General features: G+C 37.8%; 1 protein-coding gene across 1 annotated transcript; it reads right to left on the bottom strand.

The window, feature by feature from the left end:
* Nucleotides 1-18,516: 18,516 nt before the first annotated feature.
* LOC126695124 (ras-related protein Rab11D-like) lies at nt 18,517-23,253 on the bottom strand. The gene is made up of 2 exons (XM_050391762.1): nt 22,792-23,253; nt 18,517-19,155 (listed from the first exon to the last, which is right to left on the bottom strand). Exons 1-2 carry the CDS (start codon nt 23,010-23,012, stop codon nt 18,720-18,722), a joined length of 657 nt encoding a protein of 218 aa, XP_050247719.1. The 5' UTR covers nt 23,013-23,253; the 3' UTR covers nt 18,517-18,719.
* Between the last annotated feature and the right edge of the window lie 48,836 nt (nt 23,254-72,089).

Raw genomic sequence — 72,089 nt, 5'->3', positions numbered from 1 at the left:
GGCACTTTGAGCGCGCCAATGTTCGAATGAGTTGCTCCACGCCATTATATATGTTTTCGTGACCCCATGGAGAGAAAATGGTATCTTTGGGTTTTTCAGGGTCCATCATGCAAATCAAGGGCTAACAAAATACGGTATCAATAACTATGCGACCACCTGAGAACTTGCACCAACTCATGAGGAGGATTGAGGAACATAAAAGGTTGCAAGATGACCGACAGAAGAGCAAGGGTAATGCCTCAACTACTTCACAATATAACAGGGATTCCAGGCCTAGGGGCTTTCAGCAAAGACCCAGAAGGGAAGTCAAGGCCCCAAAGCCCGAGGTCCGTATAGGGGTGTTAATGTAGCATTTAAGGAGCCAGTGCATAAAATTTTGGAGCAGATAAAAAATGAACCTTACTTTAGGTGGTCGAGAAAGATGGGAGGGGACCTAGACAGAAGGAATCAAAGCCTGTATTGTATGTATCACCGGGAAAAGGGACATACCACCAAATAGTGTAGAGTGTTCAAGGATCATTTAGAGCAACTTGTTAAGGCCAGGCATTTGAAGGAATTTGTGGTTGGGCAAGGGGGAATACGGTAGCGCAAACCTCAGGAAACTGAGGAAATGCCCTTCCTCCACCCCTTGGAATCATTGAAATTATCCGTTCGACATCCACAGGCGTAATTGCAAGTCACCGAAAAGGGTTTCCGAATATTACCCCCCAGTAAGAGCCAAAAGTTGCAGACCGGCCAAAGAAGAGGCTGAGGTTAACCAGAGGACCGATCACTTTGAGTGATGATGACCTCGATGGGACATCCTAGCCATATGATGACACCCTTATCGTGACGTCAAGAATTGGAGGCTTTTTGGCCAAGAGGGTGATGATAAATCAAGGAAGTGGGACTAAGATAATATACCCCAACCTCTACAAGGGCCTGGGTTTGAAGCTAGAAAATCTGACTAAGTACAACACACCTTTGGTGGGGTTCAATAGGAAGATGGTGGTACTCAAGGGGCAAATTTCACTCCTTGTATGAACTGAGGGGAAAAAGGTGATGGTAAACTTCGTAGTGATCAATACTTTTTCACCATACACGACAATCCTTGGTCGACCTTGGATTCATGCCATGGGAGAGATACACTACACATGAAGGTTAAATTCCCCACTAATAAAGATGGAATTGTTGTGGTCAGAGGGGACCAACAAGTAGCGCGGCAATGCCTAGTAGCTGTAATTAACCATAAGATCAAATCGAAGGAGCAAGTAGAACTAGAGTCATTATAGCAATTACAAGAACCAGAGGAGGACGTCGGGGCTGACAGTACAGAAGAGTTGGTCTAGATTAGAATTTTACCATATGAAGATAGATACTTCCAGATTGGAAAAAGCCTATGGCCAGAGGACCATGTTGAAATGTTGTCATCATTGGTGAAGAATTTGGACATTTTCACATGGACTCCATATAAGGTGCCCGGCGTGGACCCGACTTTCATTACCCATAAGTTGAATGTGGATACCCTGTTCCCCCCAAGAAGGCAAAAGCCGAGGAGATCCGCCAAATAGCAAGTGGAGGCCATGAAGGAAGAAGTAGAGAAGTTGAAGTAGGCTAGTGCTATCAAAGAATTGTTCTTCCCAAAATGGTTATCGAATACAGTGGTGGTGAAAAAGAAGAACGGGAAGTGGAGGGTTTGTGTGGATTTTACCGACTTGAACTGAGCTTGCTCGAAGGACCCTTTTCCAGTCCCAAAAATTGATTAACTAGTAGATGCCACTTGTTGGCACACAAGGATGAGTTTCTTGGATGATTTTCAAGGATACCATCAGATTGCCCTAACTCCTGAAGATTAGGAGAAGACGTCTTTTATATCTCTAGAGGGCAACTATCATTATACCGTGATGCTTTTCGGGTTGAAAAATGTAGGGGCTACCTACCAACAGATGGTTACTAGAATGTTCAGGGATCAAATTGGAAGCACGGTAGAAGTTTATATTGGCGACATGGTGGTCAAAAGCAAGAAAGATGAAAGGCATGTAATAGACCTAATTGAAGCCTTCGAAATTCTGAGGCAACACAAACTATGCCTTAACACCAATAAGTGTGCATTTGGAGTGGGAGCCAGAAAGTTCTTGGGGTACATGATTACAAATCGGGGCATTGAAGTGAATCCAAACCAAATCAAGGCAATACAATAGATTAATCCACTGAGCAATCCTAAAGAGGTACAAAAACTCATGGGGAAGATTGCAGCCTTGAATAGCTTTGTTTCGAGATTGGTAGACAAGTGTAGGCCATTCTTCCAATTATTGAAGAAATGGAAAGGGTTCCAGTGTGAAGAATGTGAAGAAGCATTTCGAGACCTGAAGCGTTATTTGGTCAACTCGCCTATCTTGTCCAATCTTAAGCTCGGGAAAGATCTGTACATGTATCTGGCAGTATCTGATCATGCTATGAGTGCTGTGTTATTAAAAACTCAGGGTGGAGTACAAAGGCCAGTGTATTATATTAGTAGGACACGTGTGGATTTAGAAACGCATTACCTGCCATTGGAGAAGATGGCTTTAGCATTGGTCCACGCAACAAGAAAATTGCCCCATTACTTCTAGGCTCACAAAATGTATGTGTTAAGCGAACACCCCTTACAATTGCTATTAAGGAGGTTTGATTTCATGGGAAGAATAGCCAAGTGGGGGATAAGACTCGGGTTGCTTGACGTGAGGTACAAAATGAAAAATGCTATCAAGGGGCAAGTGCTGGTGGATTTTGTTGTGGAGTTTACCCCCTCAGCTAGTGGCACGAATAGGGTCTGTCAAATCTCGGTCTAGCCATGGCAAGTGTACATGGATGGGGCATCTAATGCTCGGGAGCAGGAATAGAGATCGTACTTGTTTCACTTGAGGGTGTAAGGTTAGAGCACTCGCTAAGGTTAAGCGTCTGAGCTTCCAATAATAAAGCTTAGTACGAAGCGTTGATTGCTAGGCTTAGAGTAGCTAAGAAGTCTAGGCTTAGAGTAGCTAAGAAGTTGGATGCTAAAGAGGTAGAGATCTTCTCAAATTTGCACTTAGTAGTGGGTCAGGTGGAAGGAAGTTTTGAGGCAAGAGACCTTCGGATGGCTGAATACTCGAAACTGGTTAGCACACTACGAGCTTACTTTCAAAGAGTGAAGGTGTCCCAAATCTTCAGGGGACAAAATAGTCATGTGGACTCATTAGCCACTTTGGCTTCATCCATGGACAACTATGTCCCTTGTATAATTTTAGTAGAGGTGCTGAACCATCTAAGCATAAAACGTCAACAATGTGTAGCCATAGTATCAACACCCGGTCTAAGCTAGTGTCCTTCCAAGTGAAGCAAAAGAAGCCGAAAATATTCAAAGAATTTCAGCTCGATTATGGTTGTCTAAAGACAAGAGGTTGTACTAACGATGGTTTAGAGGACCCTATTTGTTATGTCTTCACCTCGGGGTAGTGGAAGGTCTCCTTACCAAGTTGCATGAAGGGATTTACAGCAGTCACACGAGAGGACAATCATTAGCACACCGAGCCATGATGCAAGGATTTTGGTAGCCGAACATGCAAAGGGATGCTGCCGAGTATGTTAAAAAGTGTGATCAATGTTAGAAGCATGCACTGAATATCCACCAATTAGGAGGAAACTTGGACCTGATCTCCAATACATGGCCCTTCGCCTAGTGGGGATTGGACATTGTGAGGCCATACCCTTGGGTCATCGGTAACAGGAGGTTTGCCATAGTAGCTACAGATTATTTCACAAAATGGGTTAAGGCTGAAGCCTTGGCAAATATTTGAGATGTAGACATGAAGAAGTTTGTTTATAAAAATATTATCACAAGGTTCAGGATCCCAGTGACATTGATTTCAAATAACGGGTTGTAGTTTAACAGCAAGGCCTTCCAAAAGTATTGCAGTGACCTCAAAATCAAGAACAAATATTCATCTCCTGTGTACCCTCAGAGTAACGGACAATCAGAGGCGACAAACAAAGCAATCGTTAATGGGTTGAAGAAAAGGCTTGAAGGGGCAAAGGGTAAATGAGCCAAGGAGTTGCCAAATGTACTGTGGGCTTACCACATCGCACCTAGGAGATCTACGAGTGAAACCCCTTTTTCCATGACTTTCAGGACTGAAGCTATGATTCTAGTGGACGTATGTTTATCTAGTATGAGGGTCTCAAATTTCTCCCCAGATAATAATGATGCTTATATAACCAAGCAGTTGGAACTCTTGGAAGAGCACTAAGAGATGGCTTTGATCAAATTGGCTGACTATCAGTAGAAGTTGGCCTAAGGGTATGACAGAAATGTAAAGCCGAGAGAGTTCGTTGCAGGGGACCTGGTCTTACAGAAGGTAATGGGAAGTATGCAGGATCAAAGTTTGGGAAGTTGGCTCCAAACTAGGAGGGTCCTCCCAAGTCACTGTAGTGGCAGGAGCTAGGCTTACTACTTGGAGGATATGGAGGAAAGACCACTTCCCTGACCTTGGAATGTGAGCAATTTGAGAATATATTACCATTAAGTGAAACTATTATGCTGAGATGTCTAACACTATAATTTTCTCCGAAAGAAATGAAACAGAAGAAATCATCTTTATCAGTATTGAATAATGTTTGATGCATTTCATGTTCTTACTCTAAAGAGACTAAGGACAGAAGCCTAGCCTCGGCCTGATCCCAGTCACCGACTAGGTCGAAACCTTAATAAAATTATCTAAGGATGAAAGCCTAGCCTCAGCCTGACCCCGGTCACCAACTAGGTGGAAACCTTAATAAAATTATCTAAGGATGAAAGCCTAGCCTCAGCCTGACCCCGGTCACCAACTAAGTGGAAACCTTAATAGAACCGTTTAAGGATGGAGAGCTAATTAGGCTTAATCTTGATTGACAGATGAAATAAAAATCTAGATGAAGACTATCTAAGAATAGAAATCTTGTTTGGATTAATCACGGTTACCGAATTAGTAGGAAACCTTTATGTGAAACAAAAACCTATCACAGCGTACGGATTATTTATAATGGCTCGGTTGATTATTGTAGTTCGGTGATCGAAATACTTCCCGTTCATAAACACTTGTGAATATTTGTAAAACTAAACTTAAAATCACTCAAAACAAATTTAATCATATATATATATATATATAAACACGAAAAGAGTTGTTTTACAATTTGGTGGCCAAAACATGGCTTAATTCATACAATATTAAAGGAAAGTTTAAATTTATAACAAAGGAGAGCAAAAATGAAATAACAAAGATAAATACAAGTACAATAAAATGTTTAGATGGAAGGATCTTGGGCGACATTAGGGAGGACGGAGGAAGCACCTCCGAAAGATGGGGCAGTCGGTGCAAGGGCAATCTCCAAGGTGCCTGCGCCTTTAGGGGCAATAGGGTAAGCTGGGTTGTCCAAATCAACCACCACTATGTGGGAGTCGATTTGCTCGGCGAGCTCTCTCATACTTGGACTATCCTCTCATTCCTCCTCTTCTTCTTCACCCCTTGCAGCAGGTTGTCCCTCGATCTTGGCTTGGATGGGAAGGTCATTAGGCAGCGGCACTTGGGTAGCATCTATGAAGGGAGAAGTCTTAGGGAGATTCATGGCTTCCATTGGTGCCATCTAACCCTGCATGAACCCCATCCGCCAAGCTTCAAAGATGATGGGGCCGCTTGAGTTCTCAGCATCATTGAAGCTTATATTGTAGAACAACTACTCGACCTGCTTCATCTCCCCTTTCAAATTTGCAAATTCCTTGTCTCGAGCTGAAACCACACTTATTACCTCGGCCAGCTTAGAGTCAGAATCCTCTATTTTGGCCTCCAACACCCTAACTTACATTAGGCAGAGTCTTGGGCCCTCTTAGAAACTACGGCCTTTTGTTCCATGTGGGCCAACTTCTGAACCTTCTCCTAGAGAGTGGATTCAACCACCTGCTTGACGGCTTTCTCCCCATCTGCCTCCTCGGTGGCTAACTTTAGCCGACCTTCGAGGATGTGCATCATTTGAGTGGCCTAAAGCAACTGAAAAGAAAGAACAGGTTTAGATATGAGTTGAGGAAGGATACTTAAACAAAATATAGAACATCAAGAAGGAACGAAAGATATCGATTAGGAATACTTACGGCGATAGTATGCCACTTCAAGTTGAGGGCAATATCTTCATCTCGACCATCCAACTAGTATTTCAGGTCCTTAAGAAGAAGCAAAGCCTACCCAAGGCTGTCCGAGACTCGGCCACCTAATTTTTTCTCCATGTCCGCATGTAGGAGTTTGAAGGAAGAAGATCCTCCCCCAACATGAAAGAACTTTTCCAACTTGAGGATGGAAGAGTGGAAGACGAGGCCACATCAACACCAGTGATGGTCGGCCGTTCGGCGACCCTCGATCCTGGAGTAACATCTCGGGTGGGGGGAGGATCTGTGATGGCTGTAATTGTGGTAGGGTTATGCTCGAAAGGGGGAATGCCAAACTCTTTGGATGGTTCATTAGCGGTCCTCAGCCTCTTATGGTGATCTCGGGGCGCTGAAGGTTGAGTCTGCTAGGGGGTCGCTTGACCTCCGACTGGTTAGGCATCTGGGAAGTAACGCTCGATATTCAAGTTACTCCGTTGAGCCATTATGGCGACTAGGCTGTAGCAGTAGTCTCTTCTGCAGGAACAAGCTCCGCCCTATCCTGAAAGATAGAATTTGCCCCATCTTTGGCTAGTTCCAAAGAGCTCTCTCTCCTACGGCAAGGCATTTTTTCAGAGCTTCTCCTAGTATAAGCCTTTCGGTAAGAACCCTGGAAGGGACACGGCTATGTAAGATAGTAAGGGGATCTCGACAGTCAAAGCGGGTCCTTGATCCTAGTAGCTTGTGTGGGACGGAATATAGCCGTGGATCAGATTTGAAGCTCTAAGCTGCCCATCATAGTGGATGAAAATCTCTGAGCATAGGACAAAGTCCAGATCCCGAACGTGGACGATGTTACCGGTTTGAAGCGCTTAGAAACTACATTGTAGACCAAAAGGCAAAGTAAGTAAAGAACAAAAGTTAATTAAAAATAATAAATATGATGAAATATATGCAAAAATAGAATAAGGGGAGAGGTAAAGCAGAAGTAGTTAACCCTGCGCTATTTATGCACGAGAAAATAAAGGTATCGATCGATTTACCGAGGTGATGTTGGACATGTGAGTTCGCCAGCAAGCCAATTCTCGCTCACTTTTATGAACTCTCCCCGTGGAGTTTCTATTGGAGTTGGGTAGGCATGATATCAATCTCATTACGGGGTCTCGAATTTTTAGGTAGTAGTCATTTTTCAGACTACCACAAATACCATATAGGAAGTTGATATCATTGTTGTTGAGCCCTAAGTCGTAAATTTCATTGAGGCGCATCACACTATTCACTACTTTATAGAAGTTGGGAAGGCACTGGTCGGGGTTGAGCCCTTAGAAATTTAGAGTCCTAAGCAACAGAGGATCTATAGGGAATCTAACACCGCCCTCAAGAATTACCACAAGGGGAAAGAAAACTACCCTAGCATGCCTTCATTTTCTATATTCTCTTCAAGATAATACTTAATATACCCTAGCACGCCTTTCGTTTTCTATATTCCCTTCAAGATAATACTCAATATCTACATCCTGAGGGATATCGATCCTAGTTTTAAAGGTCGCCACAATGGCGTTAGAGTTTAGAAGATGTGCAAAACCTATTTTAAGGGAGTCTAAAGATAAATTTTGAAGAGAAAGGGAGGGGTTAGAACACTTACAGTGTTGACTTTTCATTTAAAGGGATGGTCTCGAGGGAAGGATTGTGGCTTGGGAGGATGAAAAAAGTGAGGCTAAGAGAGAAAAATGAAATAAAGAAAGTGATCAAAGGGGGTTTAGCTGTATTGATAGGAGAAGTTGCTTTAAATGCTTTTAGAGGGAAATTTAATATCTTCCCCCTTTTTATCCATTACACGTGTGCCTCGGTATATGAAATGTCAAACAATCTTGGCCGTTTGATATAACAACTGCAGTCACGAGTGCAAAACATACAAACTATCATGTCCACCACATTTAATGACTGACGGTTGGTTTTCTCGAGATGAAATAGTATCCCAAGTACCCTTTACCGACATATAAAAGTTAACCCCGACCCATCCCTTACAATATATGGAAGTTAACCTCAATCCCATCCCCACACTGTGGGAATGGAATTGTGGGGGGCTATTGTATGAGCATCAAGTTTAGGCCTAACCCATTAGCCCTCGTATGGTTAAGAGGTTGGGGCCCATATCAGAGGGGAACGACAATGCTTGGGGGGAAATTGTTTGCCAAACACCATTTGGTGACAGTTGCAAGTTTCAAGAAAGTCACATCAGTCACAAGTAGTGGGCCCCATCTAGTCGGGAGTATATCTCAGAGGGACCCACCAATATGGAAAACCACCCTCCCATCATGACGCCCCCACTAAGGAAAGTCTATAAATAAAGACCGATGGGTAAAGGAGAGGGAGTTGGCATTTTTTGGGGAGCGACGCATGAGAGAAGAGTGAGGAATGACCAAAGAAAGTAGGTTTCAGCTCAATATAGCTTAAGCCTTCTCGGGAAGCAGATAGATGAGGGAAAAGATTTTAGAATGGAGTTTAAGAACCTTCCCTTGGGCCATTAGGTTGGCTCTAGGTGGTTTTCCCATTGTAGGAAATCCCATACCCATCAAAAAGAAATAAATTGGGAATCTGATGCAAAACTTATCAAGTACCTTGGGCTTAGGCACCTCAACTATAATAATAAATCTTCTCTCTTTCTTCTTTTTGGGTAAAATATCTCAGTTTGTTTATTCTTTTTAATTTTCATTTTGGGATAATAATTAAATAAATAGAATAAAAAAAATCAAATAATGTCATGTATCTTTTTTTTCTTTTTCTTTTTTTATTTTTTTTTTATTTTTTTTTTATGAATAATAATGTCATGTATCATGTACGTGAATCGGAGATAATTAATGATTTATTGGGAGTATAAGCTTATTCCGAAATGATCAGCCATGCCCATGCATCTCAACTTTGAAAAGGAAACCCGGCCCAAGCCTTCAAAAGTAGAAAACAACCGAGATAAAAACAATAGAAATTACGTACAATGACATAAAATAATGTAGTGTAGGAACAAATCTGTTGTGGTCTAGTTGGTTAAACAACATTTATTTACTTTGTCCATATATCTCGAAAATTTAAGGCCTTTTTCTTTTAGAAAGAGAGTTCATTTCGCAAAACGGAAATGTTACTTGGTTCTATGTTCTTTTAGTTCTAAGTTTGTCTTGTACAGAAATAATAACAAATATTTCATTGTTATTTTATTTTCAGTGTTAGGACATATGTGAATTATGTTAGGAACATATGTCAATGTTTTATGTTTCAAGTTCATGTGTTAAAGTCATGCAAGTCTGTCCGAGAAACAAGTGAAGATGTGCTGGATTTTAAATCTCGACAGCTAGCTCGACAACTAGTATCTATCGAGATTTAAAAGGTGCTGAAACCCGATGCTCGACAGCTAGCTTTGATAGATAAGCTATCTATCGAGGTTTATGAAAAACAGATTTTCAGCTTTGATTTTCATCCAATCCATGTGTATATGTTTGGGCTTTCTTTTCTCACAACCCTAAACATATATAAGGATTATTTTAAGGGCCGTCAAAGGTTGCGTGAGTATGAAGCAAAGTTGTATTCATGCAAATTGTGACCGGAGACAGAATTTTCCCTAGCTCATCTTTCTCTTAAAGAAACTACTATGTTTGTACACTATAGGATTTTGTGACCAAGGAGCTTCGCGATCTTCATCGTGTGATGAACTGAAGAACTTTGCAACCAACATCTTTCTCAAGTTAGCGATTAAGTCATGTACTAGGATCCACGCATTTATTGGTTAGTCACGTACTGGGATCCGTGCATTGAAAAGAAGAAATTGTCACTACAGAACATGTCCAATTAGGTATTGGGGTAAGGGTTCAATTGTACGTTGGTATAAGGTACTGAGATTCCTTTTCTTGTAACCGCTTGTTGTGATAATAGTGAATTCTCGGGAGTGGTGACCTTAAAATCACTTGGTGAGGTTTTTGCCATGTAGGTTTTCCCCATTCGTAAACAAATCACCGTGTCAATTTATTTTCCACTGCACTCTAACTTAGTTGGTGATTTGTTTGTGCTACCACGCATTTTGCATGTTAATTGAATTAATTAATTAACTTGGCTAAATCAATTAGTTAATTTATCACAAAGGGTTAATACATTCTTGGCCTAGCATATGGTATCAAAGCAGGCACACTCTGTTTAGGGTTAATCTTTGTTGTGTAATCCATTGACCCTTGTTTGTCATGGATAGAGGATAGTCTCTTATTATACCTCATTTATTTGATGGCACTAACCATGCATACCAGAAAGTACACATGAGAGTTTTCTTGTAGTCATTAGATGGAAAGGTGTGGCAAGCTATGGAGATAGGCTGGACCAAGCCTACTGAAGCGCTGGCCAACTGGGATAATGCTAAGATCAAGGCGACAAACTTCAATAGTAGGGCATTGAATGCTCTATTCAATGCAGTCATGAATGAGGAGTTCAAGAAGATATCCTCTACTGAAACTACTAAGGAAGCATGGACCATTCTCCAAATAACCTATGAATGAACCAAGGCTATCAAGGATTCAAAGCTTCAAAGGCTTACTATGAGCTTTGAAGAGATTAAGATGGAGGAGGTTGAGTCATTCAATGAGTTTTATTCCAAGCTCAAGGACATAGTGAACTCAGCCTTTAATCTTGGGGAAACCATTCATGAACCTAAGATTGTGAGAAAGGTGCTTAGATCTCTATCCGAAAGATTTCATGCCAAGATCACCGCAATTGAGGAATCAAAGGATATTGACAAAATTCCTTTGATAGAGTTGGTTGGCAATCTACAGACTTATAAGTTTGGTTTGACAAGGATTGGGAAATCAAGCAAGAGCAAGACCATGGCATTGAAGGCCAAGAGTAGTGACATTGATGAGTCTTCAGATGATGAAGATTCTAAGATGAAATCCTATATCATGAGGTAGTTCAAGAAGTTCATGAAGAATTCCAACACAAAAGGATTTGACAAGGACTAAAAGAAATCCAGTTCTTCATAGTTCAAGAGCCAAGACAAAGGGAAGAAGGATGCTAGAGATGACAGTCAATACACTATTCCCTCAGGACCAAAATGCTTTGGGTGTCAAGGCTTCAGACACATGAAACAAGAGTGCTCTACATATCTTAAGACCATTGGGAAAAGCAAGGCACTTGCTGCTACCTTGAGCGACACCGAGCCTGAAGATGATTCCGACAATGAGGATGATGGGATCCTAAATGCCTTCACTACCACTGTAAATCCTACTGAAGGGATTGTTGAAGATGTGGATGAAGAAGAGGAATTGGTAGAGTTTAAGTTTGAAAAGATGGATGAACAAGATGACATCCACACAGCCATGCAAAGTTATACAAGGTCTTAGAAAAGCATGAGAAATTGTATAGGTTGGCTACCAAGAAGCTTAGTGAAGTGGAGCTTGAATGAAAAGAAATTTCCACAAAGTTTGATGAAGCAAATGCCATTGGAGCATTGAGATTTTAGAATAATTTCTTGGCTGAGAAGACCAACAAGCTTGAGGCAGAACTGTTCCAAGTTAGAGCTTAGTTGAAAAGGACTTCAAGCGCAAAACTCGATGAGATGCTCAGTCTTCAAAAATTTGCTTCCGATCGAACCGGTTTAGGGTATGATTTCTCTTCTCCTAGTATTGTTACTTCTAGTTAGGGCTGTCCAAGGACCCGCCGGAATCGACCCACCCGCTGCCGCCGAAAGAACCCGACCAGCCGCCGATTGAACTGACTGCTCCTACGGTCGGCGACGGATTTCATTCTCCAAAACCTAAGATCAACGGGTCAAAGATTGGATCTCCTCCTCTCAAATCCGAGAAACCCGATCCGACTGACCCATCATTTTTTTGGCGAGTTTTGAGATTTTTTTGGGTAGATCCGGCGAGTTTTGAGTTTTCTTTGGGAAGATTTAAGCTAGATCTGGCGATATTTCGCTAGATCTAGCCAAGATCTTGCCGAAAATGGCCAAGATCTCGCTGGATTTGGCGAGATCTGGCCGGATTTCTACCGTTTTTTCAAAATTTCCTCGTCAGATACTATCGTTTTTCATATTTTCTTGGCTGGATTTTCGCCGTTTTCCAAATAATCAACCCCGACCGAGACCCGACCACTTTTCGGCAAGAACCGTCCGATCCAATCCGATTTTCTGACTGGTTGGCGGCGGGTCTAAAAAATTGGAACCCGACTTGGTCGGGTCAGTCGCGGGTTAGGCACAAACCCGACCCGTGGTCACCCCTACTTCTAGTACTACTGTTTTTGTTCCTCTTGCTAATAATGTTGAAACTAAGAACAATGATGTTAAAAATGAATTAGCTAGTGAGAACATAGACAAGGGTAAATCTATCTTAGGAGCATCCCCTAAGCTTGATAAGAAAGAGATCAAGAACTCTAGGACTAAGAAGGGAAATACTCAAAAGTCCAAACAGAAAAAATAGCATTTCTGTCATCACTATGGAGCAGCTGGACATACTTGACCTAATTGCTATAAGTGGTTAGCCACTCAACAGAGCAACAACATGATCTCGTCGGGAAGCTAGAATCAGCTTCCATCCTCTTTTGCTCCTCTTGGATATCTTCTCAAAGCCCTCATGTTCCTTTCGAACTTGAATGGTTTCAATTTTTCCCCCTCACCACCAGATCAAGGGTTTGCTAAATGGAAAGGTTCTTCCAAGGTGTGGAAGGAAAAATGCTCCAAGTGATTCTTTCACTTTTTTTTTCTCTCTCTCTCTCCCCTTCTTGTTTTTGTTTTTGCATTATTTATGTGTTCTGCTTTCATGTTTTGAGTTAGTCTAGTTTTATGCATTGCTTTGTTTAACATGTTTTTGTTTGTTTACTTTTCAATTTTACTTTATTTTGTTTTTGTTTTTGTTTTTTGTTTTTTGTTTTTTTTTTTATAAAATAAAAAAAAAAGTGTGTCTTCGTGTACATTGGTACTTGTGTACCTTGGATGGCCATTGAAACAAAGTTTTCTAAACTTTGTATCATTTGTAACTTAGATGAGCATCTCTATGCACAACTAAGCAAGTGAGCTTTGTGGCTCGTGTTTGTGATAAGTAAGATTAAGTAATCTCTTGTACTTAACACTTGTATCACTCTTTTTGATGGGAATGACTAGAAAATCCTAAGAGAAAGGCATAAATAACCATCTCACCACTGTTGCCCGCCAATCATGAAATGACATTTGTATGCTTTGGCATAGCAAAAGTGGAATGTCAAATGCTTAACATCATTGGGTATTTCTTTTCTATCTCTTATAAGCCCGTGCATGGTTTACTTAAAAGAAAAAGAATGCAAAGAGCAACAAAAAGCAAAAAGAATCAAAATACTTTATACATGATTGCAAGCGTGTATTCTAGGATGTGGGAGTTATAGGATGCACCTCAAAGGTGATAGTCCCCATCAAATAGTTATGATTGTGTCTGAGTGAAAGTGATTTTCTCATATCTCAAATCGTCATAACATGTAGACACTTATGCAATCTTACGATGTTTTTCACACACAACACGCAATATTCTTTGCTACTTTTGATACATGTGCAGGTACAATGTGATTTGGCCATCACAAGGAATACATGTGTTAACGTATGCTCACTAAACTGCCTTAACTTGTTTTTGAAATATAAAATTGGTTAGACTTGTTTTGTGTGTGTGTTTTGGATCTAAATCCTTGACATTTTTCTTGTTGAGAGATGATTTTGAGAGCTTAAAATGTTGTTTGGATTTTTGGTTGTGTAGCATGCTTGATTGCTTTCATGTCTGTGTTTTTCTCTTCTTGAAAAACTGTTTTTAAGCAATCTCAACAACTGCTGGACACCTCTCGACAGCTAGGCTATCTATCGAGACCCTTCAGCTACTTTTTATCGCATTCTCGATAGCTACTTCGATCCATTGAGAAACTTTTTGGATGCTCGATAGCTACCTCAATCCATCAAGATTCTTTAGCTGTGGACACCTCTTGACAGATTCTGGATAGCTCTTCGACAGATAAAACACACGTTTTTAATTCTTGATACCTCTCGATCCATCAAGACACTGAGATTTCCTATAAATAGGATCCACATGATTTCTATCCCATTTCTCCCTAATCTCTCTCAACATAAAAGTATCTCTCCTTCTCCCAAACACCCAAAACTCAATCTTTTCATCTTCCTCACTTCATTTTCGGTCTTAAGATCCTTGTTCTTCATCTGGTATGATGCTTTCTCCCTCTTTATCATGCATTTCATGATCTTTGACCTAATTTTTGGGGGTTTTTGAAATTATTTGAGATTTTTTCAAAACTTTTGAGGTTTTTGTTAAAGTTTTGGGATGGGTTTTTGTTTCAATGATTTAAAATCATCATGCATTGCATCACATTTGCATTATAACATTGTTTCATGCATTTAGATATGTGTTTAATTTGTTGCAATGTTGTGTGCTGGTAGGTTTGGATTGGGCTGAGCACATGATGTATTTAAGTTTGCATGTCACATGTTCATGCATTTTCATGCATATGTACCTTCAAGTTTTTATATTTTTATATATTTTTTTGTTGGTGCTTTTTTGATTGTCTCTCTCTCCCTCTCTCTCTCTCTCTCTTTCTTAGGTTAGCATCATGGCACCTAATCGAAAATCCACTTCGTCTTAGAACCCTCTTCGTTCTAGGGCATTTTCTTCTTTTGACCCTACACCTTCTCATGTACGGTTCCATAATGATAAAGCTCGAAAGGACTTTTAAGAGAATTTTTTTCGATGAGGCATTCATTCGAAACGCTAAGTCATCTTATCGGATTTTTCCAATATTGACCTACCCACTATCATTCACAGTAGGGGATAGGGGTCACTATGTGACATCCCTGTCACTTGTCCCTCCGTGATCATATAGGAGTTTTACTCCAATATGCACGGAAGCAATACTTCTGTGCATCATTTCTTCTCTCGTGTTCGAGGTATGCGCATAGTAGTTACTCCGGATATTGTATCCGAGGTACTACACATTCTTAGGGTAGCGCATCTTGACTACCCTAGTTGTGCTTGTCTGCGGATTGTGTCCATAGACGAACTCTCATCTCTCTTTTGTGAAACAACTTCATCTTGGGGTGACCGTCAAAACACCCCTTGCTCCGGCTTTGCAAAAAGTCCGAGATTCCTTAACATGGTAATGACATTCATTCTTCATCTCTTGTCTCACTATAACACTATCACAAAGCCTTGTGCTCGGTTTTTGTTGTCCCTCTTAGAGGAAATTTCCATTGACTTCCCTTCTCACTTCATCCTATCATTTATAGATGTCTATAGGGACATGACGACCTGTGATAAGCTTAATTTTCCTTCGGCTATCACGAGGATCATTCGCCATTTTTTTGTCCCCTGTCCCGTGTCTGATCACTTCTCCATTAGGGGTGCCATTAACGTCGCTACTGTTAGACGAAGTGAGGCACAACTTTGCCCGAGGCAGACACAAACCGAGACAGTAGCCCTTCCAGCTTCTACCACTCCTTCCACCTTCGTTTCTTCTTCTTTGATGAGTAGAGTGACACTTGAGGCCATCATGGCACAGCTTGTGTGCATGGATGCTCGCCTTGACACTCTCAGTGATGAGTTATGTCAAGTGAACACCCGTGTTGGTCGTATCGCATGATGACAGGCTGTCATGGGTGGTTTCGTTGTTGCTTTTTCTCCATCTCCACTAGCTTCCGAGGATGAGAGTGACGATGACTCCGGCAGTGATGATGTTGATGAGGACGCAGATGCTAGCTCGCCTAGTGATGATGAGATGTCTACTTGATGTACTTACCCTTTGTCACTCGTGACAAAAAGGGGGAGTAGTTTTGATATGAGAGTAGTCATATACATAAGGGGAGGGTTGGCATAGGAGATTTTGTGATAGGAGAAGTGTCTATGAGGGATGTAGTGAAGACTTTTTGTATCTTTTTCTCTTCTTCTTTTTAGATACATTATCTCTTGTACATTGGTCTTGTGACCGTTTAGTGATAGCAAACATTGTGCTTATCTTTGATATATTTATTTGATGATGTTGTTATCACATTTCACCTATCTTTACTTGTGTTGTTTCTTTTCTTTCTTTATGTACATGTTTCTTATTTAATGTATGCAATCTTATATTTATGTTTCACACTAAGATGTCTTGACGAGTTTTGTTTAAAGTGTTTCAGAAATACAGGTTGTCAAAGTCTTCTTGCCATACACTCTCTTCTTACAAGGTTTTTTAAAAGTGTGTGTTAGGATAGATTTTATTGTAATTCAACAAGTGAATATGAGTTGAGTATTTATGACTTCTCTCATATTTTCATTTGTTTGTTGTGGTTTTTTCACATATTGCCAAATGGGGAGATTGTTAGGACATATATGAATCATGATAGGAACATATGTCAATATTTTATATAATTGGCTAATTCTTTGACAAAACGCACTTTACTTGTAATTTGGTAGATCTAGGATGTGTTTAATACTTTAAAAAACAAGGTTTCAAGTTCAAGTGTTAAAGCCATGAAAGTCTGTCCAAGAAACAAGTGAAGATGTGTTAGATTTTAAATCTTGACAGCTATCTTGATAGCTAGTATCTATCGAAATTTAAAAGCTCCTGAAACCCGATGCTCAATAGCTAGCTCAATAGATAAACTATCTATCAAGGTTTATGAAAAACAGATTTTCAGCTCTGATTTTCATCCAGTCTGTGTGTATGTGTTTGGGCTTTCTTTTCTCACAACCCTAAACATATATAAGGATTATTTTAAGAGCCATCAAAGGTTGCGTGAGTGTGAAGCAAAGTTGTGTTCATGCAAATTATGACCAGAGATAGAATTTGTCCTAGTTCATCTTTCTCTTGAAGAAGCTGCTGTGTTTGTATACCGTAGGGTTTTGTGACCAATGAGTTTTGCGATCTTCATCGTGTGATGAACTGAAGAACTTTACAGCCAACATCTTTCTCAAGTTGGTGATTAAGTCGTGTACTGGGATCCGCGCATCTTTTGGTTAGTCATGTACTGAGATCCGTGTATTGAATAAGAGAGATTGTCACTACAGAACAAGTCCAATTGGGTATTGGGGTAAGGGTTCAACTGTATGCTGGTATAAGGTACTCAGATTCTCTTACTTGTAACCGCTTGTTGTGACCTTAAAATCACCCGGTAGAGTTTTTGCCGTGTAGGTTTTCCCATTCGTTAACAAATCACCATATCAATTTATTTTTCACTGCACTTTAACTTAGTTGGTGATTTGTTTGTGCTACCACACGTTTGCATGTTAATTGAATTAATTAATTAACTTGGCTAAATCAATTGGTTAATTTATCATAAGGGGTCAATACATTCTTGGCTTATCATTCAAGACCAACATGCCGTGTACATTTAACTACAACTAATGTGGCCTTCTTGATCCATTCCAGGAAATTTGCCCTTTGGAAAACATCAACTCAGGAAAATGCAGGAATCACTTTCTTCGAAGGTTATTTTCGCCTACATATAGACCACAAGAATGCTTGTAAAAAGCATTGTTATTAATTCCGTTCCATTCTGGCCGGAAAGGACGGAAAATTTCGTACCGGTCTACAAACCGGAATGAGATACCCTCTTGTTCCACCCCGAAGAAAATTTCGACCTATTTCGGTGTGTTTCGGGCGTTTCGATTGATTTCGGTAAATTCCGGCCGAAATCAAAGATTCAGCCGGCATGCATTTTAGGCTTCTTTCCCTCTTAAAAAATAAAAAGAAAAATCACTGCCGCTGGATCTTCTATAGAGGAGATGAAAAAGAAAAGAAAAAAAGCAAAGAAAAAAGAGAACGAGATGAAGGCATGAAGCAAAGCCAGTGTGAGAAAGAAAATACAAAAGAAGAAGAAGAGGAAAAAGAGGAGAAAAGAGACTGGAGAGCACCTAAGCCACTGAAGATTGAAGAGACGTGGGAAGTGGGAACTTTGGAAATGAGAAGAAGAAAGAGTGGTCAGGTGAGACAAGTAAATAGTGTAGGCCATGTGAGTGGGTTGGGAAATGGGAAAAGTTAGTGGAAGGAAACTTCTTGGAAGTTCCTTCTAATTGCCCAACTTGTTTCTTTTATTTACAAAAAGACCATTACTAATTATATTTTAATAACAATTAGAATAATCTACTTACTTTTATTTTATAGGGAAAATCATCTGTTTACTTTATTTGAGATATTTTTATATAAAAAAGTGTACGTATATATATATAAAATAGACAAACTGAAACACTTCAAAACGGTATGCCGAAATAAGTCGGTACTAAAATATTTCATTCCAGTAGTCAAACCGAAACGGGCTCCGAAACGGTATTCATAACATTGGTAAAAAGAGTCTAACAAGACTGGTATTCTTGGAAAATTCTGGCCCGAAATTTTCTCAAATAAAACATCATTGAAACAGATTAAAGGGAAAAAAATTGGAACAGGAAAGCCAAGGCATTTATGCGCCAATTCTGTTCATACATCTCATCTCATGTGTTGTGGTTTAACCAATTAAGTTTAATACCCTGAGCGAATTCCCCTTTTTGGTTTAGCAAATTGTTTCTAGTATGCATCCCTCTGAAAATAATACACCGTACAACAAAACCAAATCCAGCCAATAAAATTCTATTCCCTAGTTCTAACTTGAGCAGCAACCAAGTTTTTTCAAAGCAGACTGATTGTCTTTGATATTTATATTCTCTCCTTTGGCAGGAACGGATGATGCAGCCCCATTTTCTCCTCCTTCCATTTGCTTCTTGCTAACAGTGTGGTAGATTTGAGTCAGTACTTCAGCGAAAGCGTTTTCCACATTTACTGCTTCCAGTGCTGAAGTTTCCATGAAGTAAAGTGACTCCTTCTCAGCATAGGACTTCCCCTCTTCAGTTGAGACAGCTACTAGGTGGCGAAGATCAGATTTGTTAGCAACAAGCATCACAACAATGTTGGAATCAGTGTGGCCCCTCAATTCTTTCAGCCATCTGTCGACATTCTCAAATGTTGCATGACGAGTGATGTCATACACAAGGAGTGCACCTACTGCTCCACGATAGTAAGCACTGGTGATGGCACGGTACCTACAAAACTCAAAAAAGGCAAATGGAAATATATCTATGCTGTGAGGGCTTGAGTATGAAGTAAAAAAACAGAATTTACACATTACCAACAATAATCAAAGTTTGGCAGGCTTAATATAATAGTTTTTGAAGTGCTAGTTATGTTTGATAAAGAGAATAAAGCAACAAAGCATCAGTTCACTAAAGGGTTGGTTAGAACATAGAAAAGAAATTATTATTAAGACTGGAGTCAACATCAACACAAATTGCAGTTAATGATCTGATCAGAAACAGTAAAGAGCACATATAGGGATTACTTAAAAGCAAGTAAAGCTGGCAGCATTTTCTAGAACTTTCTGTATGCAGTATGTTAGATCAGCTTACTCAGGCAAAAAATACAGTAAAAAAGATACAGGATTTGTTAAATGCTGCTGCAGAAGAAACGATAATTCAGACACTGTGGAAAAAGGGATATTTCCATGCAGTCTTAAACTTTCTCTAATTGATATTTGCCAATCTAGCTCTGAAGAAAACATGCAGGCATTAACTCTCTCACTTCTGGTGGTGACTTGAGATAAGATCTTAAGGCCCAAGTTTTTTTTAACCTAGCACTGCTGCCCCCCTGTGGGATTTCGCAGGCAGTAACTCCAGTATCAATCTTGAGCAACTAAGGCAATGTGAACCCCCCACAACACTAACAAAACTATGTTTAAGACCATACAATACCAAACTGGGTATAAGGTAAAGAGCCACAAATCAATCAACAAAATTTTATCCCTAGTTCCCAACAGTTCAATCCGACATCCTCCAGCTCCACCATTTCAGCAAGCCTAAAGGCATTTGGTCTCAGCAGGAGATTTTGATTTTATAATGATTTTATCAGTTATCATGCCCCGCACTTGCTAAAGAAGACCAGTGCTGTGCTATGGAGTCAGTCAATATGAATTTGGAATTCTCATTTATCCAAAAAAAAAGAAAAAAAAAGAAAAAAGAGAATTCCAAATTCATATTGACCAGCTCAATAGCAAAGCATTGGTCTTCTTTAGCTAGTGACCATATTGTATGGCTCTATGTTGGTATATGTGAAACACATTCCTGATAACCAGGCTGCTCTTGCAGTTTTGTAAATGTTCTCATTCTTATTCTTTCCTTCCCTAAGCCCTCTGACATTAAATAAAATAAATAAATAAAAATAAAAAAACCTTGACTGCCAACCATTATTAGTCTTTCCCATTGTGAGCACTACATAACCTTGTAGAATCATATCCCATGTTGCCACCTAGCCGCTCAATCCATTGGACTGTGTATGTCCAAGTAACTCTTATTCCCATATATAAATATAGAGAGGGTACTTGAAATGGTGGCTTAGCAATGTCAGGACAGATATAACTACCATCAGTCCTTTACAAACCATATATGTACTTACACGCATGCACGTGAATTCAGCCCATTTATTTGAGATTCAAGCATCTCAAACCAAATATCCATGATTTTTAGTTGTCTTTAATTTACCAGTACACCAATCAATCATCAGTACGCCATTGCAGAAAACATATCCAAAGTTGGTTTATAGCTTATTCATCAATAAAGGGCCAGAACATATAGCCAATGAACTCTAACCCAAATGGCATCTACTGCCCTTGTAAGTATAAGGTGGAGAGTGGGGTCATGGGTTCAAGACCCACTGGATACGTGTTACATACCAACAAAAAACAATGGGCCAAAACATTTGGATTCTTATCTAACTTAAGCTAAGCCTCCCCCCCACCCCCAATTTTTTCCACCAGTAAATATAGAAATAGACACACACACACACACACACAAACATGATAATAATAATGAATTAAAAATTAAAATAGAAGAATAAAAATAATAACACAAGCTGATTATGATGTAGAACTCTAATCCCACTGTGCAACATTTAGACAGACTACAGATCCTTTTGAAATTTTTCATCAAATACCGAAGTAAGCTTTAAACATCAACAACTTAATAACTTTACTAAGGTTTTACCTTGGAATCCGATATCAACCCATCAACCCTCAACCATAATCAGGACAAAAGAGGAAAACTAAAGACTACATTGCAACTGATGTTCTAAAATAAGTTTCTGAGGTGTCATTGAATTATTCCATTTAATTGTTTCACTTTGAAATTTTCAATTGAGATGAGAGCTAGCATTCACCCGACAGCCTATATGCAAAAATATGATGGCACAATACAAATTAAAAGAAACCTCATATGCCATTTAATTGTTTCGCTTTCATATTTTCAGTTGAGATGAGACCTAGCATTCATCCTACAGCCTATATGCAAAACATGATCATGATGCAAATTCAAAGGAACCTACCAAATGCCCTCGGTTGTTAAAAAAAAAAAAAAAAACATACAGTTCCTTAAATATATTAGAATTGAATACAGGGAAGATGCTTTCCTCACAAAGCCTAATAAACTTATGCTGAATTTGCCAAAATGATAGTGCCCTCATGTCTGCTCCTAATTAAAGTTTTTCTTCAATAAAAACCGCCCATCCCAACTAACTACCTACATTCAACCATTCTGGAATATCTATGCTGCTATCCCTTGATGCACAGTTGCAAAGTCCATCTCAATCTCTCCCTTCAGGCTTCAAGCACCTCACACCAATTCAACTATAACCATCCTTTCCCCCACTTATTGGCTCTCTAGACCTCAAAAATTCACTTGTTTGCAGTTGGGTTTTACTAGATTTCACTTAATGTAGTGCAAATTCATTAATCCATCCCTTCAACACAATGATTGCCACTTTCTCTCTCACACAAACGCACACACATTCCATCAGTCTTCTATATTGATCCCACCAGAAAATATTCTATACAATTGTATCACTGCTTATCATACTACAATATACTGTCTGAGTTCCACTTTTATAACAAAAACTTAAACAGGTTACAGGAGCTGATGTCATCAATTCTTTTGACGACTAGGCTTGAATTTTTATAAGGTTCTCTCAAAGACTTTTGTACACTTGATATTGATGTGATCTCATCAGTTGATTCCATTTGCAAACCGATAACACTTAAAAAAAGAAAAAAGAAAAAAAAGAGGGGGGGGGGGGGGGGGGGTATTATTAAGAATTTGTGTGTGTGAGGCATTGGATGTTTTATGGGCATCGTTTAGATTTGGTGCCTGTTAGCATATAGCCGGATGGAGATAATATATGGGTTCAGTGAGATGGAATTTAACCAATGATATATCTCGAAAATTTTGATTTTTTATTCTCGAGAAATCTGGGAAATGGGGTGTTTTTATTATTATTATTTTTATATAAAGAGTAATAGATCGCGCACAATAATTGCTAGTCTAGTAATTTAAAGGAAAACTAGTCTTCTGATTCTTGAAGTCTAGATCTGGAAATAGATGCTCTGACAAAATGTAGTAGTAGACATAGAATTCATTATTAACTCACAAATATGGTTCTGTTCAGGTAAAATGAACCCAGATCTGTATATAATCAATGTATGTATAATAATTAAATTAAAAGAGCATTAGTTGAATTATTTATAAGCAAAGGAATGAAAAGCAGTGGAATCAAAACTAGCTTTTTATTTATTTATTTATTTATTTTCTATTTTGGAATGTGAATGCGCAAAAGCAAAAGAAGAAGACTTGAATTACCTTTCTTGGCCAGCAGTGTCCCAAATCTGAGCCTTGATAACCTTGGTATCGACATTCAAGGTGCGAGTGGCGAACTCAACGCCAATGGTGGACTTAGACTCGAGGTTGAACTCGTTCTTGGTGAACCTCGACAGCAGATTCGACTTCCCAACTCCGGAGTCTCCGATCAACACAACCTTAAACAGGTAGTCGTAGTCATCGTCACCTCTGTAACCCGCCATTCCAAATTACTGCTACTACTTCAGCTTGCTGCTAATATATTACTATTTTTATTATTTATTTATTTATTTATGGGTATTTCGTTTGATTTCCTCAATTGTACAAAAATGGAACAACAGACCCCTCCTCTCATCAGCTACCCAATTCCAAATATATCTATATCTATATATATGGGAGTTTTACTCTTCTTTTTCTTTTCCTCTTTCGGTGATGGAACGGTGGTGTGTACAGTACAGTGTATGTGTTGTGGAAAGCGTGAAAGTGTTTAAAAAAAAAAAAAAAATCATCGGATATACTACCCTGCCCTTTTCATGTTATTGTTACTTCATAAATATAAATATAAGTGTTTGTGGAATATATGAAAAAGTATGGAAGGTTAAGTTTCTAGAAAAAATTTTCACACGCATATACACTTAGATTAAGAGAAATTTCATCATGTATAAAAATAAAAATTAAAAGAAAAAAGCGCCAGATACACATCATTATTCATGTAATAGGAAAATTTGTTAAGTGTGGTAACCTCCATATGCTTTACTATGCTTTTCTTTAGTTCACCTTCTTTTTTATTTTTTTATTTTTATTTTTATTTTTATTTTTTTATAATATATATATATACATATATAATGGCTCAAAAATAATAAAATGAAATTTTTACACAATTGATATTTCATGTACGTCCTAGGAGTGCCTCATTGGTTGGAACACAACTTAATACATATTTTGTATACAAGTCTTAAGTATTATTGCGAGTTCCAATTTGCTCAAAAGTTTTTGATGATTGATTAATAAATTTGAGATTCAGTATCTGTTTGGATATTGCTTATTTTACTGAAAACTGAAAACACTGTAGCAAAATAATTTTTAAATGTGTGAATAGTACCGTGAGACCCATTTTTAATGAAAGTTTTATTGAAAAAAGAGGTTTATGGGTCCCGTGAACAATACACGAGACCCACTGGAAAAGATGAAACACACTTCTCAAAAAAAAAAAAAAAAAAAAAGCAGACGCAGACGGACAGAAGCTCTATTCAAACGTTACCTCAATCTTTGTCTACATCAAAAAATTGATTAGTATCTTATCCAATAAAAGTTGTTTTATTAGTATAAGTTGTTAGGATGTGTGTCCTTAAATCTTATTGTGTGATACTATATATGACATTATGTATGACTTAATGTTATGATTAAATAAAGTTGTTTTATTATTATCTAAAATAATAGTAGCATGAATATTTGGACATTATCATATAGTCCATGAGATGTACAGTATGTGATTTATGTGAAAAGTCATAGAAGATATAAATCACAAGTTCTTTGTAAACTCAAAATTATAGTTCGTAGTCGGTGATGAAATTGGGCATTTCATCTGTGAAGAATATAACATATCAACTAAGATGATTTGTCTTGATCATGGAAGTTGAGACTTCTAGTTGGTATATTGATACGTTTTAAGAGTTAAGACATATTGAACAGGACCACTGTGAGATTTATTATTCTCCTAATGACTGTCAAATGAATAATAAATCTCACGACTTCTATTTACATGAACTCTTAATCTTGAGAGGATAATGGACCTGATCATGAAATGTAGGTTACTTTAATATATTAGGAGTGAGATTTAAAGTCACGATCAAAATCTCAGTATGTTGAGCAGCCACATTTAGTGTTAATGGAACATATATTCTCAAGATGGAATTCATAATCTCTTAACAAAGATATAAAATATTCGCTTGAGATAAGTTTAATGAGTTTGGTTATTCAGAGTATTAAACCTAACCACTTTAGTAAGGAGTTACTAAAGTATATATTTATGAAATTGGATTTCATAAATATATAATGAATAACTTAAAGGATTAAATCAGGTACTCAAAGATTAAGATGTAGTAATCTTCAAAATGACAGTTTATATTTATGACTTTGTGTTACTACGAATATTTTATGAAGGGATTGTATATATAATAAAGTCTTGGGATACAATTTATTAATAAGGCATAGAGTGCAATTATATTTATATAATGGTATTAAATATAATTAATGGTAACTTTGGACTTGTCAAAAGTAAATAGAAAAACCCAAGGCTCATTGGAGCTAGTGTCTTATTGGTCCCTTTTGGTCCCACTCCAAGCCACACACTAAAACCCAATTGGAAAGGCCTAATAGGCCAGCCCAATTAGATAATCAGTTAGTTATAAATGGAGAAACATATAAAATTTTATTTTAAGAGAGACATCATTGTGAAATGGTGTGTATGTATGAGTGAAGCCACTCGATTATTCTCCCTTAGAAATTGATTGAGAGACTCACACTTTTTGGGCGTAAAGTGGAATTGGAGTGAAAATTAAAAGTGTTTCCAAGTACTGCTAATCTTTTGTTTTGAATTTCATCGCACCAAGGTACGCTATCTTGTTCTTAAATTATGGAATTTAAATAGTGCATTTTTTCAATCATGAATGAAATAGATCCATATTTGTTGCTTTTACTATGTGTTTTGTATGAGATACAAAACCAGATTTTCCAACATAAGTAATAGGTGAATGTGAAAAATTGCACCACTAATCATTTTCATCTTATCGTTTTAATATTGTTTTAAATATATTATTCAATCATTATTTTTATATGAGTAAGGAGTGAAATACTCTTGGTAAAAAAACATGAGAGATAAAATAATCTAGTCAGAAGGTAGAATACCTCTCCCTAACTTACATTGTTAGTGCAATAACCAATTAATCCGTTTATGTTAATTATGAAATCATTCAAATCTAATCACATTGAGACAAAATTTGAAATGCTGACTTTGGTCCAATGGAAATGAGTCAAATTAACAAATTGCAAATATTTGATTAGTGCATCTGCTTCACCATAATGAGATTTTTTTTTTCTTCCCCAAAAGTTGAATATGTGGTCGTTTATGATTACAGGTGCTTCATTTTGCGTATAAGAGGACGACTTTTTGAATTGTTGTTCAAATTCGAATAGTAAATAGTAATCGTAATCCGAATGATTGCGTTTTTCACCTTTTTCCGGCCAATGGGCCATTGCCTTGGAATTGTGAACACCGTATTAGTTATAAAAGATTGATAAAAAACAAATATACCTAGAGACCTATTATTATTATCATTATATCAAAATAAAAAATTTATAAAATTATGTCTGAATTGTAAAAAAAAAAAAAAAAAAGTATTTTATTCTCACGTTGGCTGAGGGGATTGGCTGGTGGTCTGTGTGTAGTTTTTTTATTATTATTTTAATGAGGAGTTTATATTATTTAAATGAAATAGTAAAAGAGAGATGTTACGTTTATAATATTTTTACAACAAATCATAAGTGGTTAGTTGTTATTGGTTCAAATTTGAAACTAACACTAAGATTACTTTTTTGCTCCAATAATAACAATCAGTAACAACCTGCCACTTAGGATTTGTTATAAAAATGTTGTAGATATATCATTTCTCATAGTAAAAAATATAGAAGCTTTGATGTTTAATGTATCTTAAAGTGGGATGGTATAATAAATAAAGTAGATTTTTGAAGTGTTAAATACTAAAAATTTTAGAATTCTTGATGGGAATGCTTTTATATGACCAGTTAATGCTATTTAGTGTTGAATGTTGGGTTGTTAAAAAGTAAAATATACATAAAATGAATGTGGCTAAAATGAAAATAGGTGAAAATATCATTTTAGTTCATACATTTTAGGGTCACTAATGCAAAATGGGGAAGCATCAAGAAGTAGAACACGTCTACTTCTAGAAAATAAGAAACAAAACATGTTTGCTTCTGAAAATAACCTTAAATTCACGAGGGTTCCTTAAATCCACAAGGGACCTTGAATCCACAAGGAGAAAGAGTTTTGAAATTCACAAGACAAAGTTTGAATTTTTATTAATATCAATAATGCTGAAAAGTGTTTACAGACTTTGAGACATATTTAAGAGCTCTGTAAAACTTGATAGACAATAAAATATATTTTAAAATAAGTCCTAATTAATACCTAACCATAATAGGAACCAAATTTGACCTAAAAAGCATTAAAAACACCTAAAAATAAGGAAATAAATGTCCCTAACCTAAAATAACGAAAATTACATAAAAATACAAAAAATAACAAATTACATAAATTAATCTTTGAAATATAAAATCTTCAACTCCAGATAAACAAATACTTTGAATGCTTGAGCCCCTTAATCTTCTTTCCATACTTGTAACTTATCACTAGAATAAAAAAAATCAACTTGAATTTCTTTTTCCTTGGTCTTCATGTAATTGTGGAGATTTACCAAATAAGAACAGACAATTGAATCAAATCTATTGACTCCAATAAAATCAATAAACTTCAATGTATCGCTTACCACCAAAATAAAAGGATCTTGAGATTGACAATCATATGATTTGATTTCATTAAGATCCTTGAAACTTTCCTCTTCAATTTCTTCCTCAATGGTCTCTATCATCTCGACTTCAAGATCTTTCTCTATAATAGGATATTCATTATTTTCCTCCACAATAATCTTGATTTTAGGATCTTCTTCTATAACAAAGCCTTCATTAATTTCTTCAAAAATCTTTATATTTTCTCCTTTGACTTCTATATATTCTTCAAGATAAGTATTTTCTTCAACATGTAACTCTTTTCTTAATGGTGGAATATATGGCTCTTTAAAATAATTCAAGTATGAACTTCTTGGCCAATAATAATATTGTTTTGTATACGACAAAAGTTCATCACAATCCAAAGGTTAAAATCTGATAGCAAGCATCTTTTTCATCCTTGGCCGTGAATTGATTTTGTTTTTACCTCGTATGAATCTATCAAACTGCATTTGTTCCCACCAACGTAAGACATACTCTCTAAGTTTATACAGAGCAAGTTCAACTTTTCTCTCATCACAAATATTCTCATAGTCAAATAAATCCTCAAGTAACCAATCAAGAAAATCTTCTTTATAAAAATAACCATTAAAACTTGCAATTCTTTTATAAGGTCTATATGAAATTTGCTTACCAATAGGTTGCTCATGAGTTATGTCTCTGCGATAGTTATCTCTTTTGTTTCCATGCTCCAACGACAGCATCCTAGTAAAAATATTTGTGAGTGCTAGCTGTATGTGACGTAATACTTGCAAAATTTTCTATCATTGGAATTGCTACTGTCTCATACGTTAGCCACCATACTAGGATAAGTCAAGACTTTGATACCAATTGATGCAGGTTATGGTAGCGTTAAGAAGTAGAACACGTCTACTTTTAGAAAATAAGAAATAAAACACGTTTGCTTATGAAAATAACCTCAAATTCACGAGGGTTCCTTGAATCCCCAAGAAGAAAGGGTTCTGGAATCCACTGGGCAAAGTCTGAATTTTTATTAATATCAATAATGCTGAAAAACGTTTACAGACTTGGATGCATATTTAAGGGCACCGTAAAACTTGATAGATAAGAAAATATATTCTAACCATAATAGGAAACAAATTTGACCTAAAAAACATAAAAAAAAAAAAAAAAAAAACACATAAAAACAAGGATATAAATGCTCTAAACCTAAAATAACGAAAATTACATAAAAATTACCAAAAAAAAAAAAAAAAAACAAATTACATAAATTAATTTAAAGATTTTGTCCTACATCAGTCATAGTCAATTTGATTTTTGTTATTTTCAACTTGCGGTCAATTTCGTCTCTACCGTGAACTCATTAATGGAAAACACCTATGTGACAAATGGTAGCCCCTATCAACAAAAGGATAATGGAGAATCACTTAAGATAGTTTATCACATTCATAAACGATTGACTAATGCACCTCTAAGAAATAGTGAGTTAATTAAAGTTGAGGGAACAAAAAAAGAGAAAGAAAGACCAAAACTAAGATTAGAAGTTATCCCAAAAAAAAAAAAAAAAACCAACTAACATTAGAAGAAATAATAAAAAGTAAAAGAGACAATAACAACTAACCCTAAATGGTTGGCTTAGTGATTCTAAGGCCTCATGATATTCAAGAGATCTTGGGTTCAAAACCTCTTACCTCTTTCTTGGGACCCTAGCTCCTTTTATTAAGGATCCATAGTCGACCAAATTTAGGACTAAGGTTTTGTTGTTGTTGCATTATTATTGTTGGCTCTCCTTAATTTTAAAACAATTATCACCTACCTTTCCTTCTACTATGAACATGTCTAAAAATCCTTTTTAATTAGGCGTTTGTTTCATCCTAATTAAATAAAATTAGTTTTTATTTTATTTTATTTTGTTTTGTTTTTTTTACACTAGTTGCTTTGCTGGTGTTAAATGTCATAAAAGAAAAAAAAAAAGAAAAATTATAATAATCATTGTTGAAATCAATAAAAATAAAAATAATAAAGCTAATGTTAAAACTTGACGTTTATGATAGGATCCAAAAGCATCTGCATCATTTTGTGTATAATAGAAAAAGACGTGAAATTTATATATTTAAGCCCCAAAACTACTCACATTAGCCCATCTATATCACTGTAGATTTACATTTTTATTACAGTAACTATGTAAATATAAACAGTTATTATAATTTTGTATTTTGTATTTTTTATATGTTTTTTTCTCTCACTTCTCCCACTAGATTCTCTCTCTTCCCCCTTACTTTCTTTCATCTCTATCTCAACTTTAATCCCAGCAAATACTTTGCAAATTCATCAATCCATACAAATCATAAAATTCATCAAATATAGATCTTGAAATCATCAAACCCATATACAAATCCTTAAATATAGATCTCAAACTCATAAAACCATATACCGTCATTAAACCAAGAAGCAACACCGACCAAGAAGCAGCAACAACGACCAATAAGCAACAGTAACAACGAAGCAGCAATGATGGCAGCGGCGGCATTGGAGAGGTGAGAGGCGAAAGGCAAGAGGTGAGAGAGTATTAAGAGAGAGAGAGGCAGAAAAGTGAGAGATGAGATTTTTGATATTTGAGAAGAGAGATAAAGAGAGACTAAATGAAAATAATAATAAAAATGTATAAAAATGATAATTTAAATAAAATGGAGTATATAATAGATAATCTGATGTGAGTTTTTTTTTTTTTAAATAATTGAGTAAAATAGAAAAAGTAGCTTCTTATACTAAAATCTACAAAACTTTTTAGACATATTAATGAGAATGCTCTAACAAGCTCATATATGCAAAAAACATATTCAGATTCTCTAGATTTCTTAGGATACTCTACTAATAGATTTCTTTAAATCTCAACCACTCTTTTATGATTTAAGGGTCTAGATTCTGTCATGTCAGCATTCCACTAACAACACTCTTAAAATAATAAAATAATGTTGCAAACAAAACAATTAAGATTATTTTTAGTGGAATACTGACATGGCAAAATCTAAACCATTAAATCATTAAAGAATGATTACAATTTAAGAAAATCTATTTGGTAGAGTACCCTAGGAAATCTAGAGGATCTGAATTCGCAAAAAATCCAAATGCATAAGCAAACCATTCCATTAAATTTGACATGAGCATAAGCAAAAAGTGATTAAGAATTTATTTATTTATTTTAAATGTAAAGATGTAAATGATTACCTAAGGGGAAGAGAGAAAACATTAAAAAAATAAATTAACAAAAAACAAAAAATTTTGAAAAGTTTGAATGTGTTGAAATTCTATTCAAGCAACGGCGCCAAAGACATTGCCACGTGTCAACCACTGGAGGGTGATTATAAGCTGATTTTTTTTTAGAGTCAAGCGCTAAACTTGAGATCAACCTAAAGAAGACCAATAACTACCAGTGCATCTTTACGTTTGTTGAGGACAAAATTTTCACGTTAAATGACTTTATTTCATTGGCAACCTGCACTACATTAATATTATCATGGATTTTGGATAAATCTCTTTTAAAACCCAAAAGAGCCCATATTTACACAAAACGACACCAAAGCCCATGGTTCAAAACCCATGATGATATTATCTCATCAAAGCCCATGGTTCAAGCTCATGGCACATCATCTCATTTTCTGTTCATGATTCGAGCTCATGAATCTCATTGGGAGAACTTTGGGAGTCGTGGTTTGAAGGGCCAAGAAGTATGTTAAGAAAAGCTCTAGGGGTTTAAAGTTGATAAAAGAAAAATGTTGCTTAGCATGTCTTCTCCAATTCCTTGAACTCTGATTGGCTAGTGTGCAATAGGTAACATCTGGTAAGCATCTCATATCACATAAATACTTAAAATGATAAAACTCCTCATTGCTCTTTACCTAAAATTTAATGTTCATCATATAATATAAGTTTAAAAATCTAATTATATTATTGCATATAAATTATATTACTATTACTATCTCTAAATATAATAAATCTATTTAATATCTCATCCAACATTAGTTGTTCTCCCTGCTCTCCAAGATATGGTCACAACATAGAGAGACCATAATTACATCTCTAAAGCTTCATTAAATATCAACCAATTAGTTTATTACTTACTAAAATAGATCACAGACTAAATAGATAATTTTCCAAAAGAGGAAACTTAGCCAAAAAGTACCAACAGCAGCTCCAACAGTTGAAACGTGTCCCAAAGTGATATCATTAGCCCATTAATGCTTAATCCTAGCAGCTAGTTGCCATACCCAAAGAAGCAAGGATCCCATTAAAGAAATCCTACCATTTTAAACCAAATTTTTAGCCTCCAATTGTTGTACCAGAAATAGAAGGATCCTATAAAAGAAATCTTATCATTTATAGCCAAACCTATGAATTAAATGCTGAATATACTCTTCAGTAGCTTGACATCATCCAATTATGTCAGCTATTGTTGTGTAGCTGTGATAGACAGCTGTACAGCTATAACAATAACCTTAAATTTTAGAATATTCTTCTTTCGGCTAAAAACCAAAAACCAATTAAAGAAATCACTCATTTTTCTAAAAACCTTTCCTCATTTGCTAATTTTCTCTTCAAATAATTCTAATCTAGTTACAGCTTTGGCTCTATATAAAGAGGACCAAGCTATACACGCTAAAGACATTATGAGCCATCTTATACTCTCTCCCACATTCTCTTATTCTGAAACTCTATCATTTTTCTGCCCATGAACACATCTCCATACTTCTTTCTCCATTTCCTTTACAAAAATCTCTTAATAAACAAACATTGCAACTCTTACAAACATTAGAACTCATCTAAACACAATTCTCTCACTCTCCATATTTAGAAAATACATTTATCTTGCTATCCATATCTCTAAACATCTAAACACATCTCCTTCTCCATTTCTCTTACAAAACCTCTTCTCTTAGAAAGCAACACAATCCATGACATAACACAAAATACCACTCTAGCAGTTCCAAAATCTAATTTTTACTATCTTTAACCTCTATATCTATTATACTTCTTCACATCCTACAAAGCCATTTCTCACACACACACACACACACACACACATACACACATCTATCATATATCTCACAAGCCCATTTCTTACAAAGTACTTGTTCATATTCACAAAGTATCTATACATATTTCTTACACATCTTACAAATTACATCTCTCTCAAAGTGCCTATATACATTCTCCATATATTTTACAAACACATTCATCACAAACTATCCATACATATTTCTTATACATATCACAAAACATATATATTTCTCACCACCTTCATATTTCACACATCTTCCATGCTTCCTAAGAAATATCAAACATTATTATAAAAGCTCTTTTCTTAGAAGGCACAAACTTATGATACAAAAAGTCATTCTCCTAGAAGACATAAAGATTTCATATTAAAGTCCTTATCACATACATTTCTAATACTAAAAGCTCTTCTCATGGAAGACAATACTATTCATAAATAACTAAAAACTAAAAGAGCATTATCATGGAGAATTTCATTTAAGTGCATGGTAATGGATACAAGCTTAATTAACCAACCTTTGCACACGGCTGGACATATTCTCGCTCCCTCCAATTGCACCTATTTCTCCCCTTCAACCTTGATATCATCATAAAAGAAATCAAAGCATACTACCTCTCCACCGCTGGAGTCACATGATCTCTGTTGGAATGTTTATTAGTTCACTAATGCTATATGGCTGGAGTCACTAACATACAAGATAAGTCAATATTTCTTTATCGTTGAAATTACATTATTGAGCATATTTATTTCATTATACTATACTGGACTCATGCTATTATGCTACTGGAATATTATTAGCTCATTGATGCTATATGGCTGGATCCACAAACCATATAAAGATAAGTCATTATGTCTTTATCTCTAAATTGAGTACATATTGCTTCATTATCTCTATGTCATCAAGTGCAAATTAGTTTTAATATTATCTCACCAATTAATAAAAATGACTTCACTAATGTTTTACTTATGCTTCACTAATGAACATATATATTAATAAATTGATCACCTCACCGCTGAACATATATTATTTGAACATAAACCACCGCTGGACATATATTATTTGGACATAAACCACCACTGGACATATATTATTTGGACATTAACTACCGTTGGACATATATCATTTGGATATAAACCACCGTTGGGCCTATAATATTTGGACATAAACCACAACTGGATATGGACTATTTTGGACTTATCCCATTTCTGGACATATGCCACTTATTAATTATTCTCTAATATTGGACATCACTTAATATACATAATAATGATCTTCAACTCATCATTTAATAAAAACTATTTATTTAAACAAATTATTTATTTATTTCAACCATTATTATGATTCTTATACTTTGGACTTTATCTATTTTGTAGGCTTAAAAATGTACCGGAAATAGTTGGTCTATGCAGTCCAATGTCGAGTTCCAAACTCAACTTCCCCAAACTCAACTCCCCAAAACAAATCTGGGTCTAGCAAAGTCACCCCCTAGCGGATGACATGTAGCTACGCGCAAAAATAGCCCCCAACAATGTTTACAAAAGAAATAAAACCCAAAGTCCAAGAAAGAAAGTACAAATAATAAAAGAACTACAATTTTTATTTGGCAATAAAGTGAAGATCAAAGTAGTATGGATCAAGTGATGAGTTAAATGGAGTAATGCATGTCCAACATTAAAGAAATATTAATAAAGTACTATATTTTTAGTGGTTGTTAAGAGAAATTTTGGAAATAGTTTTGTAGCCCAAGTCCAAAATTTCAAGGCAAGAGCCCAAGGTACCTCGGGCCAATTTCATGACTACACAAATCTAAGGCCCACCTTTGAGACCCTATACTATACTAAACACGCTTATCATCCAACAAAGCCATGTTGTGCATTAGCCCGCAATTAGGCCCAATTTTGCACATACCTTCATGCCCAAGTGACAAAGCTTTAACATCGTTGTGGATACCATATTTTGTCCGCCTTCGATTTGCGTGCCAGGCCCCAAAAATTCTAAAAATATTAACTTTCTTCCATGGGGTCGTGCAAACATCTAGATTAATGTGGCATAACCCATTTGGGCATCGGAGCACTCAAAATGCCATTTTAGCTCAAATTGACCAAAATGCCCCCAGTCAACCCTAGGTTGGCCAAAAGTCAAAGTCGATCAAAATCATCCCAAAACAACATTTTTCATGTTTCTACATCAAACCCAAGCTACTCAGTGATTTTCGTCAACTTTGACCAAGTTTGACCCGAGGTTGACTCTTAGGGCTCCAAAAATCCTAATTTTGATCTGACCACTAGAACAGGTTGGGACCAGTGTTATTACAAAGATTATTGAATTCTTTTTCCAACGAATATTCATGGGTCAAAATCGGAGTTAAAATGGTTGAGATATACTAGAAACCATGCAAAGTGCGTTAGCTCGCTTCTTGAGGCCATAACTTTTGCTCCGACGGTCAAAATTTCTATTTCTTTAGTGTTCTGGAAACTAATCACATACTAGAATGGTTCTAGCATCATATACTAGAACAGGTTGGCCTTGATCTTTGAATTTTAAGATGACTAATCACACATTTATTGATTTGTGATAGATTTGACCGAGGGGAACGGAAAAAAAGTCAAGCCTAGGAGCTTTTGCTTTAAGGTATTCATTTCAAGCCTTTTCTTTTATTTTCTACTTCCAATTCTATTTTTTATTTATTTGTTTCTTTACTTGTTTTTATACTTTAATATGTTTGTTTAGTCTAGGTTTATGTGTTTATATGTCTCAAAAGCATGTTAGGTTGCTAGATTTAAGTTTTCAAGTGTTTTTATGTGTTTCTGTTTATGGGTTAGGGTTTAGGGTGTGCTTGCATGCACATGCTTCTTGCACGCACATGCTTCTTACATGCATACGTAGGTTCGAAGTATGCATACGCATATGTATGCACATGTATACTCGTGCCTAGAAACCCTAATTCAAGTTTTTTGTTTTCTGTTCCTTATTTTATTTCACATCATATGCTTTTGTTTTAATCTTCTTGTATGCTTTTAAGCTTTATGCTTCTCTATTCACATGTTTGTTTGTTACGGTATGCTAGATTTGGGCTTTCTCTTAAAGTTTCTTTATTTTAATACCATGCCATTCATTCACATGTCCATGCATAATGCCATAGGTGCTGAATTGCTGCAATGTAATTGAGGTAAGTCATGCATTCACATGAGCATGCATATTTGAATATGATTTTGCTTTGATGATTGGTTGGATAACATGTTCTTGATACCTTCAATATGATTCTTTGATGTCTTCATGTTATATGTATGCTTGCTGTCTTGGATGGATATGATGCTAGATGAATGCTAGGATTTGTGAGTTGACATGTTTTGTCATGCTAGCTAGGGTTTATGCTTGGAGATATGATGCTATGCAAGATGTATGTTAGGATATGATGTGATGAAGCATGATTAGATGTATGCTAGGGTTTGGGATGCGATGGTGTGCCATGCTAGATGAATGTTAGGTTGCCATGATAGATGTGTGGTTAGGGATGATTGATGCCATGTTGAGTGATTAGATGTATGCTAGTGTGTGTGTGAGTATAGATACAATGTTGAGTATGCCTTTAATAGGGTTAAGACATAAGACACAATGAAAGGAAGCCAACCTTAGGGTTGGGCGGTTGTGGATGCCTAACACCTTTCGATGACCGTACCTTAACTCTAAAGCCATATCTTTGGTAGTAAGATCAAAAGTTCCTTCCTCAAGAGGATACTATATATATGATTCCTAGAACATTGCAAAAACTAGGTGGTGACTCCCCGCTGTGTCCACAGTGGCGACTCTATTGGGGATAATGAGTTTAATTCCTATGTGTCCTATGTCTTAACCTTAATAAAGGTTTATTCAATACTTGTTTGTACACAGAAATCACTTGGTTCATTTTGTTTCTTTTACCTCGGTTGGCGATGAGTGGGAAGATGGAAGGTTCCATTCAGGCCTAAGTCTTTCGAAGTTCATCCCACCAACTCACAATGTATGCCATTGCTTATGATGGGCTTTGAGTACGTTAACGGTTTGCCACCAATCCACAAAGGTCCATTTAGGCCCTCGATTGGAATCATGGCGCACCTAGTATTGAGTGACCTATTTATCTATCCCTTTAGCCTTAGGGAGGCCTACCCACACTTAGAGAGATCCTAGATCCAATCATGAAGAGGATACCCTTTATATATCTCTTGTTTGTTCAACCATATATCTCGTGATCACCTAATTCTAAAGGACATAAAAGACATAAAATTGGAAGGATGACCCAAAAGTTATGGCATACCCTAAGACAAATGGGACAAAAGAAAAAAGTTCTCACATGTAAGAGGCTTGTCCCTAAATCCAAAGGTCTTAACTTGAAAGGTTCATAAGTCCATAGCCTAATTGCTATCGTAAGCCCAAATCTAAAAAGCCCTTTTAAAAGGGAGGACTCTGGGCCCAAGATAACAAGTATGCTATGGACTTAGCATTCAAAGTCCTACAAAGTCAAATATGAACTTCCTTAATCTTGGGCCTCTTTGTTATATGCCTAGGCCCAAAATGATGAGAACTTCATGGACCTTCAGAGGAAGGCCACAACATATTCTAGCTAAAGGGCTACTTCAAAAAAATGAATGATGATAATGAAATGAAAAAGTCAGAGCCCAAAGGTGATGAGTACATTGTAGGCCCACATTTGAGACAATGGGTTGAAAATCTCCAAGTACATTCTAACGAAAGCCCATGAGAGCATTATTGTAAATTGACCAAAGCCTAATGGAACAAGGGGCAAGGTCCATGAGAGGAAAAGGAGTGACTTTGTAATTGGGTCTTCATTAAAATGGACTTAAAAGATTTTCTAAGTATATCTAAAAACAAAAAAGAACCTTTTAAATGGGACATGGACTTAATGAAAAGGGGATTTCTTTTCAGGCACCACTACACCACCAAGATCAAAATTAAGTCCCCTTACAATCCAAATTCCAAAAGCAGGATGGAAGGTGAGACATTCTAAGGAAGGATGAATGCTTTGGTGAAAAATCCCTCTTGCGAAAGCTACTCAAGCGTGTGGAGGCACAAGGAAAAGTCCTTGAGAAGATAATAAATTGTCTCTCCAAGATAGAAGAAGATGATCTAAAGGAAGAACAAGATAAGGCTGATCATGGACAAAGTGAGCTGACTCAAGAGGACATCGATCGAATGATGACAGAAGGGAAGGTCCGCCTGCTTTTACCCAACTTTATGTCGCAATTGAAGAGCGCTCCTAGACCATGGACTTTCAAGAAGGCTCATGTCAACGACTTCTCTGAGTCGAGAGATGCAGGATCTTGGGAAGATCATGATTGGCTGGAATGGACCTCGACAGTATGGGTAACTCAAGTCACCCCAGCTCGCCTCATGCTTGAGCGCAAGATGGATCCTTCTTCTGACAATGATCAACACCTTGTGCTGACTCAAAAGGAATAGGAAGGAGATGATGGAGTGATCAGCTATTGGAGTGAAGATGATGGTGATTAGTTCTTCAACGAGGCAAAAAGAGATTTCCCCAATAAGGTGAGGTTCTATTTGACGTAACCAAAGTTGTACGCATATAGGAACCTTTGAAGGACGAGGACTGGTCCGCTAAGTTGAAGACTTTGTTTGGAGAGGGGGACGATAAGAAGAGCAACAAGCCTTGAAGAAGAAAGAAGATAGAATTCATCATGCGCTTTGTAGGACAACTTAATAATTGGACTTAGGTTGGGTTTTTTAAGACTGGGGAAAAGAAATTTTTTAATGCAAGTCCCAATGTACTTTTCAATATTTTCAATTAGATGAATTTTGATTTGGCTAATTTTGATGTGTCCCATAATATTGAAATTTTGCACTTAAATGATTCAAATGAATTTGAAAATGAAATTAATAAACAATTGGAAAGAAAAATTGAAAATGTGGAACCAACTTTTGAAACTCTTAATTTGGCCAATAATGAGAATCCACGTTTAATTAAAATTGGCTCAACCCTAAATGAAGAAGAAAGGAAAAATCTCAAGGATCTCCTTGCAGAATTCCAAGAAATGTTTGCATGGTCCTATGAAGATATGCCCGAAATTGATCTCAAGATAGCCTAACATCATATTGATACCCATACCCACATGGTACCCGTTAAGCAAAAGTTGAGGCACATGAAAACTAAATGGCTCTTAAAGATCAAAGAAGAGGTCACAAAACAGTTGAAAGTGGGGTTCATTAAGCCCGTGCACCAAGCCGAATGGATAGCCAATGTTGTGCCCGTACCTAAGAAGGATGGAAAGGTGTAAATGTGTGTGGATTTTAGGGACTTGAATAAGGCTTGCCCTAAAGATGATTTCCCCTTTCCCCACATAGACATCTTAGTGGATAACACGGTTGGTAGTGCCTTGATGTCTTTCATAGATGGTTTCTCGGGGTATAACCAAATCAAGATGGCTCTTAAGGATATGACTAACTCCACTTTCACCATGGAATGGGGGATTTATTGTTACACAGTAATGCCATTTGGGCTCAAGAAGGCAGGCACGATTTACCAAAGGATGGCCACGGCCTTGTTACATGATATGATGGATAATGGGGTTAAGGTATACGTTGATGACATGATTGTAAAATCCAAGGATAAAGGAGGTCACATCATTAACTTAAGGAAGTTTAAAAGGATCAAGGAGTATAGATTGAAGTTGAACCCCCAAAATTGTACCTTTGGAGTAACAGCTAGGAAGTTGCTAGGTTTCCTAGTAAGTGATAGAGGGATAGAAGTAGATCCATCCAAGATTAAAACCATATTGGAGATGCCTCCACCCAAGAATGAGAAGGAAATAAGAGGATTCTTAGGTTGGCTACAATATATCAGTTGATTCATTGCCAAGCGCACCTCCACTTGTAAGCCTATCTTCAAACTCCTAAGAAAGAATGAACCCCACACATGGAATGATGAATGTCAGAAAGCCTTTGAACTTATCAAGGAATACCTCCTCCATCCGCCTGTCCTAGTACCTCTATAATAAGGAAAGCCTTTACTACTATACCTCTCTATCATTAGAGATGAGGTTGGAAGCATGCTTGCACAAGAAGACGATGATAAGAATGAAAGGGCAATGTCCTATTTGAGCAAAAGATTCCATGATTATGAGACTAGGAACATCCCCATAAAGAAGTCATGCTTTGCACTCATGTGGGCAATACAGAAGTTGAAACACATCATCCTACCGTTCCAAGTATAGGGTGGTAGCCAGAATGGATCCCTTGAAGTAACTATTTGAGATACTAGCCTCAAGTGGAAGACTATCAAGATGGTTGATCCTATTAGCAGAATTCAATTTGAAGTATGTGGTGAGGAAGACTATAAAAGGGAGCACTGTGTCTGACTTTTGTGTCGGGAATCCTATAGAGGGAGAGGATGGAAAAGAAGACTTCTTGGATGAGGACATCTTGGATATCGAGCTAGGGGCATGGAAAATGTATTTTGATGGAGCTGTGAACCAATATGGGAATGGAATAGGAATACTTTTGATCACCCCTGATGGATCCCATGTGCCTTTGGCAGTCAAATTGAACTTTGAGGCAACTAAGAACATGGTAGAGTATGAAGATTGTATCATTGGAATGAAAGCTCTTTGAGAGTTAGGGGTAAAAGAGGCAGAAGTGTTTGGAGATTCGACCTTGGTTGTAGCTCAAGCCCAGAAGTTATGGAAGGTGTCGACGCCTCGTGGTTCCTTGACCACCCATCGTGGCAACGCTTGCACGCTTCTCCCTCCTCTCGGGAAGAGAGGGGGTGTAGGCAATGCATGTGCATAGAAAGCTCAGAGCTCAGGTGCTGTGGAGGTGTGTCGTACCTCGGGTGTGTGACTGGAATATGAGTCGATTTTAAGGAAATTAGCAAGGGTAAGTAAAGTCACCACCAATCATTGGGTTTTTCTAAGGTGTGATTGGTCACCTGACTCTATTTGATTTTATTATTGATCCTAGGCTAAAAAAAAGGTCATTTTTCCTAATCTAATATGGATGGATAAAAAATCTTGATTCTTGAGTTTGGAAGTTTGGTTATGTATGGGGAAGGTATTAGGCACCCCACAGCGCCTGTCTAAGGACAATATTTTGTTTTGGTAAAATCATAATTTTTAGACATTGGCGATTGAAAACAAGCTATTGGCATTAGCTTAATAGGCTTTAAATGAATTGAACTTTGAGGTTTAATTTATGAATATGTATTACCCCAGTTGATGCTTTCCCAGTGTGTTTGGGATTGATGCCAAATTTCCAAGGTGAAAATCCGGCAGCATTTCGCCTTATTTTCGTGGTGGAAATCTGACAGCACTTTGCCTCAAGTGCATCATAGCACACAAAATGCTATTCTCACCAAGCTTTCGCTATAAGAATATGGCAATGGGGATGCCCCATTTTCATGGTGAAAATCTGGCAGAGTTTTGCGTTTGGTACACAATGACGCACTGGCAGGGTTTTGCATCTGTGTATACGGCGCGTATCGACATGCTCGTACTGAGATGAGACGAAGCCCTCCTAAGTATCAAGCGTGTTGATGTGTGCCACATACACGTGAAAACCAATGTCACAGGGTGACATGGATCGGGACAATCACACCACGATGATCGTGCACACAATATAGCAATGTCCATACAAAGTGCACAATCACCCATATACAAGCAGATATAGATATACATACATCATGCACAATGCAACCACACAAAGCGGAAAAGTAAATCAGACATTGCCAGTGTTCCAAGGGTATGGCCTAGCAAGGTATAGGAAATATAAAATAGACTTTTCCATACCCAGGGAACGTGGCCTAAGCAAGGAGTAGGAAAAAGGTAAAGGGGGTACATGAAGGGGGACCTTAATACATGCTCTAGAGAAGAGGCTTAGGGAGGGAGATAGAAGGACATAACCACTCGGGGAGGCTAGGCCTCTAATCTACTAAACATTGCCCTCTTTGGGGCTTACGTTTTCTTGCTTGCATCTTTGCCCTTTTTGCTCACGCCAGGAGGTCGCACCCTTGCTCCAAGTGTCCATGCTCCATTCGTATACATGTAAAGATAAAAGAAACAAGCCAGTAGACAAGCAAAGGAAGAAACAATGGAAATAGGGAGGACAAACAATCATGTTATCAAACAAAAGGGGGTGTCCTAGGAAGACAAATGTAGCTTTGGATCAAGTGTCCATAGTTCCATTGGATTGGAGTATGGATGACACACAGAATCATGCATGAATATATAGGCAAGTGTGCAAAGATGCATAAAAGCAAATAAAGCCAAATAGGTGACATAAAGCAAGCAAGGCAAGCATATCAACATTGCATGGTGCAGAGAAAGGTGTGTTTCAAGCACACCAACACCATGAAGGTGTATCTCACAAGTGGTTACATCCAAACAAACCTTAGGAGGGATGGATGCAACCACACAAAGCAAGTGGCCCTAAGGATCGACAAGCACAAGCCCACGGAAGGCGCAAAGCATGGCAAAGCCTAGATCTAGACAAGCAAACAAAGGCATAAAGCATAGAAACAAGCAAGCAAACATAGACATGCATAAAGGAAATGATCCAAACTCCTTGATGTAGGCCTAGGTGTGCGGATGTAGGTCTAGGCCAAGGGATCTAGATCTACACCCCACCAAAAAAGGCCAAAACACAAGAAAGAGAGACATCAAGGAACAAAAGGGCTACAGAAGCACATGGCATAGCAACCAACATATAGATCTAAGCACACAAACATGGCACGGAGCATATAAACATAGATATAAGAAAATGCATGACATGAGGGCTAAAGAGACATCAATCTAAACATAGGAATGTAGATCTATGTGTAAACAGGTAGATTTAAGCAAAAGCACGGCATAGAAAGCATAGACATGTAGATCTAAGCATAAACATGGCAAGGAGCCTAAACGCATGTGGATCTAAGTACAAACATTAAATTTAGACATATCCTAGCCCAACAAGGCTAGGCCAACAACATCAAAGTGATAAATCATGGCATAAGTAAGGAAACATGCTAGAAAAACCATAAAGACATGCTAGGAAGCAAGAACATGCTAGGAAAAGTAATAAAGCATATTATTGAACAAGCAAAAGCTAGAAAAAGAAAAGGGTGTGGATTGTAGCTAAAAAGCTATATCCATGCCCTTAAATCTCAACTCCAAGGTATGGAACCAAGGAAAGGAAGATTGGGTGCAAGAACACTACCTTGTGATTATGGAGAAAAGAGAAGACTTAAAGGTGTTTGGATGTGTTTGGAAGAGAAATTAGAGAGAGGAGAAACAGAATCTGCCCAAGAAACTACCCAAAATCTTTTTTTTTTTTTTTTTTTTTTTTTGGGTGCAAAATGAGGGGTCTAGGGGTATTAATAGTGGGATTATGACCTTTTGGCTTCTTTTGGTCTAGCTTTACATGCATATTTGAAAGCCTTTCTAGTCTCAAATTTAGCTGATCTTAGTGTCCTTAGAAAGCTATGGATGTTTGGTTTCCAGAACACTAAAGAAATTGAAAATTCAACGGTCAGATCAAAAGTTATGGCCTCGGGAAGCGTGCTGACGTGCTTTACATGGTTTTCTAAATATCTCAACCGTTTTAACTCCGATTTCGACCCATGAATAGTCGTTGGAAAGAGAATTTGATAATCTATGAAATGACACTAGTCCCAACCCTGTTTTGATGGTCAGATCAAAATTAGGGTTTCTAGTTCTCTCGAGAGTCAACATCGGGTCAAACTTGGTCAAAGTTGACAAAAATCTCTGAGTGGCTCAGGTTTGATGCAAAAGCATGAAAAGGTTGTTTCGAGAGGACTTTGACCTTGTTTGAATTTTAGTCAACCTAAGGTTGACCAGGGGAATTTTGGTCAATTTGACTTAAAATGGCACTTCGAGTGCTCCGATGTCCGAACAGATTGCGCCATGTCAATTTAGATGTTTCCGTGGCCCTTTAGAGAAAAGATAATATTTTTGGAATTTTCAGGGTTCGACATTAAAATTGAGGGCGAATAAAATACGATGTCTATAGAAGGTAAATGAAGAACATTTGAAACCTTATCAGTAGTATCTAGAGGATTTGACCAAAACTTTTGACAAAATTGAGTACATGATCATCCCTAGAGCTTAGAATTAGTTTGCAGATGCCTTAGCTACTTTGGCATCCATGGTAGAAATACCTAAGGGAATATAAACACAACCATTAGAGATTGAACGGAGTTATGAGTTAGTACATAGGGAGAATAGTGAAGTTTCAGTCTTAGTTATAGAAAAGGGAAGGGTTCCTTTGTATTATGACATCATGAAATTCTTGGAATTGGGGGCATATCTAGATGGTGCTGATAAGAGAGAGTGTTGTTTGATTAGGATGATGGCAGTGCAATACATCCTATGTGGAGGATAGCTCTATAGGAGGTCCTATGATGGTATACACCTTTGTTGCCTAAAGAAAGAAGAAGCAGAAAGAGTTATGGAAGAAGTTCATCAAGGGATTTGTGGTCCTCATATAAATGGGAGGATGTTGGCCAAGAAGATTCTAAGGATAGGGTACTATTGGAGCACTATGGAAACCGATTGTGTGGACTTAGTGAAGAGTTGCCATGACTGCTAAATGCATGCAAACTTGAATCACCTAGTGAATTGTACAGTATGACCCTTGTTGGCTTTTCTCAGTAGGGGGCATATATTTGATTGGAAGAATAGCCCTTAAGGCCTTAAATGGACACGAGTACATCCTAGTGAAAATCGACTACTTCACCAAGTGGGTGGAAGCAGCCTCCTACCCCAAGAGATCATTTTAGATAATGGCTCCCACTTCGAGGGGGAGGTTCGAAGGATTATGGGGTTGTACAATATTGAGCATCACAAGTCTTCACCATTCTGATCGCAGACTAATGGGGCCATAGAAGTAGCCAGTAAGAACATCAAGAACATCGTAGCCAAAACAGTAGTGACATACAAAGATTGGGCCGTAGAAACTTCCATTTGCTTTATGGGGTTACAAAACTTCTATCCATGCATCAACTGGGGCAACACTTTACTCTTTGGTCTATGGGAGTGAAGCGGTGCTTCCAAATGAAGTGGGGATACAGTCTTTAAAAGTGCTAGTAGAAGTAGAAACTAAGGTCTTAGAAGAAGACTGAATGAAGGCAAGATATGAGCAATTGGTTTTGATAGATGAGAAGAAATTTAGGGCACAATACCATGCACAGGGATACCAAAAGAGGATTGATAGAGCATTTAACAAAAAAGTGAAACCAAGAAACCTTAAAGAAGGGGACTTGGTCTTAAAAGTGCTTAGAGATGAAACTTTTGATCTAGGAGAAAAGATGAAGCCAAGATGGTCTGGTTCTTTTATTATTAAGAAGATCATGTTAGGGGGTGCTACAAGGATTAGAGATTTGGATGGGGAAGAGATGCTTCACCCAATGAACATGGATATACTTCGGAAATACAATGCTTGAAAAAAAAAAGAAAAAGAAAAAAGCCTGCTAGGTTGAAAACCCGAAAGGGGTAGGCAAAAGATAGGGGAAAGACCATGATCATGGTGAAAATTCCTTCAAGGACGTCATGGGCAAAAATTACATGGCATGGAAAAAAGAAAAGAAAAAAAAAGAAGACAATAGGCAAAGATAATAAATAAATGATTCTATTATTGCTCAAATTAAAAGATGATAAATTGTTTCTATAGGAGATTTGGAACATTCCAATCCATTATTAAATTCAAAAGAAAAGACATGAGAATCATAAGGTTCAGAAAATTAAAATTTGGGCCATATCAAGTTTGTCATTCAGCCCTTTTTCCTTTTACTGGACTTCTTATAAGCCTTTTCATCTATGAGGATCCACTTCATGTCATCTTGCGGCCACTTCTGGTACCTCAAAGTTGGATGAAGGAATGAAGGAGGATGAGTGTCCCTAGTCACCCTTCGTCGTGGCCAAGCCTTACGGATCTTGCTCAAATTCCTATCAGTGAACTCCAAGGTATGGAAAGAGCCATCATCGGTAGGAGCTCCTTGGCGGTCACCAAACTATCTGGCAATGCGACATGTGGCATAGTAAGAGCAATTGCGATGTCCCACCAAAGGAACATAGTTGTCCTTAAGGCTATGGTGAGCCATGCTTGGGATGCGCCACCACTCCACCACCCGTTGGATGTCTGTGGCATCAATATGCTCCATATGCTCAGTAAACTCTTCAAAGCTCATCTCAGCATGCTTGGGCCTACGGTGATGATAATGCTTGGGTAGGTATTGAATAGGAGGAACAATAGGGGGTTGAAGAAAATGGAGCCTCTCAGATAGCCATATCTACAAAAGAAAGGAAAGAAAAAAAGGGAGAAAAAGAGAGGGCATGAGTGAAAAATAAAAGATAAAATAAAAAAAGAAGAAGAGAAAGATGGAAAAGACGATATAAGGTGCCTCAATGGGTTGAAAACTGAAAGGTGATCCATGTGAAAATTAAAGGAATCCCGCTAGGTTGGAAATATAGGCAAAAATTAAGGATCATACCTGAAGGAGGAGAGAGCTCCCTACAAAGAGACGAACATTTAACTGCCAAAAACACACCACTGCTTTGCCTTTTCAAGAGGAACACCCGACAAAGCTTGAATTAAAGTAGGAAGATCACCATCCATGGTAGGAAAGACAAGGTCGTTCATTGAAGGTTCACCCATGATTGCATTAAACTCCTCAAGAGTGGGGCATATCTTTACACTGTTGAATTGAAAAACATGCCGAGAAAGGATCCAATAATTGGCAGTAGCATAAAGAAAAGGTTCATCCACCTTGATTTGATGGTATGGAAAAATGCAAGAGAGACCACAAGGAATGACAACCTCTTTGAAACTAGGACCAAGCTTCCTAATCCAAGTCAAGATTTCGAAAGGAGAAAATTCTACCATTGGGAAGCCTTAAAAGAGTGTTTTCTAGGAGGAAAATACGTTTGGTGAGGTTTGGGAGCCCCCAATGGATTTTTTATACTAAGGAGGGGCAGCTAGGGTTTTTTTTGACCCATGGCATGCGTACACATAGTCAAACTTGCATACGTAGGGTTAAGACTGCATATGCAGGCTCTTTTACACATATGCACGACAATAGGTAGGAACTTAGTTTTCTTTGTTTTGAGCATGGTTTTCTTCCACATGCTTCTTCCATGAATCCTATGGCCCGAAGGACTATTCAAGACACAACTTAAGCTCAAATTTTGAATCATCAAAGACCAAGAAAAGCATAGTATTTTGCATCTATTCCCATAAGTTGTAAATTAAGTACATATCCCAAATAAAAAGCATGAATGTAAAAGATGTTCTTAAAATACAACCCAATGTCTCAAATCAAATCAAAAGTGCATAAATGTGTGCTAAACGTTATAAAAAAAAAAAAAAAAAAAAAGCAACAAAAAGAAAATAGCTATGCTATGTTGTGTGTTGTGTGTCTGTCTATTTGTCATGCAGGGATCACTGGAATTGCCTCTTCCTTGGTTGGTAACTAGGGGTTGCCTCTGAGTCCTCACTACCATCACCATCACCATCATCATCATCATCATTATTGGGATAAGCTAGTCCTCCAAGGCTATACAAGTCCTTTGAATACTAAGTCACCTCCAATTTGAGGTTCCCAGCTAGCCTAACTAACTCTTCATGCTCCTGGATAGTAGGCTGAAATTTGAAGGAAAATAGGTTAGAATGAGTAGTAGTTGAAAGATGCATGAGAAGAAGAAACAAAGAATAAAGAAATGGAAGAGAACTCATCGCTCGTGTGCCATCTGGAAAAGGATAGCCTATGACATTTGTGTTGCAGGGCACGGGATGCTTCCTAGCAAAGCCATTAGGGCCATAAGCATAGACCATCCAAGGTAGTTGAGGAAGGTCAATAGGAACGCTAGGAGCAAGGGCATCTTGGTACAAGTATTTCAGTTAAATGTCACCATGTACAAGAATGCAAAAGAAGAGAGTAGGAATGGAAAAGATGGGAAGAAATAGCAATACCTCGATAGTAAGGGAGGGCATGAGGCGAGTACGGTTGAAGTCATAGTCCAACTCCTACCTAAGCCAGTTGACATAGGCCACACCGGGGCTCTACAAGGTGTACTCAATGTTGGTCATAGAGAGTGAGGCAAGCATGAACTTTAGTGGATCCATAGGCACTTGTGGGGCATCCTCGCCCACCAATTGGCAGTGCATTCGCTCCACCAAATAAAGCACCCTTAAGCCCATACCCTCTACAAGCTGGGTGATTTTAGAGGCAACAATAGCAGATGCCTCCAAGTCGGGAGACGTAGCAGGAGGAATGCCGATCCACAGGTTCCAGTTGATCTGTAAAAATGCATGAGGTTAGAAAGAAAGCATAAGAAACATGTGAAGAACACAATAAAAGGCTTTAAATTTCAAACTCACATCATCAGAAGACAACCCCTCAAGGTGGGCCTTCACTACAAGGGGATTTCTAAGACTTAGGTCTAACCCTTGAACAATAATACCATATCGAACGGCCTAGCATTGAGAAGAAAAAGGGAGGCATGAATATAGTTTGCAAAGAACATAGTGTACAAGGTTAATATAGTTTGCAAGAATATAGTGTATAGGATGAATACAGTTTGCAAGAACATAGTGTACAAGATGAATACAGTTTGCAAGATGATAATTTGCAAGGTAAAAAAAAGTATGAAGGCAGTTTGCATGAACATGAGTTACAATTTTCTTTAGCATGAATAAGAGCTATAAAGAAGAGAGAAAGAACTAACCTCCAAAAGCTTCTAAGGTCCCATCAGCTGGCGCAAGGTCCCTCAGCTGAGTAAATTTTGGCACGAGTACAAATAGGCAAGACATGCCTGCCCCAAATTAGCTCCCCCAACAGCTCCAAAGTCATGGAAGAGGGCTAACCACCTCAAGGATACGGTCTGCCTTCCATTGGCAAAGAGATATGCCGCTTGAATGTATAGCAAGACAGCAAGAAAGCCCTAGCCATCTGGGCACAATCCTCAGCTGTCTCCTGGGGAAGGGGCCTGTAATCTGCCTTAATATCAAAGTAGTGGATCATGTCTGTGGAGTAACTCCTCTCGACCAAGTTGATTGCCAATCGAGTGCCTGACTTGCCCTCCAAGTTTATGATATCACCATCACACTTGAGGCCAGTCATGTGGTGAAAATCACAGAGAGTCATAGTCATCTCCCTCTCAGTAATATAGAAGGTATGGGCAGTGTCCCACTCCTCTCGATGAGAGATTGCACCAAGATGGCGCTAGCCAACCTTTCCGGTAGAAGGCGAACAATGGGCTCGAAGCTCGTAACATGAATATGGGCCTTCGTCACCTTAGCAAGTTCCCCATACCACTCAGCCACACGGTTGGTGCTGCCCCTACCAGAGTATAGGGAGATGGCCTATAAAAGAAGTGCGGTGATGATAAATTCACAATATGGATCAAGGAACAGTGAAAAGAAAGTTTGAGATTCCGAATGAGGTGCAAAATGGTGTTAGAATAACATTTCAAATGCATAAATAAGAAAGGGAAATGTTAATTTGCAATTGGATGAAAAAAAATGGAAAAGGGTTTTTGCCAAAATAGGGTTTTTGCCTAGCGATGTGCGTATGTGAGCCCAAGCTTGCATACGCAGACACTAAGCATGCGTACGTAGGCTGAAGCCCACATACACAGGCTCTCAAGAACAAGCCCGCGTATGTAGGAAGAAAGGCTGCGTACGTATGAATATATGCCGCGTATGTAGGCTCGAGTCGTCGTACGCATTAACCAATGCAGAGAGGTGTTCTTTGACATTTTAAAGCATATTTAAACCAAAATTCATCCTAAACATGTTCCTACCCTTCCTAAGGTGTCAAGTTTTCATCTAAACCCATCCCACAACAAAACCCAAGCATTCACAAGTACAAAAACAAATTAAAACGGAAGATCAGAGGGAACTCAAAAATGAGAGAAAATGGAAATCTCAGCAATTTGGCTCAAGCATTTGCCGAAAGATGACCCTCTGGCCGGCATGTCAACAAAAGGGGTTCTAGCAGCCTTATTGCCCCATGCCAACGAGTGAGATTGAAGGCATCGCTTGAGAGCACGTAAGAGGTCTTCTTGGACTTAGGTGCCATGGAGGAGATGAGAAAGTGTAGGGAGGGAGAAAGTTTCAGAGTGAATGTGAGAGGGAAGAATCAGATGGTGAAAGAGGGAGAGAGAGGGCAGAAGCTTTTGTAGAGAAAAAAAGAGAGAAAAGTTGAAGAGTAGAGAGAATATCAAGAGGTGATGAAGATGAAGAAAAAAAAAACGGTTGGTAACCGTTGAAGAAAAATGAAGAGGCGGGAACACACTTGGTGACTAAACTACATGTAGTTTAGGCCACCACTAAACTATGTGTAGTTTAGGAAAAAAAAATCCCTCAAATCTCTAGTGGGTTCTTGGGAGGTAGGAAGTACAAAAGAAAAATCCAAGAACATGTCAAAATGACCAGAACACCTTCAGTTGGGTAAAAGACACAAAGACCACACAAGCATCCATAGTAGATTGAAAGCATTAAGAGCATCCCTTAGTGGACCATAAGTTACCAAAAGAACTCCCTGGTGAGTTCATATTTTCAAACAAATCCCCAGTAAAGTACAATATCATGAAGGGACTCCCCCTTGGGTCCAAAGCACAATGGCAACCCCCTTGTGAGTTGTGAAGAAGATAATTCCCATAAAGTTGACGAAACTCCCTCATGGGTAGAGTTAGCACAAGTTCCCCAATGAGCCGTGAAGAAGAAGAAAGTCTTCCCTAGTGGATCACACATCTTCAAAGACTTCCTCGTAGGTCAGAATCACCAAACTTCTTAGCAAGTTCTTTTTCCCCAATAAGGAGGCTCCTATAAGGGTCACAAAAATTTCAAGATCATACTCCCCAGTGAGTTCCCTTTTATCATCCCTAGGGGATCATTCACCCAAGGGAATTGAATATGTAGGCATGGTACAAGAGATAGAGATAGAGATAGAGACCAAGGTAACCTCGAGGCAAGAGCCTTACTAGAACAGGTAGAGATAGAGATGGAGAAGACAAGAGGCGCAAGCCACCCGGAGAAGTTTGAGGCAAGAGCCCCAGATGGACACCACAGATATATATATATATATATATATATATCCTTTTAAGCTTGTAAGAGCACCCTTGTTTATTTGGTTGTTTAAGCTCATAAAAGCACCTTTGTTTGTTTTTCTTTTTAAGTGACTCTAGATAATGAGTCACTCGCCTTTTGCTTGCAATTAGTAAAACAAGTTCTGGGATAGTGAACCTATCATTGCTCATTTCCCAAGCAACAAATGTGGAAATTTAGACATAAGAATCCCACGCGACTCTGCGGAGTTGCTCCTCGCCCCATGTATGTGTGTTGTGAGCTGTGTGCGTAGGTTGGGCCCGAGACGTATGTCGTAACAAATTTGTTTCTAATTCTTTTGAATCCATGAATGAAACTCACGAATCAAAAGTGGGGCATCTGTAGACATTGTATTTTGTACCCCTTACAACTCGGGCCCCCATTCCCCAATGATGCTGAAATTCTAAGACTCAAGGTTGGTTTAAGGCCCAATCAGATTACAAATTGACTTGAGAGATGTTAAAATGAAAAATATAACTTTTTAATGAGCTAAAAATCAATTTTTGAAAAATAAAGGCCAAAAGAAGTCATAGGCCTGCGTACATAGGCATGAACCTGCGTACGTAGCATAAAAGCTTGTGTACACAGGCACGAGCCTGTGCATGCAGGTAGGATTTTAGAAGCATAAGAAATGCAAGTTTTCTGTATTAATGTTGAGGTTTAGAAAGAATCCCATATCGTATAGGAGCAATTCCAAACCCCCATTTTCACAATATAAATAGCCATACATGGTATGTTTTCAAAAAACACATGGAATCCCAGAAGAAAACACTAAGATTCACTAGAAATAATGAATCAAAGATGGAGTTTTTTCACAAAACATCCTTAAGTTAATTTTATTTTATTAGAGCCATTTTTGGTCTTGCTCTTTGAATTTTAAGATTACTAATCACACGTTTATTGATTTGTGACAAATTTAACTCAGGAGAACGGTAAAAAATCAAGCCTAGGAGCTTTTGCTTCAAGGTATTCATTTCAAGCTTTTTCTTTTATTTTTTGCTTTCAATTCTGTTTTTTGTTTGGTTTCTTTACTTGTTTTACGCTTTAATATGTATTTTTAGTCTAGGTATATGTGTTTATATGTCTTAAAAGCATGTTAAGTTGCTAGATTTTTCAAGTGTTTTTTAGTGTTTCTGTTTTAGGGTTAGGGTTTAAGGAGTGCCTGCATGTGCCTGCTTCTTGCATGCGTACGTAGGCTCGAAGTATGCATACACATACTCGTGCCTAGAAACCCTAATTCAAGTTTTCTACTTTCTGTTCCTTATTTTATTTCACATCATATGCTTCTGTTTTAATCTTCTTGTATGCTTTTAAGCTTTATGCTTCTCTGTTCATTTGTTTGTTTATTGTGGTATGCTAGATTAGGGCTTTCTCTTAAAGTTTCTTTATTTTAATATCGTGCCATTCATTCACATGTCCATGCGTAATGCCATAGGTGCTAAGTTGTTGCAAGGTAAGTGAGGTAAGTCATGCATTCACATGAGCATGCATATTTGAATATGATTTTGCTTTGATGATTGGTTGGATAACATGTTCTTGATACCTTCAATATGATTCTTTGATGTCGTCATGTTATATGTATGCTTGTTGTCTTGGATGGATATGATGTTAGATGAATGCTAGGATTTGTGAGTTGACATGTTTTGTCATGCTAGTTAGGGTTTATGCTTTGATATATGATGCTATGCAAGATGTATGTTAAGAAATGATGTGTTGAAGCATGATTGATTCCATGTTGAGTGATTAGATGTATGCTAGTGTGTGTGTGTGAGTATAGATACAATATTGAGTATGCCTTTAATAGGGTTAAGACAGAAGACACAATGAAGGGAAGCCATCCTTAAGGTTGGGCTATTTTAGGTGCCTAACATTTTCCCAAGACCATACCTTAACTTCGAACCCATACCTCTAATAGTAGGATCAAAAGGTCCTTCCTCAAGGGGATGCTATATATATGGTTCCTAGACCATTGCAACAACAAGGTGGCGACTCCTCGTTGTGTTCACAGTGGTGATTCCACTAGGGATAATGTGTTTAATTCCTATGTGTTCTATGTCTTAACCTTAATAAAGGCTTATTCAATACTTGTTTGCACACATAAATCACTTGGTTCGTTTTGTCACTTTTACCTCGGTTGGCAATGAGTGGGAAGATGGAAGGTTCCATTTAGGTCCAAGTCTTTTGAAGTTCATCTCACCAACTCACAATGTGTGCCTTTTCCAATGATGGGCTTTGAGTATGTTAATGGTTTGCCACCAATCCACAAAGGTCCACTTAGGCCCTTGGTTGGAATCATGGCCCACATAATTGTGAGTGACCTACTTATCTATCCCTTTAGCCTTAGGGAGGCCTACCCACACTTAGAGAGATCCTAGATCCAATCAAGAAGAGGATACTCTTTATATATCTTTTGTTTGTTCAACCATATATCTCGTGATCACCTAATTCTAAAGGGCAAATAAAAGACATAAAATTAGAAGGATGACCCTAGATTTATGGCATACCCTAAGACAAGTGGGACAAAAGAAAAAAGTTCTCTTATGTAAGAGGCTTGTCCCTAAATCCAAATGTATATCTCAACTTGAAAGGTTCATAAGACCATAGCCTAATTGTCATCGTAAGCCCAAATCTAAAATGCCGTTTTGAAATGGGGGATTTTAGGCCCAAGATAACAAGTATGCTATGGACTTAGCATCCAAAATTCTACAAAGTCAAATATGAACTTCCCTAATTTTGGGCCTCTTTATTGTATGTTTAGGCCCAAAATGATGAGAACTTCATTGACTTTGAGAGGAAGTATACAATATAGTGTGATTTAGAAGTTGAACAAATCTCCCACTCAGATTTCTATCTTGGCACTGTTGTTATCTTTTGAGGTCCACCGTGAGGCTCTATTGAAGGTATTGAAGGAAATGCATGTTCCTATTGGTATAATAGATTCCTTCTTCAAGGGTATGGTATTGTTGGTGTTGACCACCAACCAAGTCTCCTTTTCAGATGATAAGTTTCCTCCAGAAGGAGGAGACCATAGTTTGGCCATGCACATTGTGGTCAAGTGTAAGGATATGATTATTGCAAGGGTGTTAATCGACAATGGATTAGACTTGAATGTCTGCCCGATGGCCACTCTAGAGCGCCTGAAAGTGGATATGTCTCTTATCTTTCCTAGCATCATGATCATTAGAGCCTTTGACGACATGCGCTGCGAAGTGCAAGGCGAAATTGAGCTAATGATTGAGATCGGCCTGAGATCCTTCAAGGTCAAATTCCATGTGATTAAAGTGGACTTTCCATACAATATACTTTTAGGGAGGCCCTGGTTACATGTAGCAGGTGCAGTCACGTCTACCCCCTTATTGGAGACTTAAGTTCATATTTGAGAATTAGTTGATAACCATTATGGCTGAAGAGCCTATAAATATCTTCTAGGAGACATTTATTCCTTACATCGATGCTCATGCCTTTGCAAAAGCGTCTTTTCGTAGCTTTGAGTTAGTTTCCATGATTCACAATGCTTCAGAGCCTGAGTTCAGTTGGCCCGTAGCAGTTTTAATGGCCGCGAAGGAAATGCCCAAGTTTGGGCACAAGTTAGGCCAAGTCCTCAGAGCCATAGGACGTCAGAGCTATAGGACTTGGGAGCCTTGCTCTAATTGAACTCTTAGATAACAAAGGAAGATTCGGTTTGGGGTATGAACCCACTTATGAAGAATTTTTTCAAGCCTCTAGAGGAAAGAAAAGGAAGTGTGCCACTCTACGGATGTCTATTCCCCATATCAGGACCATTTTTCCGGCTCTGACTGAGGTCATTATGCTAGAACCTTCAAAGGAATTGGAAGACGAGGAGCCTGATCTGTCTTGCATTATTCGGCTCTGTCCCAAAGAATTCTCTATGAACTCTATCACATCTTCTGAAGATGATTTGACTTCTACTATCCGACTGGGGATGCTAGGCGAGACGGCAAGCCTTTGGGCCATCGAGCCTTGTTTTGTGGTTGCACAGGCTGAGTAAGGAGTATTCCATCATTGAGTGATTGGTCCTCCTGATCGCTTGAGAAGGTTGGAATAGCATATTTAGTTTTTTTTTTTTTTTTTTTTTTTTTGTATGCTTATGTCATTTCTTGCTTTATTTGTATTCCTTGTTCATTTCCCCAGAAACAAAAAAGAAAAAAAAGTATTTCCCTTTTATCATTATCAGGCTTGAACTTTGTTTTCCCCCTACCCATAATCCATTAATGAGATATTCAGCATATTATTCAAGAAAATCCTTGCATCTTTCTTTATTCACTTTCCTATGAATATGTGTGTGTGCAAATTATCTTATGTTTCTTTGTATATGTTTCGCTCTATAGGATATGTTCTGATTCCCAAGTGGGTACATCGTCCCTTTGCCATAACGAGGGTGTAGATTATATGGATGAGACAATAGATTTGGTTCATGATGTTGAAGGGTCCAAGCCCAATATAAAAGAGACAGAGGTGATAAACCTAGTTGAGGAAGGCGAGAAAGAAAAACTTGTCAAGATCGGGGTAAACTTTCCCAAGGACATGAAAGATGAGCTCATAGCTCTGTTGAAGAAATTCAAGGAGATCTTTGCTTGGTCTTAACAAGATATGCCAGAATTGGATACAGAGATTATTGTCCACAGGATCCCAATTAAACTCGAATACCCCTCAGTGCGACAGGCTTTTCGAAGGATGAAATTTGAGACTATCCTGAAAATCAAAGAAGATGTAGAAAAGTAGTTAAGCGCGAATTTTCTTACCGCCATAGCTTACTCTGATTGGGTTGCAAACATTATTTCCATGCCAAAGAAGGATGGGAAGGTACGCATGTGCGTTGATTATAGAGATTTGAATGGGGCCAGCCTGAAGGATAATTTTCTCTTGCCATATATCGACACCTGATTGATAACATCGTGGCCAACATGTTCTTCTCCTTTATGGATGGGTTCTTAGGTTATAATTAGATCAAGATGGCTGAAGAAGACAAAGCCAAGACAGCATTAACCATTGCTTGGCTTCATAGTCAGCCAAAGAGGAATTGAAGTAGGCCCAGCAAAAGTCTAGGCCATCAAGGACATGCCTATGCCGAAATTGAGAAACAAGTTCAAAGCTTCTTGGGAAGGATCAATTACATAGCTCGCTTTATAGTGCAGTTGGCCGCCACGTGTGATCCCTTGTTCAAGCTCTTGAAGAAGGATACAAAGATAGAATGGACAGATGAGTGTTAAGTGACCTTTGAGAGGATTAAGCAGTAATTGTTGAACCCTCCTACTCTGGTTCTCCCAACGTTGAGATATCCGTTGATTCTCTACCTAGCGGTGCAAGAGACGTCCATGGGTTGCATGTTAGGCTAGCTAAATGAATTCGATTAAAAAGAGAAGGCAATTTACTACCTGAGTAAGAAGTTCACCAGTTGTGAGATCAATAACATCACCATTGAGAAGACATGTTGCACCCTAGCATGGGCCTCGCGTAAGTTGTGGCAATACATGCTTTACTTCACCATGTGGTTGATTTCTTGCATGGACCCCATCAAGTACATCTTTGAAAAGCCTGCTCTCACAGGGAAGATCTCCCGTTGGTAGATGTTGCTATTTGAGTTCTATATTGTGTTTGTAGTGTGAAAGGCCAGTAAGGGCCAAGCCATAGCCGATTACCTAGCAGATTAGCCGTTCAATGATCTAGATTTCTTAGAATCCCTCTTCCTAGATGAGGATGTTTTGGCAATAGAGCCAGAACCCAGCAATGTAGAACTGTGGCGTTGGAAGCTTTATTTCGATGGAGCTACCAATAGCACTGGAAATGGAGTAGGAGTAGTTCTAGTATCCCCAAAGGGCCAGCAAATCCCTGTTTCAGTTAAACTAAATTTTGATTGCATGAACAATGTCATAGAGTACAAGGTGTGCATAGTGGGCTTACAAGTCACCTTGGAGTTTGACGCATATGATCTAAGCGTCTTTGGAGATTCCCTGTTAATCATCTCCCAAATAGAGGGAAAGTGGCAAGCCCGAGACACCAAGTTGATTTCGTGTTAGAAATGCGTCAGCCATCTAATTCCAAAGTTCCAAAACATTACCTTTGCTTATTTGCCCCGAGCACACAATCAGTTTGCAGATGCTTTAGCCACCCTAGCTAGCATGGTTAAGTTGGCAGAAGGAGATGAGATGCGTCAATTGTGCATAGAGGTCTGTAGCGTGTCGGCCTACTGCATGAATATCGAAGAGTGAATGAACGTTGAAGTCAAAATCGATGGGAAGCCATGGTACCATGATATCAAGGCTTATATCAAATATGGTGAATACCTGTCTAGAGCCATATATGGTGAGAAGAAATTCATCAAGCGCATGGCATGCCATTTTTTCTTGAATGGTGAAGTCTTGTGTAATAGGAACCACGACACAACTTTGCTTCGATGCCTAGATGCCACCAAGGCTACCATTTGATGGAAGAAATGCATGAGGGCCCCTTTGGAGCCCATGCTAGTGGACCCCTATTGGCCTGAAATTATGAGAGCCGGCAGTAATTGGCTAAAGCGAATGCATCAACCATGTGAGGATGTGCCATCGTTGCCAAGTCTATCAGAATAGGAAGAATGTTCCTCCCCAACCCTAGCACTCTCTAGCAACGCCATGACCTTTTTTAGCCTGGGGAATGGATGTCATCGGACTTGTGATTTCGAAAGCCTTGAATAGGCATGAGTATATCTTAGTGGCCATCGATTACTTCATCAAGTGGGTGGAAGCCGCTTCCTACAAAAGCGTCACCTAAGCTATGGTGGCCCGATTCTTGAAACAGATCATCATTTACTGCTATGGCATGCTAGGAGAGCTCATTACAGATAATGGAAAGAATCTAGATGGGTAAATGATTGAGCAGCTTTGCCAGTAGTTCAATATTGAACACTAGAATTTGGTTCCTTACCACCCTTAGATGAATGGTGTAGTGGAAGCAGCCAACAAAAACATAAAGAAGATCTTGGTAAAGATGATAGATACCTATAAGGATTGGCACAAGGTATTGCCATTTGCCTTGTGCGTCTATCGCACTTTGGTTCGTACTTCTATATGTGCAACCCTACATTCCTTGGTCTACGATATGAAAGCCATCCTTTCCGCAGAGGCAAAGATCCCATCTCTCAGGATCTTATTGCACACAGAGCTGTCAGAAGTTGAATGGGCCCATTCCCAATATGAGCAATTGAACATGATAGATGAGAAGCACATGACCACATTGTGCCATGGATAGTTGTACCAGCACAGCTTCAAGCGAGCATTTAACAAGAAGGTTAGACCTAGAATCTTTAAAGAAGGCGACCTAGTCTTGAAAAAGAGCAACCAAGCCATGCCTGTGTTAGGATTAGTGCCCTTAAATCCTATTGTATGATGCTATGTATGACATTATGTATGACTTACTGTTGTAATTAATAAAGTTGTTTTATTATTATCTAAAATAATGGTAACATGAATATTTGGACATTATCATTTAGTCCATGAGATGCATAGTATGTGATTTAGTCACAGAAGATATAAATCGCAAGTTCTTTGTAAATTTAGAATTTTAGTTCATAGTTGGTGATGAAATTGGGCATTTCATCTGCGAAGACTATTACATATCAACTAAGATGATTTGTCTTGATCATGGAATTGGAGACTTCTAGTTGGTATGTTGATATGTTTTAAGAGTTAAGACATATTGAACTAGACTGCTATGAGATTTATTATTCTCCTAACGACTCTGAAATGAATAATAAATCTCACGACTTCTATTTACATGAACTCTTAATCTTGAGAGAATAATGGACTTAATCATAAAGTGTAGGTTACTTTGGTATATTGAGAGTGAGATCTAAAGTAATAATCAAAATCTCAGTATGTTGGGCAGCCACATTTAGTGTTGATGGAACATATATTCTCAAGATGGAATTCATAATCTCTTAATGGAGATATAAAATATTCCCTTAAGATAAGTTTAATGGATTTGGTTTGTTAGGTTCTAAAGACTTAGGAACTAATGTATTTAGAACTCTAATGTGTATTGTTGGTAAACCATGATCAAAACAAGTTGTTTAGTCTTATTTAGACTTGCTCAAAGTTGTGTCTTTTATGTAAAGTTGGATTCAAGCTGATGCAGAATTGATAGTGCATTTCGGCTTGGTTCGATCGATCGAAGCGTAAGCTCAATCAATCGAAAATCGGGCAGAATGCGTTTTTCTGCAGAATTCCAACTCAGCCCTAGTTCATTAAAATGTTTAGGGTTTTATGTTTTGCCCTAGGTATAAAAGGCAAACCCTAGTCACATTTTAGATGTTGTTCATATTGCAGTTTGGGTAAATCTCTTGTGAGATCTGTGAGGAGCTTTCCTTTACACAAGTTTAGGATTATCAAGAAGGAGATTTGTTCAAGAACTTGATGATCATTCAGTTGCTGCGATAGAAGCTTAAAGAAACACAAGCAAATGTGCTTGTACTTGGTGGAGAATCCAGGAAAGAAGGAGTCCGTGGTCTCGGAGCTTGCACGTGGTCGTGTCAGTAAGTTTCTATTGGTGGGTAGCAATAGGATGTTAGCGGTCTAAGTCCTATTGTAAAACTTCGATTCTTTCATAGTGGATTTAGGTTTACCTTGAGGATAGCTAGGTTAAATCCTCCCTAGGTTTTTATCGGTTTGGTTTCCTGGGTCATCATATCATTGTGTTATTTATATTTCCGCCGCTTTGCATGATATGATTGTTTGATTGTGATAACCTAGATTTGGAATTTGTCTAAGTAAATAACTTGGCTAGTTAACTAGGTTAATCCAATTGTGTTTTAAGGGGTCTAAAAACATATAAGTGGTATCAGAGCGGGTTGCTCTCTTGTTGTTGATCTTTTGATCACTGAGCTGATCCTTGACCCCTGTTGTCATGGAATACGGACATTCTCTTGTTATTCCTCTTCACTTTAATGGAAATAATTATGCTTATTGGAAAGTAAGGATAAAAGCATTCCTAAAATCAATTAATAAGAGAGTCTGAAACTCCGTCGAATACGGATGGGAGAAGCCCATTACTCCTGTTAGTGAGTGGCAAACTTCTCAAAAAGAAGCAGTCGCTTTCAATAGCAAAGTTATGAATACTATCTTTAACGCTATTTCTATGGAGGAATTTAAGAGAATCTCTAATGTTGAGGTTGCTCATACTGCTTGGAATATCCTCCAAATTATGCATGAAGGCACAAAGGCAGTTAAAATCAATAAATTGCAGCAATTTACTTCTAAATTTGAAAGCATTAGGATGTCTGATGATGAATCTTTTGATGAATTCTATGTTAAACTTAATAATATTGTTAATTCTGCATATAACTTAGGTGAAATCTATGATCAACCTAAAATTATTAGGAAGATTCTTAGATCTTTAACTGAAGATTTTAGATCCAAAGTGACAGCCATCACTGAGAGCAAGGATGTGGACTCCATCCCTGTTGATGAACTTGTAGGATCTCTTCAATCATATGAGTTGGACCTACCTAAGACTAGCAAATCCAAATCAATGGCTCTTAAGTCAGTTGATGATGTTGATGTTGGTGGATTTGATGATGAGCTCTTTGCTACAGAGATTGCTTACCTTGCCATGAACTTTAGGAATTTCCTTAGAAACAACAACATAAGGGCAAGAGATAAGAACATTGCTGAACCTAGAAAATTTAGAAAGAATGATTCCACTAAGGTTAACAACACTGATAAACCTAGAGAAAAAGAAGGTCAATCTTCTAATAATTCTATGGGTCCTCAGTGTTTTGGATGTCAGGGTATGGTCACATGAAATCTGAATGCCCTACTTACTTGAAGTCTAACGATAAGGATATGGCTGTAACCCTTAGTGATGGTGAAGTTTTTGATGATGATTCTGGTTGTGACGAGGATGGAAACTTCATTGCTTTCACTGCTACAACTGTAGTCAATGAAAGTATATCTGCTGAAGAGAACCCTTCTGATGGGGAACTCTCTGAGGATGCAGATCTTCAAGAAGCCTACAATAAACTTTGCAAAGTTGCTGTAAAGGATGCTATGAATGCTGAATTAGGCTTAAAGAAAATTGCATCTCTTGAGCTTGATAAGAAAAATTTGCTTGTTAAATTGTTTAATGCTACTAAACTGTTGAATAATGTGAAAACTGAGAACATGCTTTTGCTTGATAAAGTTAAGAATTTGGAACATGAGCTTTCTGTTGCTAGAGAACAAACTAATAGCTCTGCTAGTTCCAAACTTGATCATATGCTTAGTGTTTAAAAGTCTCCTTCTAACAAAACTGGGTTAGGTTTTGTAGAAAGCATCAATGTGTCTGTACCCAATTCCACTATCTTTGTTCCTTCATCTTCTTCTGAACCCCCTGTGAGTGAGGTTGTCAAACCATTAGAAGTTACACCTCCTAGGAAGATTAGGGTTAATCTTAAAGAGTCCAAACCTAAGCAGTCTACCTTTTATAAGGACAAGTCACATGATAAGCCTGCATGGGTTTGTCATTTTTGTGGAAAGTCTGGACACATTCATCCAAACTGTTACAAGCTGCAAGTTGCTAAGAGAGCAAACAAACCAAAAGTACTTGTGCCTCAAGCACAAGATCCTATGATACTCATTGGTAAATTGGTAAAGGCTCTAAACCTTTATTCCAATCCTGGAGTTGGAAATCATTCCCATGTGAATAAGAACTCCAATGCTCATGGTGCATCTAAAAAGTTTTGAATGCAAAAGGCTCAATCTAATTGAGTCCTTCTGACATGGTCCTTGTGCTTCATTGCTATATTCTTTGTGACCATTGTTTTTTTGGTTTTTTTTTTCTTTGTTTCTAGGAATTGCATTGCATAACATTCATGCATTTCATTATAGGTTATTTTTCTCTATTTAAAAAAAAATAAAATAAAAAAAAGGAAGAAAAAGAAAGCAAATTGTGTTTTGCACTATTTTCTTGTTTTTGAAAACAAGGTTGGTCAATTTATTTTCACATAACATGTCTTTTGTACCTTTTTTAGCTTTGATGAGCTTACTTATTGCACTTTACTAGTTGAAGTTTTGTAGTGCATGTTGTGTGGGAAAGATGTTTATGGTTTTGATTACTTTGTCTTGATCTTGAAGTCACATGTTTTTAACTATTAAACTTGAACCTTTTGAGAAAGGCATAAATAACCATCTCACCACTGTTCACTAGCCAATCATGAACACCTTAGTGCATATTGTAAGATTTTGTGCTCGAGAAAGTGTAGCATATGCACAAAAAGATCATAAGGTGTAGCCTCAGTTTAAATGCTAAAATTGGTGTATACATTATTGGACTTAAAGTTAAATCAAATAAATGCTAAAATTGGTGTGTACATTATCCTGGCTATTTTAATAAGTTTCTGAACAATTAAAATTTGTGTGGACAATATGAGGCAAAATCAAGAAACTTACATGATTGCATGCTTATGATCTAAGAGATATGAGAGTTATATGATGTAACTCTTTAGGTGATAGTCTCTTTCAAATTCTATGTGATGAATTTTGTAGACTTTGTGTTTAATTGCTATTCACATATCACCTCACATGTATCTCAAGCTTTTGCTAGTTGCACACACTACACAAGTTACTTGTTGCTAAACATTGTACATGTTATTGTGTGTGTCTTTGGTGTGACCAACCAAGTTTGCGAATACTTTGAATTTTTATGCAAAACAGATTTGATGTTTGAGAACTTATGGAGAATGTTTGAAAATCTTAATTTTGGAAAAACTGGGTTTAAAACTCTTGTTTTTGAAAAAAATTTCATCACATACTCATGCATTTTGTTCATCAATTTCAATGCTTTGAGGTGTTCCTAAAATGTGTTTTGTTTTGTTTTTGTTTTTTTTTTTTTTTTTTTTTTTTTTTTTTTTTTTTTTTATCATTGGGTTTTGTTCCTATAATGTTATAAACATGATCTATGATGTTTATTTTGATCAATTTGGTGTTTTGTGAGAAATTGAAAATTCTAGGACTTGTATGTATTCGAATTGGGGATTTTGTTCAATTAGGTCCAAATTGATAAAATTGGCTTGTTGGATTGATGTATTTGATCATTATAACCTATTTTCTATCTTGTGTGATGATCAATTGATCAATTTTTTCAAATTGAACAAGTGGTTCTCTATAATTTTTGGGGTTTTTGTTACAAACTCTATGCTCAAGCAAATTTTGTGAATTTGAACTTAATTTCACTGCATTAGAGCATGCATCATGACATTTAACTGTTCATGCATCATATAGATTTTTTGTTCTATATTTTTTTTGTGCTAATTTGCAGTCTGCCCTTGGTTTTTCTTTTATTCTGCTTTGTATTTTTGTCCTTATCCTAGCACCATGCCTAGGAAGACTAGAGCCCATAGTACACCCTCCACTTCCTCTGAGTCTCCCTCTAGGAGTGAGTTGTTTCGGAATGACAAAAGTAGAGAGGTTTATGAGAAACTGAACTGTAAGAGAAAGATTTGGGTTGAGCGTTCTGTTGTGTTAGATGAGGTTGATCCTGCCATTAGGGCAAACTTTGAGAGTAGAGGTTGGTTGTCTTTGTTGGAGGTAGATCATCCACCCCCGACCGCCCTAATTAGAGAGTTCTTCTTGAATCTCTCTTGCCACGTCTATGATTCTAAAACCCTTGTTCGGAGTTGGATACGAGGTGTTGAGTTCACCATTACTCCTAGGATAGTGGCTGAAGCTCTTGGGGTTCCGGTCATTAGGGAGCCTATCTATCCTTATGAGGAATCTCCACCCCTTGATGACGTTATGTCATACATCACTAGGTCTTCTATCTAGTGGGGTTTTAATCCTCGGATCATGTTTGCTAAGCTTACTGAGACTACCTATCTTTTCTTTAGGATAGCGTGTCATTCTTTGTGGCCTATTTCTCATCTCCACACCATCCCTCTTGAGCGATGTGTGTTTTTATATGCCTTTGTTTCTGGTGCGTCTATTAGTTTTCCTCATCTATTTCTTCGTTCTTTGAATGAAGTTCATAGGAGTTCTGCTGTCACTCATGCTCTTATCCATCCTATTTTCATTCATAGGATTTTGTTGTTTCTCGATTTAGTTGATTTCCCTGCTGGTTAGCCTGTTCATGTTAAAGCTCCCATAGATGCCACTTTCCTTAGGTAGAGGGCTACTTACTTGAGAGTTGGCTCTACACGTCCTAGAGGTGAGTCTTCTGGTGCTGTACCCCCTTCTCCCTCTTCTAAAGGTGCTGATACGACTGAGGTGTCTGGTACTGCTGCTGCTGATGCTGATGTTCCTCCACCAACTACTTCGGATGATTCAGACATTCGACGTACATTGGATCATGTCTTGATCGTTCAGGCGGCTCATGGACAGATTTTGGTGGATGTGCTCGATGAGATCCGTGTCTTGCGAGTAGAGTTGGCATAGTTTCGACGATCCTCATCGCCACCTCCTTTTAATGATGGATTTTGATTGCCCTTTGGCATTTCGTCACAAAAAGGGGGAGTACATTTAGGGTTTTGAGACACTTGTAGAGTTTTTTGTTTTCAGGGGGAGAGTTGTTTTTGTTTGTTGGAGCTTGTGGAGATTAGATTGTATCTAGGTGCTTCACTTTGTATTTACCCTTTTAGCTCTTGATGTATTTTTGTTGGGCTATTCATGTTAGGGGGAGATACATTTTTTTTATTGTTTTATATGTTTCTTGTTTCACTGCTTATTGATTTATATTTATGAGTTATTCATTGATATATGTCTTTATTTTGTGTTGAGTGAAATCAAGAATTTACTTTGTTTACTTGTATTTTCCACACATACGTTTATGCGTTTTTTTTAGTGTTTCAGGAAATATACAGGTTTATTCAATTGAGCTGCTGTCTACACTTACAACTGATGGATAGTAGTTAAGATTGAATTTGTTATAATGAGCATTTTTTTGTAAAGGGCTTTTCTTTGTAAACTTTGAGCTTTTAGTTGTGTTTTGTCACGGATTGCCAAAGGGGGGAATTTGTTAGGTTCTAAAGACTTAGGAACTAATGTATTTAGAACTCTAATGTGTATTGTTGGCAAATCATGATCAAAACAAGTTGTATAGTCCTATTTAGACTTGCTGAAAGTTGTGTCTTTTATGTAAAGTTATATTCAAGCTGATGCAGAATTAATAGTGCATTTCGGCCTTGTTTGATCGATCAAAACTTAGGCTCGATCAATCGAAAATCGGCCAGAATGCGTTTTTCTGCAGAATTCCAACTCAGCCCTAGTTCATTAAAATGTTTAGGGTTTTATGTTTTGCCCTAGGTATAAAAGGCAAACCCTAGCCACATTTTAGATGTTGCTCATATTGCGGAGGAGCTTTCCTTTACACAAGCTTAGGATTATCAAGAAGGAGATTTGTTCAAGAACTTGATGATCATTCAGTTGCTGTGATAGAAGCTTAAAGAAACGCAAGCAGGTGTGCTTGTACTTGCTGGAGAATCCAAGAAAGAAGGAGTTCGTTGTCTCGGAGCTTGCACGTGGTCGTGTCAGTAAGTTTTTACTGATGGGTAGCAATAGGATGTTAGCGGTCTAAGCTTTGCATGATATGATTATTTGATTGTGATAACCTAGATTTGGAATTTGTCTAAGTAAATAACTTGGCTAATTAACTAGGTTGATCCAATTGTATTTTAAGGGGTCTAAAAACTCCCATGGTTATTTAGAGTGTTAGGCCTAACCACTTTAGTAAGGAATTACTAAAGTATATATTTATGAAATTGGATTTCATAAATATATAATGAATAACCTTAAAGGATTAAACCGGGTACTCAAGGATTAAGATGTAGTAATCTTCAAGTGGCAGTCTACATTCATGACTTTGTATTGCTACAAATATTTTATGAAGGGGTTGCATGTACAATAAAGCCTTGGGATATAATTTATTAATAAGGTCTAGAGTGCAATTATATTTATAGAGTGGTATTAAATATAATTAATGGTAACTTTGGACTTGTCAAGAGTTGACAGAAAAGCCTAAGGCCCATTGGAGTTAGAGTCTTATTTGTTCCCTTTTGGTCCCACTCCAAGCCATATACTAAAGCCCAATTGGAATGGCCCAAAAGCCTAGCCCAATTTGATAATCAGTTATAAGGAGGGAAACATACATAATTTTGTAAGAGAATGAAATGGTTTGTATATGAGTGTAGGACACTCTCTTATTCTCCCTTGAACACACACATATAAACTGATTAAGAAACCACACTTCTTGGGCACAAGTGAAATTGGAGTGAAGAATAAAAGTGTTCCCAAGTACTTCTAAACTTTGGTTTTGAATTTCACCACACCAAGGTACACTCTCTTGTTCTTATATTCTTAAATTTACATAGTACATGTTATCAATTGCGAATGAAGTAGATCCATTAATTTTTCGTTGCATATGTTTTGTATGCGATACAAACATGTGCTTTTCCAACAGCTTGATCACAGAGGAAAGTTTGCCCCAACCTACGAGGGCTTATACGTGGTAAAAAAAGGCCTTCTCTGGAGGAGCCTTGATCCTAGCCGACATGGATGGACACGATTTCAATATGTCCACTAATTCTAATGATGTCATACAGTACTTTGCATGAGGGAGCCTCCAAGTGCAATCCCCTTTTCTACATTCCTAGACCAAAAAAAAAAAAAAAAAAAAAAAGGAAAAAAATACAAAAATATGAAAAGGTAGATTGAAAACTTGAAAGGGCAGTCTACGCAAAAGGAGAGCAAAAGAAAGAGTGCCAGGGAGCCTACTAGATTGAAAACCTGAAAGAGTAGTCTAGGCAAAAATTAAGGTAGTCAAAATTTTTAATGTCAGTTGAACTAAGTGATGACCCGTCCTTCCCAGTGGAGGTACGTTGGCAGCCAACTCTAGCCCGATCACATTTTAAAAGAAAAATTAGTCAGTTGAATTCGCTTGGGATTGTAATCAAGATCAAGGAAAGAAAGGATGGATCCTCTCGAGTTACTCTTTGTTTACAACGCGTATGGAGCTCTGTAGTTTGTTCAAAGATTTTATGGTGCATGCCAATGGAAGGTTTACCCCAATAGGAATGGGAAAGATCTGCCTAGATTGGGATGCATCCTTTGGAACCTAAGATATTGATATGCATAGACTTACATTTACCATTTTATTTGTATGATCTTGCATTCTCAAAGCATTTGCGCATATATTCATTGAACATTCCTATTTTGTGCTTTTCTAATCCTTTCATGCATTCATCATTATGCTTTCAAACATAAATCTCATAAACATAAATATCTCCTAATAATCAATATATGCATAAACATCTCCGTTTCCACGTTCTTTTCGTTTTTAAGCATGCCTTACAAACTAGACTATGCTTTAAAAACTTAAAAGTGGGAGGCCGTACATAATCACCTAGCAATTTACGATGGACCTTTCCATACATGGTGGAATACTAACTACATAGCTTATGTGTAGGAATGAAAAGAAACAAAAAAGACTCCAGAAAGTCAAACATGGCCCAAAAGGTCTGCCACTGCCTTGCATAGCACCCCAAAGCCGATGATCATTCGAGGAATAGGTATGAAGCAACCCTGCAGCATTAAAGCCCAAATCTCTAGCAATCTTGCTAAGCTTGCTATAAGAATGTCGAAGATGAACCAGCTCCCTCTCTAGACTGGGACTCGAGGTGTAACCCTGCCTCTCTGTATCAAGCAGAATTTGCAATGTGCTAATCTTAGCAGTAGTAGCTCTAAATGCCTCCTTCTTCTTGGCTACCTTAACTTGGAGATGACAAAATGCCAACTGTGGCTCATTGGGCTCATTAGCTGACACATACTCAAGACTCAAAGTAGAGTGAATGTAGGATCTAGCCTGCATTAGCCTTATGCCTAAATCATTAACCTTGTTGCTCGCCTCGGCATGAGTAGTGTGGCAAGCTTTGCCTCGTATGTCCTCCCCACCTCATCGAATTCCTCCACAATGGTATCAAAGGCCCTTGGCATAGCCCCACATGTTTCTGACCATTGGATTTGAAAAATGAAAAGTTTTGGTCAACTTCGAAGCAAAGATTTTATCGGTTTTTGCACTAACAGTGGTACACAGGCGGTTCAGCAACAAACCGATTGGTTTGGGGATTTATAGAGCAAACTGAGACTGCACAAAACCTACACTAGGGTAGTTTATTTTTGCTTGTTTCATCCGTCATCTCGGAATATCTTGAACCTCATTGTTGAAACCCGGTTCACCTGGTTCAGGGGTTGGTTCAGCCCTTGTTGTCAAGAAATATGATAGGATAGTGCCAAGGCCTTTCCTAATCATTGATAACAATCCATCCAACATGGTATGAAGATTGTAGTAATCAGTTCCTGTGCAGAGCCTTTTTAGAGCATCGGTCGGTTCAGTCGATAGCTAGGCTAGCTAATACATTCCACCACATGGCGAGTCCAAGAAAATCCTAGTTGGGGAAGTCCATGTTCATAATCAAGGTTGCCAAGAAGCCCATCATCATATAATCATCCAATGCGAGTCTAACCCCGCTTCAAGTTGGTTTACTTGTGTAGAACCACACAAAATCCACACTAGGGTAGTTTATTTTGCACAATTTAGTCCATTTCTATGGATCAAAATGCTCAAAATCAACATTTCGGGTACAATGACGGGTTCGTCCTCCCGGGGAACATTTCCTCTCATGTTAAGAACTGCATAAAACCTACACTAAGGCAGTTTTATTTTATGCGGTCTCTTCCTTTTCTATATCCCCCAGCAGGTCAATCAATATCAAATTTTATCGATAAACTCGTGCAAATACAGTGCGATGCAAATGAATATGGAATATAAACTAGCGCAAGAATGTCGTTGTTCTTGAAATGCAGCAATGCATGAATAACAATAGTGGTGCAATAGGCTCATAAATGCTAAAGTGCTACTGGCATACATACATCTGAACCTACCAAGAGGCGATAATATCAAGATCATACATTTGAGCCTACCATGAGGCAATGTCAACACATATATGAGGCCTACCGAGAGGCAATGTCCATATATACATCTGGGCTTACCAAGAGGCAATATCAAGATACATACATCTGAGCCTACCAAGAAGCAATATAAGAAACATACATTTGAGCCTACTAAGAGGCAATGTCAATACATACATAAGGCCCACTAAGAGGCAATGTTCGTACATACATCTAAAGCCTACCAAGAGGCAATGTAAAAAAGTACACATCTAAGGCCCATAATGGGGCAATAATACATACATGTCTAGAGCCTACCAAGTGGCCATATTAAAATATAGTCAAGGGCCCACTATGAGGCAATATAATACATATATGTCTGGCCCACCGAGGGTTATGTCTGAAAAAGTACATAAAAATATACATGCCCATGCAGAGGCTACATCATGATAATGATACAACAACAGTGGCTAATCTAAGGGGAGTCATCATCTCTGATAGAGTCATCCGCAAAGCACTCGGCACTGCCATCATCGGCACCATCACCAGTAGAAGGACCGGCTTTCCTAGCCGAAGAAACCTAGGACTCGTCTTGGAGTTTGAAATGAAGCTTGCCCTAACATAGGCCTCGTGCCCAATCTAAAATGATGGCAAATCGTCATCCACTAGTAGGACCTGGAGGAACTGGCATGTACTTGGTCTCGTGTCTCCAAATGGGAGGATCCCTGCCTAGAATGTAAGGCGCTGGGGGCATGCGTATCCCTTGTCTCCTCATCTCATCGATCAAGATGCTAATGTACTCCTAGAGTAAGCCTGTCTCAGCAATATAAGCAATATGCTGGCTCTTCTCCCTCTTCATGACAATGGTCTGGCTCTCTCGCTCTCTCTACCATTACTTCCTATCCCGAGCCAATACTCTGGCAATCTACTTTGCATGTACACCTCCCTGGTGACAACAACACTCTTAAGATCTCACATCCGAGCCTGTGGGGTCTTTACGTGTGATCCCAAACGGCCCTCCAAAGCCCTTTGGGCACGTGCAATACCCCCAAGCACTTTGCCCCTACTCACAGTGTAACAACCCAAGAAAAAGTGCTAGCCACATTTGCGCTATACCTCAAAAGGACTAGTCACAATTAGGGTTCCTTATAGTTGTTAATAAAGCCCAGATCTACCCAATAAATACCCGATGTTGGACTCATCACACACCCGCACACATCACACAATCAATCAAATTAGGGCATCACAATCTTCCCCACTTAAATCCCTAACTTCCTCATTAGGGCCCACTTTGTGGGGTAATGTCTCCGAGTCCACACGGGGTTACCGAGCCGACTTTGATACCATTAAAATTGTTACGCCCCGAACCTAACTATAAAAATAGGCACGTGACAACTGCTGCACGCTTCTAAAGTAAGCACCCTACAAGTGTGCAAGGCCTTCTTAGCAACAAAAATTTATCCTAAAAAATTAAAGCAAATAAATCCAAAATACCTCAACAAGTTCTTTATGAATAGATCTCCAATAATTTAATATGAACAAAATCCAAACCTCATGTACATAACATCAATTGGCCAATAACTATAAAACTATTAGAAGACCATCCAATCCCAAAATCACTAAGCTTCTTTTTCTGCTCACAACACAACATCAAAACTCTCATAACTTGCTATTCTTCACAATCTGAAATTGGAGGGGGAAAATGGGGTGAGTTGACAACTCAATAAGTAACCAAAGTCCTAATAAGTTCTATCAAGTAATAGATTTGTAAAGTATAAGATGTAATATGTGTTTTCAATAGTTATGATATACTACGCGGTTTCAAATAATTGAAGAAGTTTCATAGTCATAAAATAATAAGTTGCACATAGATCTCATACTTTAATCTTACAAATGTATCATAGGTGGTTTAGAAAATAGTCAATTTTCCATATATCAAAAGCTATAACTTACAAAATTACAATAGGTTCCAAAAATACATAAGCAGTTTTAATACTCAAACATTTCTAAAATCAAATATGTAGTTTTAAGGACTCAAAATAGTTCAAATATTCAAACGTAATTCATATTCTTAACAATCTTATGACTATGGTCATGCTATATCCCCATGACTGGGCATCAGAGTACCAGTGAATAACCCCCATTGGTTTGGGTATCAGAATACCAATGAATAACCCCCATTGGCTAGGTATCAGAGTACCAATGAATAACCCCCATTGGTTTGGGTATCAGAGTACCAATGAATAACCCCCTTTGGCTTGGGTATTAGAGTACCAATGAATAACCTCCATTGGTTTGGGTATTAGAGTACTAATGAATAACCCCCATTGGTTGGGTATCAAAGTCAAACATAGTCAGATTGTCCAAAATCATATATATCAAATCATAGTTCAAACCAAAAAATATATTTCATTCAAATACATATATATAATAATATATTTAGTATTCAAACATATTTGTGATAATTCTATGTTCTTTACTTTCAATCAATATAGCTAAAAAAAACAATTAAATAAAATAAATCTTATATTCAATGCTCATATATATTTGTGAAAGTTCTTTATTCTTTACGTTGAATCAGTATAGCTAAAAACAATTAAATGAAATACATCATATATTCAGTAATCAGATGTATTTGTGATAATTTTTTACTTGAAATCAATAATACAAGTTGAAATAAAATTCTAACAATTATACACAATTTTCAGTAGTAAAAAAAAATGCAATAGTAATTAAAATAAAACCAATTAGGATAAGGTTACTTACCTCAGCTAGCTCACCACAAAGAACTTCTCCCTAACACTTTTTCTAAAATCCTTAGATCCCACCTAACAATTTATAAGCACCATTTACTCAATAGTCATATAATTCAAGAAAAGCCCAGTGGGGTTGACTGAGTGGTTGGGTACTCGGTCTTAAAGTGGCTATCTTAGGTTTGACTAGGAGCTCCCTAATTCAAGTTCGGGCAACAGCACTTTGAAAAAACTCCCTGGGCCAGCAATTTACCCTGCTATGGGCTCACCCGTTGCGAACAGTGATTAGTCTCTGGTTGAAAGTTTTGAGGAAACACTATGGGAAACCAAAAAAAAAAAAAAAATCAAGAAAGACTTATAATGATACCCGACCAGAAGAAAGACTATTAAAAATATCCCATAATTGTCTGCTTGTCTCACACCAAAATTCCACCTATCATGAAATGATAGGCTGGGTATCAAGGTCAGACATAGTAAGATTGTCCAAAATCATATATATCAAATCATAGCTCAAACCATAATTTAGATTCTAGCATGCTAACATTCAAGTAAATGTGAAGGTCTATAAAGCATGCTTGAATTGAAAAATAACTAGGGCATAATTATTAGAAATGGTTAAAAACCTAACTTGCATACGCACTCCCAAGTATTCCAAGCACAAAAACTTCTCTAAAGTGGGATTTGTAATTGGAAGTTGATAGCTTAAGACCAAGAGAACCAAGCTAACCCTTCTAGTGAATTGAGACCAAGTGGACCATAACACCAAAGGAACCTTCCTACTACTAACTCTAGAGAATAGGGATAAAGAGAGAAGTAAATCTCAGGTGTAGATCTTAAATTTTGGGTGCGTTGAATTGATGCTAGAGGGGGATATTTATACAGGCTTGGAATGAGTCTCTGGGTGATGTGGGACTCTCAATAAT

This window comes from Quercus robur, chromosome 8 (assembly GCF_932294415.1).
Source record: "Quercus robur chromosome 8, dhQueRobu3.1, whole genome shotgun sequence".
Classification (NCBI taxonomy): Eukaryota; Viridiplantae; Streptophyta; class Magnoliopsida; order Fagales; family Fagaceae; genus Quercus; species Quercus robur.
The sequence above is the reverse complement of the archived record's forward strand: the minus strand, read 5'-3'. Positions and strand labels throughout refer to the sequence as shown.

Excerpts from the sequence above, each read along its gene's own strand:
- LOC126695124 (XM_050391762.1), bottom strand. The coding sequence starts at position 23,012 with ATGGCGGGTTACAGAGGTGACGATGACTACGACTACCTGTTTAAGGTT. Across the intron at positions 19,156-22,791 it reads GACACTGCTGGCCAAGAAAG|GTACCGTGCCATCACCAGTG; the intron begins GTAATTCAAGTC and ends TGAGTTTTGTAG.